General features: G+C 38.6%; 3 protein-coding genes and 1 long non-coding RNA gene across 4 annotated transcripts; 1 reads left to right on the top strand and 3 right to left on the bottom strand.

Moving 5' to 3' along the window:
• The first annotated feature begins 10,470 nt into the window (after positions 1–10,470).
• On the top strand, positions 10,471–20,241 carry LOC131989309 (butyrophilin subfamily 3 member A2-like). The gene is made up of 7 exons (XM_059354502.1): positions 10,471–10,522; positions 11,102–11,210; positions 11,475–11,816; positions 13,030–13,317; positions 13,402–13,524; positions 13,637–14,111; positions 19,998–20,241. Exons 2-7 carry the CDS (start codon positions 11,111–11,113, stop codon positions 20,239–20,241), a joined length of 1,572 nt encoding a protein of 523 aa, XP_059210485.1. The 5' UTR covers positions 10,471–10,522; positions 11,102–11,110.
• Positions 20,242–36,257: 16,016 nt separating this feature from the next.
• LOC131989156 (uncharacterized) lies at positions 36,258–40,849 on the bottom strand. The gene is made up of 3 exons (XR_009395941.1): positions 40,800–40,849; positions 39,515–39,615; positions 36,258–36,851 (listed from the first exon to the last, which is right to left on the bottom strand). It is a non-coding gene; the product is annotated as an uncharacterized LOC131989156 (long non-coding RNA).
• A 138-nt stretch (positions 40,850–40,987) lies between these two features.
• LOC131989310 (low affinity immunoglobulin gamma Fc region receptor II-a-like) lies at positions 40,988–43,179 on the bottom strand. Its single transcript, XM_059354503.1, has 7 exons — positions 43,152–43,179; positions 43,011–43,055; positions 42,661–42,921; positions 42,095–42,337; positions 41,882–42,004; positions 41,290–41,332; positions 40,988–41,006 (listed from the first exon to the last, which is right to left on the bottom strand). Exons 1-7 carry the CDS (start codon positions 43,177–43,179, stop codon positions 40,988–40,990), a joined length of 762 nt encoding a protein of 253 aa, XP_059210486.1.
• A 1,380-nt stretch (positions 43,180–44,559) lies between these two features.
• LOC131989311 (low affinity immunoglobulin gamma Fc region receptor II-a-like) lies at positions 44,560–46,757 on the bottom strand. The gene is made up of 6 exons (XM_059354504.1): positions 46,595–46,757; positions 46,432–46,476; positions 45,964–46,197; positions 45,042–45,287; positions 44,748–44,893; positions 44,560–44,586 (listed from the first exon to the last, which is right to left on the bottom strand). The coding sequence occupies exons 1-6, from the start codon at positions 46,755–46,757 to the stop codon at positions 44,560–44,562; spliced, it is 861 nt and encodes a 286-aa protein (XP_059210487.1).
• Positions 46,758–72,089: the final 25,332 nt, after the last annotated feature.

Genomic DNA, 72,089 nt, shown 5'->3' on the forward strand with positions numbered 1-72,089 from the left:
AGATCACCCTATACGGTGGGAGTTATTAGATTAACATAGTTGGTTTAATAAAACCGTACAGATATGGTACTGACAATTAAAAGTACTGAACCAAACCATCTTGGGGGGTCTTGGGGCATGCCCCCCCCCGGGAGAAAATTTGTACATTTTTAAGTAAAATGCATCAATCTTGTGCACTTTGAGAGCTAAATGAGAGCAAACACCTCACATTCGTCATAACGACGCCAAAAGGAAACCAACGCCTCTTTTGCATTCCCCGTTCGTCGGCTACCAAAGAGAGGAACGTCTGCACCTCATTAGCTAATCACAACATGTTTTTTCAGTTTGCCATATTCTGGCTCTAGAGGGCACATCATCATAATTTATTGTGTGAAGGGGCACCCTAGAGGGCACTCAAACATTTTCTTCATGTGTAAAGGGCAGCCGATAAGGCACTTATATTCACCACTCTATAAGGCACTTTAGCAAAACTTTTTCAACATGGAGGCACCAGACAGGCAGAAGAGCACTAGAAGGGCTCTCATTAAGGCACGTTATCAAATTTTCTTGCTCTAGAGGGCACATCATCATAATTTATTGTACAAAGGGACACCCTCGAGGGCACCCAATATTTTTTTATTATTGCCACTAAGGCGCTTCCTGTTGTTTTCACCACTCGTGAGGGCAGTTTAGCACAGTTTTTAACCATGGAGGCATGCCGCGCGAGATGTAACCCTCATTGCATGGTGTTCAAAGGAAGAAATGTTGCTGAGCAGAGACAGCTTGGTGAATTTCTGACTTTTACAAACAAGGGCACCAGTGCCGTCTCGGCGACCAACAGATCTGGGTGAGTGGGAGAGGTTAGAGTCAGCAGAGAGTGCTGCTGGTGTGGCAGGGTTCTCTGGACGAATCCAGGTTTCGATCAGAGCTAGTAATTGTATGTTTGATAAATTAGCCTTTGCTTATACAGATACAGATTATGGGACCATAAAGTTGTTTTGGGTTTTATGATACAGTCAGAAATTATAAGTTATCTCTCTCTCTGTATCTTGAATCTAATTCAAACTCAAACAAAAGTGCCTTGAAAAACTTACTGACCTGTAGCGGTCTCCAACTTCAAGAAAAAGTGCTTGTTCTGACTTTGGAATCACAGAATACACTGTAAAAAAAAAAAAAAAAAAACGGCAGCTGTGGTTCCCAGAACTTTACCGTAATAAATACAGTAGAACTTTTTTTAATATGATGGTAAAAAGATATTAGCACTGTTGATTTTACATTTAAGATTGCCATTTTAATCCATTTTTACCATATAAATAAAACGTTTTTCCATCAAAAGAAACACTGTTTTGCCATATAATTGACAAGAAAATACTTTATAAATGCTGTATAAATTAAAGATTTTAACATTGAATATTACAGTATATTTTTGTTAGAGATATGGTGTTTAGTACATTTAACAGTGAGAAAAAGTAGTTTTTACAAAAGATAAATGCAAAATTTACAGTGAGGGCTTTTATATATATATATTACATTAAATACATATTACAGTGTATTTATTGTATTGTATTTTTCAAAAAACAAAAATAAGAAAAAAATACTGTTTTGGCTGATAAATGCATTTACGGTGTTTTATTGTTACTGAAACTGAAGTAACCCATTTATCATACAATTATCAGGTCAGTATTGTATGATTTAATGGAAATCCTTTTAATGATAAAGCTCTTGATAAACCAGTGCAGTGAGTGCAGATACAACGAAACAGTTTCATGAGAGCAGCCATGATGGACCAGTGAAACATTATATTTTTGTTTCACTATCAAACATTTTCTGATTTTGAGGAGCATTCTTTGAGTTCACAGGACATACATATTGTTTCTTAGTTCTCATGGGTTTTTATCGCAGTTTGAAACAAAAGTCTCTTGTTTTTTACGGCTGGCTCTGAGTGTTGAACACAACATCCTAATAGATTTGCGCACATCACAGCAGAGTGACGCAATGTGAACACACCTCCGTGAGATTATAGACGACCAATTTAAAAGGACAAATCATTTTATTGGAGGACTTTGTCCCTGAAGTCACTGCACTCTGAGGACAGCTGACTTGTTGACGCACACGACAGGTAAGCTACAGATTAAAAAAAATAAAAACATGGTACTGGTAATTTTGACCTTTACAAAATACATAACATTAAAGTTAAGATTATAAATTGAGACCTTTTACGTTGTGGATGTTAAAGTAATCTGTTGTAGAATTTACAGACTTCTTTTTGATTCAGTGATTTACTGAAAATTCTACTGAAACATTCTTGAGAAAAAGATATTTCTGAATCACTACTGACTGTTTAACAAACTATTTTATTGGGTTAATTAATATTTTTTGTATTTGTTGCTTTTCTTTGCCAGGTGGCCTTTGATAAACTTTGTGTTGCTCGGTTACTACATATCATTTTTCAGAAATCCACTATGTCTCCACTGAAAAAACTGATGACATGTGAGTTATTCAATCAATTATTTTTCTGTCTTTACATTGTTGTAACAGTAAAACAACTAAGTTCTTTGTTGTTGGCTTTTTCAACCAAAGTAAAAAAGTTTCACATTCTACTCAAAGATGAATCAATATAATTGATACAATATGATATTGCTGCACTATAAACACTGTACAGTATTTAACTCAGGTTACTTTTCAAATTTTACTCATATGTGCAATATTCTCTTGCATATTCACCTGTGTTGACTGTGTCTACATGATATATAATGTTCCTATTTTTTTCATTTTGTTAAAATTGTTCATACTTTTAAAATATGTTTTACTTGTTACATTGCTCATAGCTTTCTTGTATTTCAAGTTTAAACTGCTTGTTTATTATTGATTGTTATTTTTATTGAAGCTCTTCTCTATCTTGCTGCTGTAATACTGGACATTTCCCAACTGTGGGACTAATAAAATAAAATCTAATCTAATCTTATTTTATTCAGATACATTTGGAATTAATTGTTCATTCTTGTTTGACCTTTCTGCTCTCTCTCTCAGATGTCGGTGGTAATCCAGCTAAACAGGATCAATGCAATACTAAGATCGATGGTCGGGTTGTTCTGGCTTTTATTTTTTTTTGTTTGTTGATGTGGGTGGTCTGCTCCTTCATGTATGAACGTAAGTTCAAAACCACTGTTACTTTTCATATCAAAAAATGACATTTATTAAGTCGAACTTTATCTCACGCATTTCACTGTTCTGGTCTAACCCACAAGAACCCACGGTGACACGTGTGTAACAAACACTTTAAATGTTATAGTGGGGCGGATTAGCTGAACAATCGTTCACTTTGTGATAAAAGCATGAAATTTGGTAGATGTGTTGGTGAATATGTTTCGAACAAATCTGGATATTGGGCCACCTCAAAAGCGCCCCCTAGTGGCCGTGGCAGGCATTTGTTATACAAATAAATCAATGATGAATAAAAACTGCCCTTTTAATAATACCAACTGGTGATGAATTGTATATTGTTGGAAAGCCTGATTAGTCACCTTTACAACGAGGTACAGCTTGTAAGGATCGTGCATTCATGGAATGAGCAACGGGGCTAAACGTGTGGGTAGCACCCCCCAAAAATGTGCATCCCCTGTGGGGCGGATTAGCTTAATAAATCACAAGAATTGTTTATTTTGTGATAGAAGCACACAATTTGGTGGATGTGTTGGTGGATATGTTTCAAACAAATCTGTATATTAGGCCATCGCAAATTCGCCCCCTAGTGGCCATAGCAGTCATTTTCTTCGTTAAAATTACAAAAGATATTTAAATTATTTCTTAAAATATTTAAAAAATTTAAACTAAATATACAAACGTAAATTAAAAAATGTAAATACACATATTAAATTAACAAAAATCCAGTTAGACACTCTTTCAGTTATTTTTCCTGCCCCACCACAATCGAGCTAGCCATCGAGCTAGCTAGCAAATGAGCTAGCTAGCATTTGCTTCCTGGGACAAGCAGTGCAGTGGACTGTCCATCAAGGTATGTCTAAATATTTTATTTCACCTGTTATAATTATGAATAAAATATGCTATGAACATCATCAAGGCTAAAGAGAAAAACAATCATCATGGGCCTTGGCGGAAAAGTAAATTAGCAAGATAGCAAAAATAGGTACTTAAGCTAGCTTGTTAGCTTGGAACATGTATCAGTGGCTGTTGGGTGTGAAAGCTTAATAAGACACTGTTAAATTATGTCCTGTGGAATGTGGACATCCCTCTCTGCACACACACACACACACACACACACACACAGGCACACACACACACTATATGTCATATGTCTCCTTTGCCCATGTGGTTCTTTTTTTCTTTTTTTAAATATATTTTATAACTCCATCACAGTTAGTCAGGCGGCTTAGGACCAGATTTGAGAAGAAAGGGGACACGCCGGACAAAAGCACCAAAATGTTTCCACATGCTCTCTATCACCAAAGGTTTCAACTTTTGGTAGGAGCCACTTCATCAAGATTGCTGATCGGAGATGGCAGCCATATAAAGTCTATGAGAACCAATATATCTTCCAAGCCACTTAGAAGGTCAATCTTGGTGTCAAAATCTACATTTTCTGGGTCAAAGAATCATTTAAAGCTATTGAGAATATCACTAGATGACTCACTGTAAATAATTTGTTGATCAAGATCTGACATGAGATGAAAGCATACCCTTGATTTTTTTGAGCAGTGTACATGGCAGCTAATCCACACTCTCCCGTGAACATTGATTCCAAACATTTTCAACTCAGGATTCCCTGCTGCAGCACTTGAAGCGAGTTGCCCAGTCTGAGTGAAAATGAACATATCTATTTGATCAAATAATCATCTAGTGATATTCTCAATAGCTTTGAATGATTCTTTGACCCAGAAAATGTACATTTTGACACCAAGATTGACCTTCTAAGTGGATTGGAAGATATAGCATTTCTCATAGACTTTATATGGCTGCCATCACCGCAATCTTGATGAAGTGGCTCCTACTAAAAATTTAAACCTATAATGATAGAGAGTATGTGGAAAAAATGTGGTGCTTTTGTCCGGCGTGTCCCCTTTATTTGGCTAAGTCGCCTGACTAAGTCACACACCTCAGAACAAGGATTTTGCCAGAAAGAGTAACCTGCTACAAGTAACCCTAGTAGAATTTTTAAAATGTAGGATTTTTTTCTCTGTCTAAATGTGTTTTGTTTTTATTGTTGCAGGTCATACAATATTGAAAATTATTTTTTCTTTTTAAGGAGCAACAGAAGAATACAAGCCAAAGAGGAGGCCGTAGCCTGTGAATGGGAATATCAAGACCTAATAAAATGTTATACAAAGTTAATGTTCTTTTCTATTAGACTGTAATAAAGCTTTTGTCACTTTAACATGTCTCTAAATTATATTTGTGGTGCTGAAAACATGAAACAGCAGCTGTAGGGTAGGCAAAGCATTCCTCGCCAGTAACCACCGGCGGCCATTTTTAAAAATGGCCGCCACAGCCATCAGAATTTTTTTTGCGATGGCCCAATATCCAGATTCATTAAACATGTATTCAGCAATGAGTGTACCAAATTTGATGCTTTTCATCACAAAATGAACGATTGTTCAGCTAATCCGCCCCACTACACAGGGGATGCACATTTTTGGGGGGTGCTACCCACACGTTTAGCCCCGTTGCTCATTCCATGAATGCACGATCCTTACAAGCTGTACCTCGTTGTAAAGGTGACTAATCAGGCTTTCCAACAATATACAATTCATCACCAGTTGGTATTATTAAAAGGGCAGTTTTTATTCATCATTGATTTATTTGTATAACAAATGCCTGCCACGGCCACTAGGGGGCGCTTTTGAGGTGGCCCAATATCCAGATTTGTTTGAAACATGTTCACCAACACATCTACCAAATTTCATGCTTTTATCACAAAGTGAACGATTGTTGTAAAATATTGAGCTAATCCGCCCCACTATTATAGAATCTCCCATATATAGTTTTATGCTTGACCTAAACTCTTTAAGTCCCTTAGAAAAGGAATGCTTGTTGTAGGTGTGCTCCTTGTGTATAATATAGTATTATAACATTACTAGTATTAATTGTTTGAAATCTCTGATGAATCTCATCATAGTGTACACACACCGGCAGTAGTGGCCCTTTCAGAATTTACCCAGAGGAAATTTTCTAGTTTTCTGATTCTATGAAACAAGGGTAAAGGTAAGGGTAATTTAAGTAAATGTTATGGAAACCCAGCTGCAGCAATATTAGTTCTTCAGAAGTCATGTGACATAGTATAAAAAGTGAGTCTGGAGGAAGTTGAATGGGCCAATAAACAAGACTTTCACCCAGGAGGCTGTTGTTTGTGTTCTATATTAAACCAAAAATTGTCATTCCTGTTGACAACTGAACTTATGTAGTTCATCATCTTGATTAAATTGTATTTGGTTTGTTAGACCAGCACAGCAGGGGTTTTGTTTCCAATTATAGGAAATTATATTTCATGAAGGTTTCATTAGTCTTATGCCAGTTTGTGCTAAATATTGTACATAACTTTTGTCTAATTTATCATTCAGATATGGATAACCATGACATGAACTCCATTTCCTTTAGGGTTTACCAACATTTTTTTTTCTATTCTTACATTGTCTCCATAAAAGGCAAGAAAGCAGAGTGGGTGAATAAAATTGCTCACCTTCAAAAGGAGTCACTGAAGAATAAGGACAGAGAGGAGGTGGTCACCACACTGATGGAGGTGAAGACTGAACTGGAGAACCAGAGGGGGCGACTCAAAGAGCTCCTGGAGGAGGTGGAGAGGGAGAGAGACTTAAACAAGCAGGAGCTCCAGGCAGTGGAGAAGGAAATAACAAAGGGAGGGTCAGTATTTGACAAACCAGAGGAATTATTAAGAGAAAAAGAAAACTTACTTCAAGCTGGGTGGAAACTGGAACAGACACAGAAAGATCATGAGGGACAGCTGCTAAACACAGAGAAACTGCTGATGCCAATAGAGATTCAGATCGCAAGAATTCACAAAAGAAGGAAGTAGACTTTGTGTAGATTTGTCACAAAAGGGGGAAAAGGCTGCAAGTAGCACACACGATGATGTCCACTGCGTCCAGGAGACAAAAAAAGTGATGCACGTTTGTGACATGATTGTTACTAGTATGGACCATTTTATGTACGGCATGTCAGTTTACTTCCTGTCCAGTAGCGTTATCCTTCATCCTTGACAGTACTCTTTCAATGCCACATCAACAACATTACCCGGTCTGCCTACTTCCACCTACGAAACATCAATTGCCTCCGCCCCTCCCTTATCATCATCACAAGAACCGCCTCTATCCACCACATCACCCCTGTCCTCCAACAGCTCCACTGGCTCCCAGTTCAGCTCCGTACACTCAAAAGAATAACTTATTCCCAGAACGTAATAAAATTATGGAAATAATTTCCACCTAAATAAAATGTTTTAATTTAGCGAGAAACAATTTTGTTGAGTGAACAAAATGTAAATATGTTGGGTCAACATGATGTATTTGCGTTACTGTTAATTACCAGGGGTCAGTCCAACTAGATTTGTAAGCGTAATTGTAACATACCAACATAATTTTCGTGGGCCATTTAAACTTGTATGATTATTATTAAGAGTTACTTAATTTAATAGGGTATGCAATACATGAATTAATTGTGCTGAGCGAACAAAACAAAGTTAGGTTGAAGTGGTTTGGCCTCAAAGATTACCTTTATCGTATGAAAATGAACATAATAGTAATTACTCAGGGGGGGAAAATCATTTTTAAACACAGAGTATTATATTCAGCAATTCAAAGAGAAATGTCAACCTATATAACCCCAGCTGGTATTAGAACACAAAGCAAATTGGATTTGTTAGAATCATTTTAGCAGAAAAGGTAAAACTGAGTTTATGTTGCTGTGAAAATACAAACAGCCTAAAATTTCAGTGTCCAACAGTCTGTGCATCATGTCATACGATATTTCTTCTCAAAATGACGATTCCTCTTTGCCAGCCAGAGCCAGGGATTCACCTTTGACCTATGACCAAATTTTTAGAGGTGCTTCAGCACCCCTAAAAATGAGCTCAGCACCCCTAAAACTTTGAGTAAGAAATGTTGTTATTCTAAACATTTTGTTCGTCTTTGAAAAACTTAAATGATGTCCAAAACAAACTCCGTAGTTTGTGGTTTAAATGTATATGCAAAGGATGAAAATGAAAACACCCCCACTTCGGAAATGGTATCATCCTCCTCTCTGTGCCTGGCTGCACCGCTCCGCTGGCCGACCGGCATCCAGCGACACACGCAGAGTGAGAATCCTTTAGTTGTCGTGTTGTGAATCAACTAAGTAAGTAGCTCCAAAGCTCTGTCTCGTACTTTCCTTTTACCTGGAGTTGTTCTGATTTCGATAACATATCGGCGAGTACTGGAGTCCAGGCACCGTTTTCCAGTTAGTTCGGTTAGCCCGGTTAGCTTCGTTAGCGCCATTAGCGCAGCTACAGTCAAACTGGAGCGGTCCGTTTATTAAACAAAAGGAGCAGTGCGACAAATTAACTGCGTACCTGTGAAGTGTGTACTTGTGTCTCTGTTGTTAAAGTTTATTGTTACTTTAGAACGGGTCTCAAACTCAAATTACCTGGGTGCCGCTGGAGGCAGTATCAAAATGACCAAAAAAAGACACAAAATGATTTAAAAAAAACCTAAATTACTTAAAAAAGACACAAAATGACCAAAAAAACCTAAATTACTTAAAAAAGACACAAAATTACAGAAAAAAAACTAAATTACGTAAAAGACACAAAATAACTAAAAAAATCACACAAAATGACAGAAAAAACCTAAATTACTTAAAAAAGACACAAAATGACAGAAAAAAGACACAAAATAACTAAAAAAGACATAAAATGACCAAAAAAAGACACAAAATAACTAAAAATGTAGGAAATGGTCTGCTTCAATATATTTGTGTATGATTGTCAGTGCCAAGGGAAAGAGAGAAAGATGGCCTATATTTTGCATTTTGTTGTCCAAGTAGCTGTTACTTTGTTCAGTGACAATAAAGTTCAATCTAATCACTTCTAATGACTGTTGATTGAGGGTGGGTGGTGGCAGCGGGGCTCAGTGGGGCTAAAGCTCTGACCCTAGACTCGCCCCTGCCTATGACCATGGCCTTCAACTAAGAGGGACACTACTAATTAGGATGTGCAATTTTCTAGTAAATTTTAAATTGCTGCATTTATGGTAAAACTACACGTTTTAAAACTGTTCAACCACAAAACATAATTTTATATAGTTGAAGCTACATGTTAGACTAAGTATAAGGTAACAGAAACCCAGTTTGCTTTTTCTTAGTGTATTCAATACAAAGTCCTCAGGGTAACGTTCAAGGCTATTCACAACCTCGCCCCCCCATATCTGTCCCACCTCCACTCCCTCCCGCTCCCTTAGATCCTCTTCCTCAATACACCTGTCTGTCCCCTCCACCTGTCTCACCACTATGGGGAGCAGAGCATTTGGCCACTCTGCTCCCCGCCTCTGGAACTCACTACCAGCCCAACTTAGAAACACTGACTCATTCCCCCATTTCAAATCACAACTCAAAACACATCTGTTTAGAACTGCCTATTCCCTCTGATGACAATTACCCTGTCCAATCTATTTTATTGTATTGTTCTTAATTCTGTGTATTTTATTGTTGTTTCTTTATCTATCCTTTTGTATGGTGTCCTTCAGTGCCAAGAAAGGCGCCTCCAAATAAAATGTATTCATAACAATATAGTAGGGCACAGCTCATTTTACAGCCACCATAATACTAAACACACTACATGTGATAAAATGAGTATGTAGTGTGTTTATACTGGCTTTGTATGTTAGTTTGTGTAAGCAAGAAATGTCCAGCTTTATACTCAATAAAGATTAATTTCGTAGTATGCTGATGATGAGACTTACCACACACTCAAGATATCCCATAATGCATTGCCACTGTTTTCCCAGTCTGTAATGGGAAAACATGATGGCTGGTTTGTATTGAACTTTCCTTTGTTAAATCTTAACAGTCAACTTTATTTCAGGTTATTTGTTAGGCAGGAAGTAGACAAAACTAGTGTTAACATGGTACTGTGTATGAAAATCAGTTTTGCTTTTCATTTTTTAAAAACATCTTCAAATATGTCTACATTTTCTATATTAATGTGTGCTGCTTTGTTTCTGTATTGTCTGTTGCTGGTGGCCTTTATTTAGAACAAATTTAAATGAATATGAAAAAGTATTGTTAAAGTAAGAAGAATTGCTAACAAACTCATACAAACAATCTGGAAAGCAGAGGTGCAGCTTGGTCACACATCCACAAATTTAACATTGGAAAATATTTGCGTCCTGTTCACTTACATTCTACGCACATAAAGGGGCAGACGGCATGAATTAGAACACACCTCATTTTATCACTCACTCTCCTGTCCAAAGTACACGTTTTATTTGAGGACTTTGACAGTGCAGCTAACTGAGGCGAGGCGACATGCACACAACAGGTATGTGGGATTTTCAAAGTTTAATTCTGTTTTTTAAAATGGGTGCCATCATGTGTCCAGCAAAGTTTATGAAACATGCATTATAATAGTATAACAATTATATAGAAAGAAAGCCGATCTTACTTCACAAAAGCCAACACATACTACATTGGAGACTTAACCCTAAGTCTATGTGTGTGTGTGTGTGTGTGTGTTAATACGTATTATATATGTCTCCCCAGCTGTCGTTACCTACTGTTTGTCAGTTAACTCACTGGTTTAAGTGACGTCCATTTTCCAGTTTCCTTCTTTATTTGCTCAGTGTGACATTTGACTAAACAAGGATGTGATACTAAAAAAATATATTTAATTAACAATCTCCTTCTCTAATGTTAATCAGGTCCAAATAGGTCGTGAAATTAGTTGTTGCTGGCAAATTTGGAATATGGTTACCATTGTTATCACATGCTATTGTACACATGCACACCCAAACATTTATTTACAAATTGCTGCTAAAGAAGGCAAATCTTGAACAATATTGTTTAAATACATTTTTTACATTTTTTTAAATTTACATTTCAAATATATTTGAAATTTTAGTACTCCAGGATGGTTCCAACTAATGACAGACTTCTAAGATCTCTCAGGACTGCCAGTGTTTTTCAGAGGATCGCTGTGTTCCTTCTCCTAACACACTTACCAAATGGAGGTACCTTACACACACACACACACACACACACACACACACACACACACACACACACTTTAGTAACACCTTGGTATGTGTTTAATTGACACATGAACACAGACAAGCCACCAATGAGTTATTATCATTATCATTATTATCATTGTGCATCTGTTGGCTGTATTTTGTCAGCCCACATCAGCAAGGCTTTTACTTTTACTTGTCATGTCACATTTCATAGGATATCATATGAACCCCTTCATGAGAATATGTCGATTTTTTTTTCAGGTCAGTCTCTGGACAATCATCTTACTCAGACAGTCATGGTGATGGTCGGTGATGACGTTGTTTTGCCATGCCAGCTTGAGCCTTCCATGAATGCTGTTACCATGACAATAGAGTGGGGGAGACCTGACTTGAAGCCAAGATTTGTCTTTGTGTGGCATAATGGTAAGGAGCTTCTGAATGAACAAAACAAAGCCTACAAGGGGAGAGCGTCACTGTCCATCAGCAACATGAAACACGGAGACATTTCACTGAAACTGTCCCCAGTGAAGAACTCTGATCACGGGACATACAGATGCTACATCCCAAAACTGAGTCAAGAATATTTTGTAGAGCTCCTTGTTGGTAAGTAAAACAACTACGTAATCCGACGTATAGAAACTTAAGCTTTCAACTAGGGGGGAAGAGTGCCCACTGGGAAAGTCTCAGGCCACACCCTCTCAAATGTCCGCTCACTCTGCGTGTCGCCACTACAAGTTAGCCCCCAGAGGGATTTAGAGACTCTGGAGGTGACGTATGGTTTTCACTGTCACTGTCTGTGCACGTCATCAGCTGAAAGCAGCATGACTAATTATGCACAGAGTCTCCGCTGATCATAAACATCGTGATGGTGAATTAAAGGCATCGCTAACTGTGCACAGTTAGCGATGCTAACACCAGAGTGTCTGGTGCTTGTTGTAAACAAACAGAGATCACTAAGTGAACACCTCCTGCAGCATCAGCACATACACACTGTACTGCTACAGAGCTAACTGTTAGCCTGTTAGCACATACACACTGTACTGTTACAGAGCAAACTGATAGCCTGTTAGCACATACACACTGTACTGCTACAGAGCTAACTGTAGCTAACTGCAGCTAACGGCGGCTCTTCTTAAGTAAGAAGGAGTCGCTGGATTTGTCTCCAGTCGCTTTCTTGAAAAATAGTTGCTAAGGGGATCTGAAAAGTCACTAAATTTAGCAACAAAATCGCTAAATTGGGAACACTGCTTCACCTCCTTTTATAAATGTCGTCTTGTTGTCGTGTAGAGTACTACGTCACATCCAGCTTAGCGATCTATCCAATCAGTAACCAGGCTATATCAGGGGAGAAAAAAGGCCCTGCTCTTCCACAGGGACGAAGAGTCCCAACAAAAGCCGGCTCCGGACTGCTCGTATTCAAAATTAGGGGCATTTCGGCGAGTGAGACCCACCTCATTCCGGGTATTGCCCGGTAGTGGAAACAGCCCTTTTGTACCTTAAAATTTCCCTCCCAGTCACCAACAACTCAACTACAGGTAGACGGGAAAAGGGATTGAAATCTGTAATCTATGGACCTACCAGGTCAGGCCAAAGTGGGCAACAGTTTCCCAATACAAATGTTAAGATACCGAAATGTGAGCATCGTGGTTTTCCTCTTCAGTTTTTTGTTTGGTCCCCAGAACTCATAATATATTCATAAACATGAACCAAAGTAGGCACAGTATGCTGATGTGTTTACTGGGGTAAAAAGGATGATGCACATTGATCAAAAAATTTGACTAATAATTTCTGCATGTCTGAAATGTCTCATAATCAGGTGCCGTCTCCTCACCTGCTATCAGCCTAGCAGGCATTGATGAAACCAGCAGTGGAGTGATGTTAGACTGTGAGTCTTCTGGCTGGTATCCAGAGCCTGAGGTGTTGTGGCTGGACGGTGAGGGAAAGCTCCTCTCTGCTGGACCTACAGAGACAGTCAGAGGTCCTGATGACCTCTATACTGTCAGCAGCAGAGTGACTGTGGAGAAGAGACACAGCAACAGCTTCACCTGTAGAGTCCACCAGAAGAACACCAACCACACCAGAGAGGCACACATCACTCTTACAGGTAGAAATCTACAGTGATGTTCAACTTTTGTTTCCAACATGAAGTTGAGTTTTGTAAAAGTTTTGTTGTCTTTTATCATTTCAGAGGATTTCTTCATGGCTTCTTGCTCTGGTTGTGCTGCCTCTACCACCATTAGTGTGCTGTTTGCTATAATGTTTGTCTTGGCAGTCGGCTGTATTGTCTGGAAATGGAGACAAAACAAATCTGGTGAGGGAAAAATGTATTTTGTTTTTTTAATAATGCATTTAATATCAATCAAGCCTATGATAACATGAGTGAGCACAGTTTAACAGTTCTGTATAACTCTGCTAAACCACAGGTGTCATTAAAAGCACGGAGCAGCAGAGTTTGATGGAAGCAGAAGTCATCAGAGGAGAGCAGCTCAAGGCAGAAAACGAAAAAATGAAGGCGGAGTTACAGCAGAAAGAGACAGATAAGACACAGGTTATTGATATAGTGAAGGGACTGATGAAGGAAATGGTGAATCAGAATAACAAAGTCACTGAACAAAAGGAGAAGGCAGAGAAACTGTTGGAGGAGAACAGAGAGAAGGTTCAGTCTGTGGAGAAAGAAGTAGCAAAGGAGGAGGGAGATGTAACATTAAAAAAAGCTAAAGCATACAGAGAACTCAAAGAAACCCTAATACAGAACAACTGGAACCTGGAGGAGAGAAAGACAGAATTTGAAGAACTGCAAATAAACACAGAAAAACTAATGAAGAAGGCACATGATGAAGTTAATAGAATTACAGAGGAGATAGGGAAGGAAAGGGATGAGCAGCTGCAGGACACAGAGTCAGAGAGAGGAATGCTTTAAACTCAGAGAGAACAAACTAAAGAAGAAGGCAATTAATGTGGTTAGTAAGATTGCAGAAAATAGAAAGAAACAGAGAACATGACGCAAACTAAGAAAGAACTGGAGGAGGAACAGAGAAGAAGCGATTTAGGGGAAGCCTTAGTGAGAAAGAAGAGGATAAATATAAATAAAACATAAAATCAATTTACAAAATCGTAATGTCTACATACTCACATCTACACTAATTAAACCAGCTATAAATAATACTTTATGATTTAAAAACTTCTGGCCAACCTACAACTTTACTGTTCTGGTTCACTTTCACTGGTCTCATAGCTTCGTTTTCAGAGAAAAAGCTGCAAAAAGCCCTGTGCCATTTTGCAGCTAAAACGCAAAAAAGGAAGGAGACCAAAAAAGGGCTAAAAGAGAGTGAATTTAACCATTAGACCTCAAAGCAGGCTTGAGCAGCACATGTGCTTATTTACTTATTTATTTCCATCCATGTTAACAAGTTAGAGCTGTCAGCTGCTGATGTTTGTCTCTGGTTAGACTTGCATTCATCCAGTGAATGAATTGATTGAGTACTTTTTTTTTTTTTTTAAACTTAAAATGTACGCAGATTAAGATTGCATTTAAATGAAACCCACATTTTGTAAAATTGTGTTTTTGTATCATGTATTTTTGCCCCTTTTAAAATACTGTATTATATAATATTATGGTAAGCTTTTACATTTTTCTAGTCCCATTTTATCTTATCAAATGCACTCATGATTATAAACAATAGTGAGAAATAAAGAAAGTACTGTCAGTAGTTTGATTTTATTTAAACAATATTGTTGGATGGAATTCAGGAATAGACTGATGATTTTTGTATGCATTTAATGTGTTGATGACACAGTTGTCACTTGTGACTTTTTAAGTTGTGCTGTTGGTTAAAAATTACATATGAAATGTATTTAGTTAATTGCAATTTTTGACTTTCATCTAGTTTTCTGAATATATTAAATATCCATTGAGCTCTAAAACACAGAACACATTGTACAGGCTCGTTTATTTCCTTGCCGTTTGTGGCAGAAAGGATTTTGGATGTTGGCGATGGAAGAAAGCATGAAAGGACGTTAAACATGGTGGTTTTTGTTTGTAGTTAACATTTTATCTGTTTGTGTATTTGCATATTTGTTTAGAATTTTGTTTTTAATATGTTTTCTTGAATTGTGTTTTAGTTTCATTCTAGATATACTTTTCTGTTTTGCATTGCATGTTTTTATTGAATAAATTACTCACTCGAGTGTGTGTGTGTGTGTGTACCTCTGTGTGTGTATTTGAACTAAACATTGTAAAAAAATAAATAAATAAACATTGCTCTTTCATATTGTTTGTTCAAAAATAATGTCACAGTTTCAACACGACAAAAATATTTAACTAATAAATGAAACAATATAAAATATATATAAAGCATCACTTTGTCAATTATACTCACATATTTTAAAAAATACATGTTTTACACAATTTTATCAGGTGATATGAGATAATTTTGGTCCTGATAGAAAGTCTTTGTAGCACTCAAGGAGATCTGAAATTGAAGGGCAGCAGCGAGATAACTTTCCCCAAACATGATGGCCGCAAGCTCCCTGCTGAAAATACTGCCGACTGTTTTTCTCCCTAAAAATAAATGCTTGCTAACGGAATAAACCAGGTCATTAAGTACAAAAAGGTATAATCTATCAGACATGAATCATAATGAGCAAGATACAGATAATTAAGTTTAATGAACCAGGATGTGCGTGTGGTAATGAAAAGAAAAAAATACAGGGAAGCATATAAACAGACATTCAGCCATGAACAATTACTCCACAATCATGTTCTTGTGTGACGTTAAGCTAGACCCAGGAAACAGCTAATGGATGCTGCAATCAGTGAAGTTACAAGAGACCAGTGTGCTGAGAGAAATAAACTTGAAATGGAAAGGTGTCAATAAACCCATGCAGGGAGAGACCCAGTGATGGATCTGTGCAACAACATATTTCTGTTTGCCTCTCAGGCCTTTTTCACAATGAACGATGTTTTGTTCTCAAAGAATGCTTCTTAAAATCAGAAAATGTTCTGATTTTAAGAAGCATTCTTTGAGAACAAAACATCGTAATAGATACATGATAGAGCCATCATAGGATGGCTGAGGGGGGACAATTGGGTGCTAGATTTACGTTGCCATGGACATGCCTTGGATTTGTGTGAGAAACACACGCTGCATAAATAATAATTGGATTTGGGGACCTGATGTCATCAGCATGGGTTGCTGACAATCAAACAGGTTAAGTTTGTAAACCTGCTAAACAAGACATCGACCAAACTTCACTGCACTTGGCTTCAATGTACAACTAAACTGAATTCATTCTTGCTTGCTGGGAGTGTTGGAGAGGAGTGTAAAGTGAATTTCCTATGAAATAGTAGTGTGAGAATGTGAAGATTTATTTTTTGCTCTGTCAATAATATAATAATAAAAATCCAATAGATTTAATTGGTTGTTGGAGTACAAAGTGTACACATATGTATGATGGTAAGATGATAATGGAAAAAAAAAACCCTGTTAACTTCTTTATGATTTGTATTTGTAGCAATGTGGCTGTCTTTTTTGTTATTGAAAAAAAAATCAAATGAAAAAAGCATTCATGGAAATTTGTATGGAAAAAATCTGTGATAACTTAAATAAGCTTAAAAAACAAAATTTTTAACTGACTACAAATTGTTCGTTGTTGTCAAGGACAACTTTTAGAGTTTTGATTTTTTAGAGTTACATGCTTTGAAGTCCTGTGATATGGTAAAAACTGCTTATATGTGAAAGGAATTAAATAATTTACTTCTGAAAAACATGCAACAAATAATTTCAGACAGAGATGATTTAGATGTTTGTTGATCATATTAAACAGTAATGTGAAACCATTTAAATATGTATGCATACTTCATAAATAAACTTTGCTGTTTCATATTGTTTATTGTTTTTTATAAATCATGTCAGTTTTCATATATATATATATATATATATATATATATAAACTAGCAAGACTACGTCATGTTGACTTACAAATAATCAAACATCAATTAAAATCATTAGATAGCACTTTAACATCATTTAGTGAAGACAAATAAAAAATGTTCCTATTGTAATTGTAGGGGTATCTGGTGAGAGATACAAATTGCCTCCAAAACAGGGGCACCAAAATGTTGGTAATTAAGGATGGCTCTTTAATGAATAAATGATGACCTTGCACAGGGCATCAAATATGTCAATAAAAGGGCGTTATCATAAATGCTATCCCTCATATAAGGATTACCAAACATGTAGGGATCAACATGAGCAACACTTATGTGAATCTCACGGCTCAAAAGTGTGGTTAGATGGCTATAAGAATTATGAATAATTATCATAAATAATTATTCATTAAAAGAAATGATATGACTTGATTTGCTCCAAGTCATATCTCTGAGTGTTGAACACCACAGTCTTATAGATCTGCACACATCATAACAGAGCTGCAGCAGACAGGACACAAGGTGAACACACCTTAATAAGATTACAGACAATTAATATAAAAGGACAAATCATTTTATTGGAGGACTTTTTCCCTGAAGCTCACTGCACTCTGAGGACAGCTGACATGTTGACACACACAACAGGTAAACTATGACAAAAATTGAATTTCCCCTTTAAAAACAAACAAAAAAAGAACTACAAATCATTCATTCATTATTTATTAATTACTTTGTTTTTAATACTGGTAGTTTCGAGCCTTACAAAATGCCATTTTGACATTGAAATCATACAATATAGTGAGTTATGACCTTTTATGTTGTGGATGTTAAATTAATCTGTTGTAGATTCTGCAGACTTCCTCTTTGTTTCATTGATTTACTGAAAATTCAGTAAAAAAAAAAAAAAAAAAAACTTGAGTATAAAAAGATTTCTGAATCGTTATTGACTGGTTAACAAACTATATTACTGTTATCATTTTTGCTTTTGTTGCTTTTCTTTGCCAGGTGGTCTCCTCTTTAAAATTAACTTTGGTTTGCTAGGTTTACAGGATATAGTTTTTTCAGAAATGCTATGCTTCCACTGCTAAATGATCTGATGAGGAGTGATTTATTCAGTCAATTTATTTTCTGTCTTTGCATTGATGGTATGGTTTTACAACTAAGTTTCCTTTTCGAAATTTTTGATTTTTAAAACAACTAAATGTAGCACCCTGCACTATGAACTGAGGAATCACCTTAAATATTAGGGTGGGCTCTGGGTTCTTATTTTTTGTTTGGGTGGTGCCGTATTAACCTTAATAAAATATAACTAACTCTTTCTTCTTCTTTTCAGAGATAAGGTAAGGGTATAAGTTATTTGGTGCCTATACTTAGTAGAACTTAAAATGAAATAGAATGTAAAATCCTACTAAGAATAAACAAATTGCTTCAACTGTAACTTGTTTCTTTTATATTGAAAAGTATTAAACACAACAAATTATTTCACATGTGGTACATGTTGACCATATCTTAGTTACAGGAAAATACTCTCAAAATCAGTATCACTCATTATTCCCTGAATGCAATACTCTTTTCACATTTAACATAAACCCTTGTGTGAAAAAAATAAAAATAAATAAATAAATATCTATGACTTCCTGTCAACGTAAGGTTATGGCATTCTCCTCCTTATTAGCGCAACGTTTGATCTTGTGTAACTGGAAGAATACTGCTCCACCCACATACACACATCTCATCAGGAGTATTATGTGCAATCTTAAATTAGAAAAAATCAGGTTTACTGTTAATGGTGTTCTACAGAACTTTCACAAGACATGGGATGACTTTATTGGATTTGTAAAGCAACCTGATGGGCTTCATTTAGAGTGATAAACCTCCAGCTGATCCATTTTTTCTGGTTGAGGACGACTGACTCTATGCGCAACTGGACCTTTTTTCTATTTGTTTTGTTTTTGTATATTTTGACTATAACTTTGGTGTTTTCATTTATTTTGTACTTTCCTAGTCTATGGATGTATTGGATAAACTGATGTGTGCTCTGACAGCTGATATAATTATGCATCCAAGGAAAATCCAATAAAAATAATTTTGAAAGATAAACCCTTGTGTGCACACAACCCAAAAAACAAACGGTGCAGGCCTGAATCTTGAGGTCTAAAACTTAAAAATACAGAATCCTGTCAGAAATTTTGCTCCTTTCAAAATAAAACAATACGCAGTTCATGCAGCCTAAAACTACTTCACATCAACATTACGTCTTGACCGTGGGCACCAGATCAGCAATTTATCAATCAATCAAAGGGTCTCAGAGGGTTGGAGACATGGACGACAAGAGTCGGATTGTTGAAGTGGAACAGCATATAATCATTTATGACATAACATATTCTTTCTATAAGGAGAGATGGTCAGATCTTACATGTAGGAGAAGTTAAGTAAGTTTGTTGTTGTTGTTGTTGTTTACCTTATACACAGTTTAAAAAGGGATCTCGCGGTCTCTATCTCGCGTGTATACGGCTGGCTCGCTACGCTGCAGTTACGCGCCCGGTGGGAACTGACGCCGGGCAGAGGATGGAGCAAACCCGCGGCGGAGCCGTTCCGCGCCCGGTGGAAATCCGCAGTAAGGTTGACGTGTGGGAGAGCGCACGCACAATAATATATTTCACTACAAGACAAACAAGTCACTGTTATTTTCTTAAACGTGTCTCACATTTTACTGTTATCATTTAATTAATTCAAAACACATTTCTAAATTCTTGTTTTGGTCTAAAATGCTTTTAGGGAAGGAAATCTTACTCATAAGTTAGATATTTGCTTAAAATGTCTTTTTCTTGATGTGTTTCTGTGTTCTATGTCAGATTTTTTTTCAAAGGGGGAAACGCATCACATGCTGGAGGACGGGATGAGAGGACATCGATGGTTACCACACTAGAGATACAGAGGGATCAGATGGACAACACACTGAAAGAGGTGAAAACTGAAGTGGAGGGACAGAGAAACCAACTGAAAGGGCAACTCAAGGAGATGGAGGAAGAGAGGGAGGAGATCAAAAACAAGCTGCAGTCAGTAGAGAAGACAAGGGGGTTTGACAAATCAGATTAATTATTAAGAGAAAAGGAAAACCTATACCTAAAGGCTCTGTGGAAACTGGACAAGAAAAGGAAAAACACTGAGGGACAGATACTGAACTTAGAGAAACTGCTGGAGCCGATAGAGATTCAGATTACAAGGATGAACAGGAAGGAGGATGTTTGAATCTTGATAGACTAACCAACCCGGGTAAAATGTGCCAAAGTCAAGGCCAACAGGTGGACAAATACAGTTCACAAAAATGTCACTGGTGTGCCATTGTGTTGGGCCGATGAAAGTCAATCTGGTTCCGTATGAAGACAAACATAGATCAACATACCCAATATTTACACTAGCTCTCACACTCCACTCAGTAGGTGTTTGAATTAGGATTCAGTGACTCCGGTCCACTTGGTGGCACTAATCCATCTCCAAACTGATTTTCCAACTGACAATAAACAGAAGAAGAGACCTGGCCTCACCTTTTTTCCGAAAATGTTTGCTCACCTGTTCACCTTCAGCCTTGCCAGTCCTCTCACCTCAATAGCATCCACACGTCCTGGAAATAAAAGTTATAGAGAATTTCAGTAACAATATCTAGCTAACAGTACCGTTAGTTAATCATTTTCCACCGGAGCGTTAGCTGGCTAGCAGCTAATGTTATGTTCTCTCGCTGTGTTCAATGACTCAATTCATCAAGCTGTAGCTAACGTTAACTAAGCATATGTCAACAGAGCTCCTGGGTAACTTAGATATACCAGAAAATATAAAAATGATTGAAACCATCACTCACCAAATTCAGTCCGGTAAATCTAACTTCCAACTTTTGGTTGTCTGCACTCTGACTCCTCGATGTGCACGCTCTGGTCACGGTGGATATCACCACACGAATTCAGTCAAGCGTCAGGCAGCAAGAACGAAGCGAACGGTTAATCATGTGTCATAATGTACAGTGACACATAAAAATTGAGGACCCTGTTTGTTCTTTTTCAATCTTGTACATTAAAATAGTGTTTCTCATCTAACGAATCGTTGCTACTCCAAATGTTATCATAAGTACATATTTTTTTACATTTTATGCTGCTCCGCACTCCGGCAGAGATTAAATTTGCCAGTAAAGTAGCCTACTGCCAGTAAAGTTGTTAGTTAACTCGCGGTATCCCAAATTAATGTTCAGCTGCTTAGCAAAGTAGCTATAAAGTGTTGCTGAAGGCTCTTACCTTGATGACAGTCGACGGCGGCTGCAGTAGAGTCCGACATCACCCTCCATGTGGCGCAAATGTCTTGAGCGGAAGTGTAAGGCGATTGAAACCAACTAGTCCCCATTGAGTAAAATGTATTAATTATTCAACATCGTTGACTGTACTGATAACATATAATGAAATTGTACTCATTGATTTTCAGCTGATATTAGTCAAACAAAAATTAGTAGAATGCAATTGATAAATAATTCCAATGTGGTAAAATCAACATGACAATATGCCAAACTGCATTCAGACATTTTTTTCATGTATAGGTTACTAGTATTTATTTTGTTATGTTTGGCTACTTCTTTTATTTTTGCTTGAACACCTGCATGTGCCCCACGCATCACTGCTGCCCCATTGCAGCCCTGGCCTACAAGGTTTTTCTTGTACTCCTGCCCATGCTTCTCAAGGAAGCATATAATCTTGCCACTTAAGGTGGCAGCATCCAGGTGTTCTGCCACTTCAAACTCCAGAAAGCTGACTCTGTATTGTTTTACTCCTGTATTTTGGATTTTTAGCTTGTTGTTCAAGCCTTTTTTTAATAATGGGGTTATGGTAACCCAGCAAGTCTAACATAGACAGAAAAACACCCTTTTTTCCTGAGTCGAGAGACTCCCTTTGACCCCGCTGTGCTACGTTTTCTGTGGCTCTTAGAACTAAAATTTCTGCTAATGTTTTAATGTAGTATTGGTTTTCAGCCACCTGCTTCTTCTTTTGCTCATCCAATAGTCCATAGTTGAGGTATTTTTATCCATAATTTTCTTGTTCTCCATGTTGTCCATGCAAACATTGCATTTACATGACCTTCAGATCTGGCATGAGAACAGAAACCACTGTCTCTCATTGTAGCCTTTTTCCAGTTACGATAACCCTCGAATGAGGTGAAAACAGTCCTTGGAGCATAGGAGAGTGGAAAATGCCACAAGCAAAACAGTAAGTTGCATCTTTCGAGTGTGAGTATTCTAACCAGGGATGAGATTTGTACCAGTCGCTGCGGAAGCTTCTCCTGGCCTCCAGGGTCTTAGGGAAACTCTCACACTCAATGGCTGGACTGGCACCTCACACCTGGACTTGGATATGTCTAGAAGATGGAGAGGAGGAAAGATTCAAACTGCATTACATCTGAACTAATTATTCAATATAATGACTAGTAAAACATAATCAATTTGGAACTGTCATTGATAAGTTATAACCATCAGACTGTGTTTAACACACACTAACATTTTAGCCTGGGAGAGTATTTTTATAGCCTGGGTATACCCATACTGCCTTGCGTGCTCAAATTTCATTTCGAACCTCCATCCAGTCTGGCAACCACGGCCGTTTCTTAGCCCTGTTTTAGGGATCCAATCACAGAGCGGGGAGGGACGGCAAGACGACGACGCGTACTACCCGGCAGACGGAAGCTTGTAGTTTTCTTACGGATCCAACATGGCTGCTGCAGACGCGAAACTCTCTTTAGCTGCAGATGGTGTTTTAAATAGTTTAGAGCGAAAGTTGAAAGGCGAAAAGTCTCTCGCCGGCTCCACTGTCCCCCGGCTCGTAGCGACATCACTGGCGTTACGGTAGCGGGGCTATTAGCACCACTAGCGGCTAATAGCAGTCAGGGTTTCAGACAGACATTTGATGACCAGAGCTCCTAGACCCAATCCATCTGAGTCCTTAACCTGCAAACCCAGTGTCTTTGAACCTTGGTAGACTTCAAAGTCTAGCATAATTCCATCCACTGATGCCAGCACGAAGTTCTTCATTCCCACTGGATTCGGCTTTAGTGGCACATACTGTTGGAATGGACAGGCCCCTGTAAATGGGATCATCTGCTCGTCAATTGAGACGCATTCTGGATGGGCCTGAAGGTGGCAGCCGGTGAGTATGCGGTTCATAAAAGGCCTCACCTTCCAGAATTTGTCAGTTTTCCTCTTGTCTTCTGGAACATCATCATCGATGACTACTTTCAGATAGCTCCGCAGTTTGAAGAACCGATCACGTGACATTGTGTCACTAATGGCAGGGATTCGTAGGGCATTGGACCAAAACATCCTTGTCTGTGGATAAGGCACGCAAGACATCAAAATTGCTGCTCCAAAGAAGTGATATATTTCATCAACCGAAGTGTTGAGAAATGTCCCACTGTTAGCTTGTGACATGGCATTTGTGCAGTCAGCAACGACTTTCATCAGCTCTGAGTCAATGTACTGCTCCACATAATCCAGTGGCTGCCAACCTGTTCGCTCATCTTTCAGTTCATCCTCTTCAACCTGAAACTGGACTAAGTTTGCGATAAATGGAGCAGACCTCCAGCGCTCTTCACGTCCAGCATTCCTAGGTTCTGTCCTGGGCTCTCCATGTCCTTGCTCATCCTCGTCCAGCTCTAATAATAAAAACATAATACATTTTATTTGTAATGCATTAAACATTCTGAAACCTATTAAAGTGTGTGGGGGGGGGGTTTAGTGATGAGAGGTGGCATGTGGAATGACTTCATCCACAGCAGGATCATGATCTTCCCCATCTGAGAAGTCTTCAACCTCAGAGTTGTCTGCAATTGCCATGAGCAATTGTTCTGCTCTTGACAATGAAAGCTTCCCTGTAATGATAACATGACAAAGAGCCTGTGAATATACACATTCATCCAGGTCATAGTTACCTCAAGGAAAGTTCCTTACAGAGACAGATGGCTAACATATGATGTTAGCTAGTTATCTAGCTAGCTTGCTAGTTATCTAGACAGGTTAAAATTAAAGGTTAAAAATGTAAAGTGTTTACACCTGTAATTAAACCACATGGACCACTTAAAATAACTATTTACAACTGTAAACTCATCTAAATATTCTCAAGTTTAGCTAACCACTTGGTACAATCAATATCGTAACATAGTTCCAATGTACTCAAACGAGTACTTGACATTTGGGTGGTTGACGTGACGCTCAATTTTTGTGTTCCCAGTGACAAATATAAGTAAAATTTGATAATATTTAATTAAAATTCATTTTTTAATATGCAGTTCATTCTTCTACATCTAATCCATCTGCAAAAAATGAGTATCGTTCTTCAACTATGCAAATATTCTGTTTTGAACATGACATTTGTCCACCGGTGCAACTGTCCTGGGTAGCATTACTTATCTTACAACAACAACTGTAATTTAATGAAAAATTAATCTAAATACATTAAAATACTTGAATGCATGTCATACGAGTGTTTACTTAATGAATCTAGAGGTTATAAGTGTTAAGGTCCCTATGTAGAGTTATTATGACACATCCTGGAGCAACGCCATTATGTAGATATAAAACAGATATCTTATTAAGGGATGAGAACAGCAGGCTTCTTCCAGGGAAGAAAGACACCATTGGAAGGAAAGAAAAAATGCAGAGGAGAGTACTTGCAAAATCGTTGGTTGACTTGCACAACGAATACCTCCAGACTGCTGGACCACACCTTCGACTGTCTTACAGACAGTTTATACACTACAGGCCATTTTATGTAACAGAAGCCAAATCAAATGACCGCAATACATGCGCCTGCTACCAACACGAGAACTTGCGTCTACTTTTTGATGCGTTGTCACATCGTGGTATCCTACCATCAAAAAGCCTATCAGATCTTCTTTCCAGCATAACCTGTAATACTGACAACTTGAAATGCATGGAGCGCACATGCACTGAGTGCTGCTTTGATGAAGTTGAGCTTGCCACACACAACCCAGATGATCGGGCCAGATGGGAACACTGGGCGAAGGAAGATGTGGTGGTCGGAGAAAAACCATATAAAAACTGGGTGAAGAAGACTGAGAATGGTACAGGGGGAGAACTGGTTGAGGAGTTCCAGAAAGAGTTGGAAGGTATTGCCATCCACCAGTTCAACTGGCTTCATCAGGCCAAGAAGTTCAGGCATCTGAAGGAACACCTGAAAGAGAATGAAATGGTCCTGCACGTGGACTTTTCTGAAAATTACGCCTGTAAATTGAATACAGAAATTCAGTCATTTCATTTTTGAGGGAACAGGCAGCAGGCTTCTATCCACACTGTTGTGGCATACACATGCACAGGGTCACAGTCCTACGCCACTATCTCGGATTCAGTCAGCCACAGTGAGTGTGCTGGGTGGGCCCATCTGAAACCAGTGGCCCAGGACATTATGAAAAAGTCTGGCCACAAGATTGACACTATGCACGTACTGAGTGATGGTCCAGTAACTCAGTACCGGAACAAGGCCAACTGTTACTTGTTAAGCAGTGTGCCATACACATGGGGGCTGAAGAGGGTTACGTGGAACTACTCGGAGAGAGCCCACGGAAAAGGCGCACCGGATGGGGTTGGAGGTGCAGTCAAGCGAATGGCCGACAACCATGTCCATGGAGGGCAAGACATACAAAGCCCAAAGGACCTTTATGAATTCCTGATCCAAAAAGAGGTCCCCAACATCCAATTCAAATGGATCAATGAGGCAGACATACAAGTGTTTGATGAGATGTTGCCACCGTCTGTTCCAAAAGTCCCAGGCATACTTACCACGCACCAGATCCTGTCATTCTCGCCAGGAGAGATTTTCTACAGGGCTCTCAGCTGTTTCTGCCGGTTCCCAGAAATGTGCAGCTGCTTCTCCCCTAAAAAGATGAGGCCAGACAATCGAGCAAAGGGAAGCGTCTCCTCTGAGTCTTTGAAGCCCAGCCCAAGAGTCCTGAAAGTCATAATAGTGGAAAGGAAGTGGAGCAAGGGGATTTATCATAGTTTTTTAGTTTTAAATTTGTCATAGTGAGGTACGAGAATATGCCATTTTTACGGGCCAAATCACCGAAATAAATGAGGAGCACTTTGCAGTGAATTGCATGGAGCAAGTAAGCAACAAAAACATATTCAAGTGGCCTGCTAAACAAGACTGTATTTTGTACAGCAAGAACAAACTTGTTTCTGCCATCTCTGAGCCAGAGCCCTACCAGCGGGCCGCACAACTCGCCAAGTACGACTGGCTGCTTTTCAATGAGGTGTGAAAAGGGAATGAGTTTCTGCTAAACACTACAACTTTTTATTTTGCTTGTATTTCATGGTTTAGTATGTTGTACAGCACAGTTCATAATGAATCAATTCACAGGATGTTTTGCTGTGTTGTCTTGATGGGTTGTTCAACTAATTTTACCCAATTATTTTCTTGATTAATTCCATTTATGGTTATGTGAAAGTATGGCTATCAGAATGTTTGTAGCATTTTTTGTACTTTTGTTTTATTGCTTTTGTGTTGTTATTTTGCTTGTATTGCATGGTGTACTATGTTGTACAGCACAGTTCATGAAATAAATGAATTCACAATGAATTATTTTAAAGAACCACAGGATGTTTCACTGTGTTGTGTTGATGGGTTGTTCAATGAATTTGACCCAGTTATTTTATAGATTAATTCCATTCATGGTTATGTGAAAGTAAAAATATTTTACCTGTGTTGTACTAAAAATTTGACTGAATTTAAAATAATAAATTTGACTTTGTACACGACATGGGCATACTAGTACTCTGTTGTCCAATGGTGCAACGGAATGTCCTGTGGTGCAACAAATTTAATTGTGTGTGGAAAAGGTATTTTAATGAAAAATGTATGTAAAAAATGTTGGATAGTACAATAATGTTATCATCACTATGCAGCTATAAGGATGAAATGAAGATTCCTTATAATGAACGCAACCCAGGCATTTGGGTGAAGTCTCTATGTGTACATCTTATAGTAACACATAATTCAAATAACATAATTCTGAATTTTTGGGGGGTATGTTTGATGTGGAAATATAATTGGGACAAACTAATATGCCTTTGGCTTATCTATCTTATCTGTCCAACATTCTCTGAATTAAATAATGATATTCTTTATTTTGTTGCACCGGTGGACACATTTTAGGACTACCACACCAAAAAGTGAATAATATGCAAAATATGTGAAGAATTAGAAATGGACACATTCAGTTTTGAATGATTCACATATAAGGGAATATAATTATATATCATTTGACATATATTTTTGAATTATTATTTTTTTCACTTTGAATTTGAGTTCACGTCAACCACCCATTCACTGATGTTCTAGCTTGCCACTATTACTAAAATGTGTCAAATTTTATTGCCATATGAAGCTAGAGACATTACTGTGCATAAATACACTGGTTTCATTCATAAAACTTGGATATAATCTTTACCTTGCTCTTTTTTCTTTCGGGAGCTGCTGTAGAAGTCTTTCGCTGATATTCCCGCCATTTTGTTTTCACTGAAATGGGTGTAATGTTGTGATATCACCACAAGACGCAAGCAGTGTCCCTAAATGTGGCTAATAGGTCAAAGTTTTAAAAAATGGAGTATCATGGTGCTAAGAGGCAAAAATGTAATGTCGTAGTATGAGGACGCAGGGTCTCAGGAGGTTAAGGTGGCAGCATCCAGGTGTTCTGCCACTTCAAACTCCAGAAAGCTTTCATGAACCACACCGTTGTAAAAATACCTCAGAACAAATGACATTTGCTCTTTTTTCTGGACATCTTTAATTTCATCAACAATAACTGAAAACTGCTTGCTTGTTTTAACTTCCTGGATGATTTCCTCTTTGACCATTGCAGCCAAGCACTCAATTATTTAATTCTGTATTGTTTTACTCGTGTATTTTGCATTTTTAGCTTGTTGTTCAAGTCATTTTTTAATAATGGGGTTATGGTTACCCAGCAAGGTATGGTATGGTTACCAAGCATAGACAGAAAAACACCCTTTTTTTCTGAGTCGAGAGACTCCCTGTGACCCCGCTGTGCTACGTTTTTTTGTGGCTGTTAGAACAAAAATTTCTGCAAATTTTTTGGCTATTTGCTCATCCATTAGTCCAAACATTGAGGTATTTTTATCCATAACTTTCTTGTTCTCTGTCCATGAAAACATTACATGACCTTCAGATCTGGCGTGAGAACAGAAACCACTGTCTTTCATTGTAGCCTACAAGTAAAACAGTGAGCTGCATCTTTCAAGTGTGAGTATTCTGACTGGGGATTTCCACCGGGCGCGTTACAGCAGCAGCACGTCAGCTTAGCGAGCCGGTCGTATACACGCGAGATCACGAGATCACGCGATAATCCTGACCATACGGGAGACCCCAAGATCCCGTGATAAACTTTAAACTCCATTTATACAGTCTATGGATAAACTGTGTGTATAAAGTAAACAACAACAACAACAACAACAGCTTACTTTGCTTCTCTGATGTGAAAGATCTGTTGATCTGACCATCTATCCTTATAAAACCAATATGTTATGTCATAAATGATTGTATGATGTTCCACTTCAACAATCAGTCTCTTGTCGTCCGTGTCGCCGATCCTCTGAGACCCTTTGATTGATTGATTGATTGATTGATTGATTGATTGCTGATCTGGTGCCTCGGTCATAACATAATGTTGATGTGAAGTAGTTTTAGGCTGCATGAACTGCGTATTGTGTTTTATTTTGAAAGGGGCGGAAGTGTTTTATGCTGATTCTGAGTCGGACTTCCTGTCTGGTGTGATCTGCTCTGTTGAGATTCACGCGGTTTGGCAGCGTCTCGCGGAGAAATAGAAGTCCTACCTAATGCTCGCGTAGAGACGCTGACGTGATGCTGCTGTAACGTTACGCAGCGCGCCCGGTGTAAACGCTCTCATTGATTAGAGTGTTACCTATTTGCAACGGCGTACGCGACGCTGACGTGACGCTGCAGTAACGCGCCCGGTGGAAATCAGGCTTAACCATAATTTGTACCAGTCGCTGCGGAAGCTTCTCCTGGTTCCTCCCTGGAGGGTCTTGGGGAAACTCTCTCACAATGGCTGGACTGGCACCTCACACCTGGACTTGGATAAGTCTAGAAGATAGAGAGGAGGAAAGATTCAAACCGCATAACATCTTAACTACTTATACAATATAATGACTAGTAAAACATAATCAATTTGGAACTGTCACCAGGCTAAAATGTTAATTTGTTTAATTTTGGAATTTAATCTGAGCAATAGATCTAAAATACACTTAACATAATATTAAAATGATTCATATTTAAGCAAACATGAATATTTATATTTATTTGAAAAAGTCTAAGCAATGTCTCTTAAATACAGCTTTTAGCAAAATGTCCGTCTTTGTCATTTGTTGTTCTTATTCATATGTAACTTACTGGGGATTTCCACCGGGCGCGTTACAGCAGCAGCACGTCAGCTTAGCGAGTCGGTCGTATACACGCGACATAACGAGATCACGCGATAATCCTGACCATACGGGAGACCGCAAGATCCCGTGATAAACTCTAAACTCTATTTATACAGTCTATGGATAAACTGTGTGAATAAAGTAAACAACAACAACAACAACCAACTTACTTTGCTTCTCTGAGGTGAAAGATATGTTGATCTGACCATCTATCCTTATAAAAACAATATGTTATGTCATAAATGATTGTATGATGTTCCACTTCAACAATCAGTCTCTTGTCGTCCGTGTCGCCGATCCTCTGAGACCCTTTGATTGATTGATTGATTGATTGATTGATTGATTGCTGATCTGGTGCCCCGGTCATAACATAATGTTGATGTGAAGTAGTTTTAGGCTGCATAAACTGCGTACTGTGTTTTATTTTGAAAGGGGCGGAAGTGTTTTACGCTGATTCTGAGTCGGACTTCCTGTCTGGTGTGATCTGCTCTGTTGAGATTTACGCGGTTTGGCAGCGTCTTGCGGAGAAATAGAAGTCCTACCTAATGCTCGCGTAGAGACGCTGATGTGACGCTGCAGTAACGCTACGCTACGTGCCTGGTGGAAATGCTCTCATTGATTAGAGTGTTACCTATTATTGATTAGAGTGTTACCTATTTGCAACGGCATACGCGACGCTGACGTGACGCTGCAGTAACGCGCCCGGTGGAAATCAGGCTTTACCATAATTTGTACCAGTCGCTGCGGAAGCTTCTCCTGGCTCCTCCCTGGAAACTCTCTCACACTGGCACCTCACACCTGGACTTGGATATGTCTAGAAGATAGAGAGGAGGAAAGATTCAAACCGCATAACATCTTAACTAATTATATAATATAATGACTAGTAAAACATAATCAATTTGGAACTGTCACCAGGCTAAAATGTTAATTTGTTTAATTTTGGAATTTAATCTGAGCAATAGATCTAAAATACACTTAACAAAATATTACAATTATTCATATTTAAGCAAACATGAATATTTATATTTATTTGAAAAAGTCTAAGCAATGTCCCTTAAATACAGCTTATAGCAAAATGTCCATCTTTGTCATTTGTTGTTCTTATTCATATGTAACTTAATATACTAAGCAGCAACAACTTCCACCTCAACTTCTCCGTCTATCTTGCTCAGTTGTTCATTTTCTAATTCTGTCATTTTTCTCTTTGGTGAGAAAAAACTCTGTATGCTACCTTTCCTCTTCAATTCTGTAAAATTCAAAGTAACTTTTAATCAATATTAGCATTTGTAGCCTACTTTACACAGAACTAAAGTCAGATCTAGCTAACATTACATATAGCTATAGTTCGCGAAATAACTTTCTTCAACCAGATTTTTATCATCTCAAAACCAGCATCACAACTATGCTAGCACTGTGTTTTCATTGTAATTTCATTTCTTGATAGATAGTTAATCAGTTTTTACCTCTTTCCCGCCGTCTCTTCTCTCCTCGCGACTCCCGGCTGCCTCGCTTCGCGCCACTCAGTTTTCAAAACAAAACAGTCTCGAGCCGGCCGCTCTGACGTTAACTCGTGCTGCATTCACTGCAGTCGGACATTGGAAACTCGCGCTCGTAAATGTCAAATCGGACGTAACTTTTCTTTTTCTTGTTCATTGCACCTTATTTGTTTCATAGCACCAACATTTTTATACTGTATATTCATATTTATTCTGCACTGGAATTCTATTCCACTCCTTAATACATACTCCTTCTTTAGACACTTTATTTTTATTGTATTTTATTGTCTTTTTATATTTTATTGCTTGAAGTATGCCTAGGTTGTTCTTTTTATTTAATTGTGTTGTCATTGTCTCTGTGTGTAATGCTGCTGCTACACTGTAATTTCCCAGCTTGGGATAAATAAAGTCTATCTATCTATCTATCTATCTATCTATCTATCTATCTATCTATGTATCTATCTATCTATCTATCTATCTATCTATCTATCTAATTCGCTGTTGCCAACTGTGGTGGTAGATCCGCCCATGCATAGACATAATTACATAGAAGAGTTACAGAAAAATCATCACACTCTTGCAGATCTGGTGGCTATTTGCAGATGTTTTATAGGTTTACAGATGTGTGTACACATTTACAGATCGCAGTACACTTGAAAATCTAGATTTGTAGATTATTTTTTACACAATATCATATCTCATACACACACACAATGATTCTAAATTAATATTTGGCGATTCTTGTACCATTCACAAATTCAATTTTTTCACACATTTACAAATCTGATTACACCGATTGAGATACGCATCTGCAGCTCTTTTGCTACTATAATGCAAGGTTATAATAGTTTTGGATTTTTCATTAGTTTTAGTTTTAATTTCGTTGTGAATTTTTGTTTTCAAATTCAGTTAGTTTCAGTTAGTTTTAAGAGTGAGTTTTCTAGTTTTAGTTTAGTTTTTATTTTTTGAAAATGCTTAGTTTTAGTTTAGTTTTTATTAGTTTTAGTGTTAGTTTTAGTTTTTTTGTAATGGGCTATGTGTTGGGTGCCAGATTCAAAGAGGTCATAATAAATGTTTCCTTCATTTCCTTTGGTTTATCATCTCAGCCCCAATAAGGTTATTAACTGTTTTGTATTTTGGTTCTAGTGTAGACATCCCAGTCTCAGTAAACATATTCACCATGTGTTGCATGTTCAAATAGAAACACTGAATTATGAATGAAAAAAGTTGACAAAAACGAAAACTAAGGACATTTCCACCATAATTTTAGTTAGTTTTAGTTAGTTTTGTAACCACAAAATACAGTTTCAGTTAGTTATCGTTTTTTTAAAAACTCTAGTTTTTATTTTTATTTCAGTTAACGAAAATGTTTTTTCAATTCTAGTTTTCGTTATTTCGTTAGTTTTCGTTAACTATAATAACCTTGCTATAATGGCTCCATACATACTCTAAGTGGTAAGTAAGGTGATAATACTGCTGTGCAATACTGTCTGGATGGTCCCATATAATTGTAAGCCTTCAACCATTATTCAATTACCCAGTAATGAAAACAATATATATTTTAAAGGGTTCATTAAATGCTTATCAAGTGCATTTGTGCACAATAATATTAAATTCTTACACTTACATTGTGGGGCCTGAACTCCACATCAGAACAGTCACATTCTAATCATAATCAACAATTTCAGCAAAACAATGGGTAAAGAAACACAGAATATTCAATAAAAGTCAAGCAAGGTAGATAATAAATGTGCTTATTATTCCATATAGTGTAAAATTACATTTCATAGTGGAAAGGCTACCATGTTAATCTGATTTGCTTGTCTTTTTTCCTTTTGCTTTTGAATAGTGTAATCCTGCCACTCTATACCAACTATCCAACAACATATATATCATATCCAAACACATATATCCAAACATATAGCAGCAATTTGTCATGTTGACTCTAGTTATTATTTGACTGACATCAATAAATCATGAAATATGACAGTCGTTTAGTTAAGGCAGAAGTAAACACAAAACTCAAATGTAGTTGTATTGTAGTTGTATGCAGTGATATTGCAGTATGTTCAGTTTGCTTTCTTTTTTAATTTTGTTGTAAATAAATAAATCATTTCGGGTAAAAACTGAAGTTTTCTAAAGACTGAAAGGTTGTGAAGAATACAGTCCAAAACATCCCCAGACATCCTCACTGCAGCAACCGGTTGATGTTTAATCTGTTTCTGTAAGTAATATAAAACCAGCAGCTGTCACAGTTTATGATCAATCTAGTTATAAAACCATAAAGTCACAGATTGAGTCTAAAGTCTAATCAGACAAACAACATGCAGCTCGATGTAAATTTGAGTTGATTACTCCTGAATTGCTGGATTTTTAATGCTAATAACAGCTTTCTTACTGCAAAATGTTTAAACATCATAAATGTTTGAATTTAGTAACCTGACTTAGAGACCATAGAATACTAATAACATGTTAGACTTGGTAAAAAAAAAAAAGCTGTGTTTCCTCTGTTTTAGTTTTACATATTCCTACACACTGCAAAAAGAGACGTGTTAAAAATGTCACATGTTGTGCAGAAATTTAACACATGTTAGTGAGTGTGCTTAGGGACTATACATGTTGTGTCAAATTTAACACAATAAATGCGTGAGCCATTTTAACACACAAATTGTGTCATTTTAACTCATTATATGTTGATAATGTGTAACTGAAAATTACCAAAAACTACTACTTAATGTGTTAACCACGTCCACGTCCGAATCCATTGGTGGACGAAAAAATGGCAGTTAAACTTTTAAACTTGATATATTCACAGGCCGATATATTCATTTAATGTATAAATATTATTTTGTATTCTGTTTAAGGCTATTTCATGTACTATCATATACATTTTTATCAAGTTTTTCTGTTATTAAACACTATTCTCCCCCAATCAGATGACACATGTATTGTGTCCATCTATCCAGAGGCATGGGGGAAAAAAGAAAAGAAAAATAAGATATTGTTAATAAGATATGTGTCAAAATGATATCAACACAACCATGTGTTGTTTTTTGACACATCTCTTTTTTTCTGTGCACCATCTTTTAATTTTACAAGCTGTAAAGTAATAACAAAATCAGTCCAAAAAAGGGAAAGATTTACACGTACATACACGTACAGTTCACGGTTGTAAAAAAGCTGCAGTTTCTTTAAATTAAGGCTAGAAAACCACTGAGCTAGGTTTAGGGCAAAAACCGTCCTAGTGAGGCGTTATAAAAGACAGTTTAAACAGGAAATAAATAATGTAAATGGTGGAAGTAAAGTAGTAACGAGGGTGATGTGAGCCAAGGGAGTTATGTAAAAAAAAAACATAAATATGCATCTTATTTTGATACCTGTACAAACCCCCTGTGTTGTTTTTGAGGGGGTACTGGTCTCTAAAATACTGTTATTGTTATTACTGTCATTTAATACTAAATGTTCATGTTATTTTGTTAAAGACAAACAACACAACAAGTTAAAGACATGCTGCCAGGTGTTCTTTATTGAATGTTGGAAAGTATAGTTCTTACAAAGAGTCTTTTGTTTTTAAAGTTTCTGTTTTGCATTTAGTTTTTTATGAATCCAACACTAACACTGTCATAAGATTTTTCAGGGTATCAAGGCTGATACTTTGTACCAGCAGATGAGTGGATTACTATTATCTACAACAGTAAAGATATGCTGCTCTACTGAGTGTGATAAAGGTTGCATATTAATAATTTACTGGCACAGAAAGACATTTCAAACAGTGAGGGGCGCCACACTCTCACTGTGCAGATAAACTCAGTCATAATGAAAGTGAAAGTGTCTGCTGTGTTTGTTTGACTGATAAGGTTTGTTTGACTTTAACAGGTCAGTTAGATAACAGGAGGAGATAATATCTGGTTGTAGAAAGAAGTGAATCATTAACTCGTGCCTGTCTGGTGCTGTGCACTTTATTTAAACCAGGTGCTGCTTTTTTCTTCCTAAATGTAGTTCAGTGTTGAAAATAAACTTGAAAATATCTTTAAGATAATTAAGTCTTATTATCATTATACTTTATATGATTAGTCCGTGGGTTTTTAGGGGGAGAAAGTTGGTCAACAGTAGATGTCACATAAAAGGGTTGTTCCTCTGAAAGATGGAAGATTACTAACTTAACATGCAGCTCAAAGTTTTCCAAGTCATAAATGTGTAATAAAAACGAGTTAATCAATTATTATTGATACATTTTGAAACTACAGAAGGGTTTTGAACTTTATGATAGAGAGTATATGAAGTCAATTGTCAATTGAATGTTAATTATCGCATGAGTGAACAGAAATAACATGATTTTAGGGTTGAAAACACACTTTAATGTGTCAAAGTAACACAATATATGTTAAAAATGAACACTCACAGTGAAAGGGAATAACACAATTTCAAGTTAAAAGTTATGACACCACTTATGTGGTGTCATAAAACAACACCAAGTATTTGTCAAATACATATATGTGTCAAATATTTAACACTATTAAATAGTTAAAATATGAACACTTTTCAAAGTGTAATTGTAACTCAGAATCCGTGAGAACTATATAAACTCAATGTAAAAAAGTGTTACATTTAACACTCTTTGAGTTGAATTAACACTCTAGATTTTGCTGTGTGCTCCGCTGTAGCTGGGCAGTAATTTGATGTCTGATAATAAAAGAAAACTAAAAGGAACATCGACGTGCTTTTTGATTCATTTTCTCACTCAAGAGACGTAGTACTTCCACTACATCTACAATCAGGTTTTTATTTTTAACTGCATGCCCTGGCATGATTTCCTTCACACTTTTTATGTCTGAAACTGCTTGTTTCTGAATATGATAAACGATAATAGATACATAACTCAAACTGGAGAACTTGCAATTTGGCAATGAGAATATTTGCTAGAGCAACTTTTCACATAAAATAAAGAATATATTTTTTTTAGCCATTAATATGTGTTCTGTTAAAATTCAAATATATTCATGTCATTATCAAAACCTAAAAATGTATCCGTGTAACTTTAATCTCATACCTTTCAGTCGCTGTAGATCAAACAGTGACAGCATCACGTTGGTCAGTAACCACAGTGGTTCTATATACAATCTGCAGCAGCTTTTCTTCTACTAAACTTTGTCTTCAGACGTGTGAACGGAGCAGATAAAACAATGTGGTTTAACTGTCTCATTCTAATAAAAATAGACACGGATGCTGTGAGTTTAATCATCTTAAAACTGTCTGAACACATCAGTCAGCTCAACCTCCACCATCTCTGGAAACTATTAAAAAATACACATGAAACATTTAAAAAACAGTTGGATTACATTAGCTGGACTGCCTTTAACCGTATGCATACTTCAATATACAATATATATATATATAATATAAAATAAAGCATATGAGCAATATTATAAGCATTATAAGTTTCTTACATTAGTTTTGTAACAGAAAACAGGAAATAGAAATGCAACAAGTTGAAACATGAACGGTTTGATGGAGCTGCAGGATCATGTGAAAGTGAAATTATTTAAATATACAGAACAAGACCGACATAAAATAACTGACTGCAAAAATACAAATAAGTTTATCACAAAGTTGCACATTCATTCATTCATCAGTATTCATGACATGTTTCTTCTTCTCCTGCAGACATCACAGAGTCTTCAGTCAGACGTCTCTCTGCTGTTTTTGACCTGTGAGACAGAAAACACAGAATCTTTACCTGCAGGGAATTATTCTCAACTCAAGGGTCCCTTACTCACTTTCTCAAGAACTTTCAATGAGCAGATGGTGCCAGCCTTAAAACGACCATTTGTAGAGAAATTACTCAGCACATTTTACACTTAATTTGTGAAGAAAACTTTCTTTTTGTTTGTTTTTCCAAAGTTAAATGGGAGACGAAAAGACATCCTCACATATAATCAACCATTGTTTTACTATCCATCTACCGAAGAGGGATAGCTATGTTCAGATACAGACCACTCATCAGCAAAAAATATTGATATTGTAGATTACTGCACCAACAGAGACGCTGATCAGCATTCATTATATATATGTAAAATAAATATATGCATTGTATGTGTCTGGAAACCATACATATGCATAATATGGTTTCCAGGCATCATACAAGGCTTATATGGGACCAACACAGCCAGGACTCTAAAGGATGTTTGCTTCCTATCGTTGAAAGTTTTGTTTGGAAATAGCCGTTTTGTGTCCCATTGTTGAAATTATATCTAAAATTAGTGGGGGGTTTTGAAAGCCTAACTCTGTTTTTTGTTTTTTTACATAACCATAGACAGGTGGTTTTGGTGCCCAACATTAACCCTCGAGGCCTCTTTATAAATTACCTTACACTTTATACCTTAAGGTCCCGAAACGGTCCCTCTCATTCAAGTGTCATAAAAATGTGATATACATTTTTTTTTCACTTTCACAGCATCAAGCAGCTTCAGACCTAACATATATACGATTTTTTAAAATGTTCTTTTAATTTTTTTATGTTTTAATGCCCTTTCTGTCATAAGAACCCCTCGTTTTCTCAAGGGCGAAAACACAAAATGTGCAATATTTTAAAAAATAAGGCTGTCATAACCTCTCCCCAAATATTCCACTTTTCACCTTGACTAGGGCAATAATTGATAACTCCTTTATATCAATCCCAACACACCAAGAGCATTTTTTGGTGTTCAGCTTTTTAATTGCCATGCATTTTGCAAGGTATGAGAACCAAGCCTCCATTGGAACTCTATGTGATTTATCTCTGCTGCCCCTGGTGGTTGGAGGGGGGTCATCAGACCTAAAACCTATTTTCCCTTCATTTTGAAGGGAGAGGCTTAGATTTATTAGGTATTAATGGGGAAAGTATTATATTATGTCAGGATTACAGTGTACCAAAATGATGTGTTTATAATGGGAGTCAATGGGACCAAAACAGGCCTTAAGGGTCAAAGTGGGTATTATGCATATCTCCTATTCTATACACCTTGCAAAAGAGGAATTTTGGAATTTTTACAATTATAATAAAAAACAAACCCTGGCCAAGTTTCATACAATTAGCCTTTAAACTGACCGATATATTGAGAATCAAAAACATAAAATTAGCTGAAAGTACACGTTTGGTCCCAAAGGTGCCTCGAGGGTTAAAGGTGCACTATGTGATTCTAAGAGAAGGAAGATAGCTGCTTGTTGAGTCTCATTCTGGGTCTTCAAACACCAACGTTTTGGGGCATTGTCCAGAATGAGAATCACCAAAAGAATAACCAGAATCACATATTATACCTTTAACCTAATTGTTTTTTGTATTTTCAGTGTTAAAATGGTAACACGTGATCGTCACATGTCAATATCAGGTTGCAGCAATTCAGAAACACTTATATTCAATATATTGTTTGTTTGAAGATGTGGAAAATAGTTTTAGATTCTTGATATTTAAACAATAAACATTTCCACAACATTTAATTAAATCATGTCTCATAGACAAATGGGCAGACAGGCCAACTGCAGGGGATTAACATATGTGTGATGTAAATATCCGCCCATGTATGACACTCACACACAGCTGTGCATGCTCAAATAAATGTCTTGTTCCACACTCCAGTCCAGTTGGTGGCATATGCACTTCTAGGTGGTTTGCCAAGAAGAATGAGAATATGAAGATAGTATAAATGCTTGAGATCCTTTTCTTTTAATTTTAGTATTCAACTGCCCTTACAAACTGTTGCATGTAGTATGCATACCATCAGAGGATTGTGGGCAAGAATAGCCAGAAAAGCATGCTCGCATACTGCAAAGTAAGACATCCTAGACATACTATGTATTCAAACATACTAAATATTTTCTGGCATACTAAATGTAGGTATGGTTCCTGTATGTTAATCTCATTAAGACGCTACTTCACCTGTAACTTCCTCCTCTCTTTGATCATGTAAGGCTGAAATGTTGTATATAAGGAAGAAAGTTTACTTTGTCGGGAGAGATTGCTGAGAACTCTCTCCGTTCTGCACGTAACTAAAAGCTCTGATTGATCACACCGGCTCATTCCATTTTTCTTCAATATTTTGGGAAGAAACTGCATCTACACAGATGTAAAGCTTCAACAAATCTGTGGTTTGCAGAAACATACAATGCCAACATGTATTCTGGTGACTGGGTTGCAGATCTAACGTACCATGACCAACATTTACTAATGAACACTAATACAGACTTTATTCTGTGTTCTTGACTGAATCACTGGACTGGTTTTTGACAGGCACCTCTTTAGTTAACAAGTCATGCAGCTGCAGTGTGTGAGGCCCATGATGACTCATGATAAAAGAGCATTTATCTGATTAAGAGGAATGTGCTGCAGTCTCACCTTGTGCATAGGTACATAGAGAGCGTCCCGCTCCGTTGAACTCGAGTCTTTGGCTGCTGTTTCATTCTGGGTCACTGTGGGACTGGATGGACCGGATCCTTCTTTACATAACAAACACAATCACTGTTTCACTTTGACATCTGAGCATATAAACATCAATTTACCATTTACCACCACAAGAAAAGCTTCAAAGAATACAACATTTTTTTCTGCTTGTTCTGTGCAGGAATTCCACATTATAAGGTAAACTTCATAGTGAAATCTCCTTCTAACAGTAGGTGATATTAACCCTTTGATGCACAACATGGTCAAAAATGACCCTTATTCATTTCCCATGTTATTTAATGCTTGCTGTGTGTTTCTGTGCTCTTTTAACATCAACTTATTGTATGATTGAATATTCCAAGTATTCTTTAAATATCTTGTTTTGATAACAGATCATTATTTCCATTTTGCCTCTCATACTTTATGATAAAAAAGTTTTTGTGTTATTACATTGCTAACTACTTGGCTAAGTAGCTTGCTTAGCTAGTTACTTAGCCAAGAAGTTAGCTAAGTAGTTAGCTTAGCAAGATACTTAGCTAAATACTTAGCCAAGAAGTTAGCTAAGTAGCTAGCTTAGCAAGCTACTTATCTAAAAATGGGTATGGGTCATTTTTCACCCATGTTGTGCATTAGAAGAGTAGTGACACAAAGGGGATTTTGTTAAAAAATTAATCAAGGAAAACATAAAATAAGGATGTATGGTGATCAAAAACAAACTAATTGAGGAAAACCTGGAATACTGAATGATGAAAATAATTGATTGCAAAGATATAGAACATAAAAACTCATAACCTTTGTGCATCAAAGGGTTAACAGGGTTTACAGCACCTGTTTAGTTGTACAGGTCAATTGAAAACTACAGTTTCCTCTGAAAGCAGGAGGATGGATTATTAAAATAAGATGATATTGAAATATATTACACAGGCTGAAACATAAATGTACCAGATGCTTTAACTAAAAGGATATGTTGATCTTACATTAGGTTTATGCTCCTTAAATCTTCATTGAGTTGAAATATTTTTTTTACAACTACTGCAAATATTTAGAATTTAACTGTGTAAATGTGCATCATCATTAGTGACAGTTGGAGTCTCTTTGTTTGGGTCAAAATGACCTTAACTCTCTGCTGAAGTCTACAGTTCATGTGGATCTTATAAAGATAAAGATTTCTGGATCAAGTGTGTGAACATTGTTTTTTTTATCAAATACAAACTGTGCTGGAGAGTTTGTGGAGTCTCACTGATAATCAGAGTAGAGTAAACAGGTTGGAATGAGGATTCTTCGTCATCTGAAAGGGAGAAACATCAGTTAGACAGACAGACAGACAGACAGACAGATGAACTTAGTTATAAATACTCTGATGAACAGACTTTCTCACCTTCTTCACTCTGTGGTTTTGTGCTCTGGTTTGACTCTGGGCTTTTATTGTCAGCTGAGTCTGCAGCGTCTAAAATAAAAACACAGAGTGACACAGTGAGAAGGCACAATAAAAATAGTTCACAGCTCAGTCCTGCTGAGCCACACGTCTAAACCATCAACTGTCACATTAACCATATTCTCACGCTGTCTCTTAAAATAACATGTATACATACTCATAAAGTTCACCAACTCATAAGTTGTCCTCTCGCTGTGTTTCTCACATTACAGAACAGGCTACAGACAATAAAAATAAGACTATAAAGTGAACTAAACCTTTGTCCTCTCTTGGTTTTGTGACAACGACTGCATACGTCACACTGTCTGGATTGTCTGCAGCGTCCTCCACAGCCCACACTGAAGCATAAAAACATAAAATTAGGTCAAATATTGGAGTTTACTTCTTCGAAATTTTCAAATCCTCATCATGTCGATTGTCCTCACCTGAGTGTGATGCTGATGTCTTTGAGGAAACTGAAGCATTTCAGAGACAAAAAAGAAGTTTAGAATATTCTTCAGCCTGTATGTGTCACTCTTATAACTTGTGCAGATTAATACAATGTCAATAGTGTAAAAGACAACAGGAAATAGGTCAGTACATTTCTGTTTTTGTATGAATGTTGCTATTTTTTCCTGTTATTGGATCAAAAGATCTTCAACCGTGATATCAGCAAAAGTTACATACTCAGCAAATGTTTACAATGATATGAAATAATCTTATCCATTATTTTTAAAGTAGGTGTCTTGTGAATTGTACAGCAAAGTAGATATACAAGGAGTTATGAGGCACTTAAAGATAATGGTGTAATTGGATGCCATGTGCTTTATAACCTTAATGGGCTCACTCACTTCCTCGTCTTAGTGTTTCTGAGTCATTTGCATACATTATGTTAGAAATATTTGTACCTCTGCGGTTCCTGATATGAAGGAAACCCATCAGCAGCAGCACCAGAGCCAACATCAACACCGTGACAGCGATCCACAGCAGGAAGAGGACTTTCGGGGGGTTGGGGGCTTTGGAGTGGGGCTCTTCATGATGCGGCGGCGAGGTGGTAGAAATGGTTTTTGCTGCAACTTGCGAAATAATTGTGGTGTTTTGTAACATTGTCTTTTTCTCACCTCTGACAGCCAGCCAGCTCTCTGGGGATCCTCCACCACCACTGATGCTGCACCTGTAGAGTCCTTCATCAGACTTGGAAACACTTTTAATGGTCTTCTCTGCAGAGCTCTCCATGATGAGGCGGCCATCTTTGAAGAAATCAGCTTGGAGGTTGGTGAAATTAGTCTTAGTCCTGCAGCTCAGAGTCACAGAGTCTCCATCCATCACAGGGAGGACAGGACTCTCCAGGATCACTGGTCCATCTGAACAACATTTTGAAAAACTAAAATTATAGCCATATTATCTTATATATAAACCTAGAGTTACTCACAAAATATTTGTTCATGAGACTGCGACCTTGCACGCTTTTTAAAAAGTCCCTATACATTTTGCATGAATCAGTAAAAACACTGATCGATTAAAAAACATCTTTAATGACACAAATGAACAGTCTAATACTGATTATCTTGAACTTTTTAATATAAAAACCACACATTTTATCACAATGAGTCAAACTGGACAAACTAGATGAGAAAACAGCTTTTAAAATAAGTCTGTAGGGACTTTAGAAACACAATAAACATACCAGTGACAGTGATGTTGGCGCTGTTGCTTCTCTCTCCTCCTCCAGTCTCACACCAGTACTCTCCACTGTCTGATGGATAGATTCTCTCAATGGTGCAGGACGACCCTGTTGGTGACTTAATATCACATGCAGGATCAATTTCCTTAGACTCCCTGAACACTCTCAGTTTAGTTGAGGCATCAGACCCGACACAGTCAAAAGACACAGAGTCTGATTTAAAGTGTTGCAGTCTGTTTGGAGTGATACGAAGAAAAGCTGCATCTGTAAGCAAGAAAGTAATCGTCATGTCTCAAAAGAAAACATGCATAAATGGAAAAAAAAAATATGTTTGAGTATATTTTATCACTTACCACTTTTCAGAGTGTGACTGTTCAGCAGAGTGAATTCGAGCAGCACTGGATAAACAAAGGAGAAAAAATCAGACAGAAGGTTAAACATACAGGATGTAAAACTTGGACAAAAAGAAGAAAAACGCAGAAGTTAATACTCACATAGTGTGAAGAGAGCTGTGACCTCCATGCTGTCTCGCTGCCGACTGTCTGAGCATCACACTGAAGGATGATTTAAGCAGCGGCTGACAACTTCCTCTTCCTGTGCAGGTTATTTCTGATGTTGGTGCAGACGCTGGGGCCAGAGTCACAGGGGCGTCATTAATGTATATCAGTCATTGAGTCATGACGCTCTGGTTCAGGAGGTAAAGGGGTCCAGTCCAACCGACTCTCTTCTACAACCAGGTTGAATGCTGAAGTTTATTTTGCACTTCATTTTCAATAGGGGACAGGTCTGGACTGCAGGTGGGGCAGTTTAGTACGTGCAATCTTTTCCTTTGAAGCAGTTTAACAGGGACTCTGTCCTGAGTTCACAGACACCTCATACAAGTCTGTAGTACAAACGGTTCACTAGTTAGTAAAAAGGGGCGTGGCAAATCAAAAGGGGCGGGGATTTATGAAATATTTTTATTTACAACTGGTCAGTGATGAGCCACCATCATTTAGAGCGATCTAAAAAAACTGTTAAATCTGATTTTTTCAAAAATCCTCGTGTGTTTTTAATCTGGGACACAATGGGGCAGTTGGTGGTGTTGGTGGTGCATCTGTGCGTCCTACGCCCAAACTATAACTCTGACAGCTTTACCAGAGGATTGTGAATGAGAAGACACATTTTCCTACGTTTCTATGTATAAATTATTTCTGTAGAGTGGAATTTGCGGCCTGGAGCGCAGTTTTCAAATTTATTTTTTGACAATTTATTCTCTCCCTCTACACTCTGGCGATGATGTCACACACTGTGACACGAACATTCCGTGCAATACACACCCATTATAATCTCATTGAGATGATCATGGTCATTGAACAGGGATTGATAAAAAACTATATGACCTATTGAAACGTGGATTAATACACCGATACACAAGACTTGTGTCTACTGTTTGAAGTTTAAATGGAGTCTCTAGGTGAAATTATGCCGGAGAAGTAGACGTTTAAAAATCTCCAATTATTGTTCTTTTTCGCTGATTTTTTGTCGGCCGTCCCATTCATTTCAATGCAAAATTTTGGGCAGTTCGTATTTTGTAGAGAAAAGTAATAGCACACCGATCCCGATCAAACCGCACGTTTTGATATATAATTTGTCCTGCAACTCTTTAAGTTGTAGGACTAGTTGCGCGACAAAATTGCGCCCGGAAGAGGAAGAAGAAGAAATCCACAGTATAACAGTAGTGCTCGGTGCGATTGCCCCGAGGCCCTAACTATGTTTTCTTTTTCTGGTTCTGCTTCTCTTTATCATCACTGTGGGTGTTTCAACTCTCAGGTTGTGAACCACTGGTCTGCAGTCATTTTAGCTGCTCGTCTACATACATTCTTTATAAATACTTTCTCATGAGGTTTGTGTCTGAGAAGCTCAAATTATCACCAGCATCTGTCGAGTCTAAAACAAAACACACAACATTTACTGAGAAAACTGTCCGCTCGCCTTTTAAAATAACTTCATGCATCAGTCAGTCCCTCTGTGGTTTTTAACCTTACTGTCTGAGAGTCTAACAGCCACTGAAATAATACACTTATAAGTTACTTCTCTACTTCTTTTACCTGAGTCTCAGTTATTTTTGTGTAACTGTGAGTGTAACAGTGAAGCAGTCCCACCAGCAGCAGCAGCAGAGCCACCATCACTATGATGAACACAGTCCTCAAGAGGAGGAGAAGATAAATGGAGTGATCCAAGGAGGGACGAGTCTCTGCAAAGACAAGAGAACACATCAGTCAGAACACCAATCAGCATGTTATCAGCATGTTGCAGGTTGTCTCTGACGGCTGCTGGAGCACTAATTGAAAACTGATCCTATAAATGTGGTTATTTTCATTGTAAACAGTGCAGTGTCTCACCTCTGACAGCCAGCCAGCTCTCTGCTGATCCTCCACCACCACTGATGCTGCACCTGTAGAGTCCTTCATCAGACTTGGAGACGTTTTTAATGGTCGTCTCTGCAGAGATGCTCGTCATGATGAGGCGGCCATCTTTGAAGAAATCAGCTTGGAGGTTGGTAGAAGTCGTCTTGTTCCTGCAGCTCAGAGTCACATTGTGTCCCTCCATCACAGGGAGGACAGGACTCTCCAGGATCACTGAACCAGCTGAACAAGACAATACACAATCAATGAATTCAAGGCTAAAATAATTTCATACTTTTTTGGTAGTATAGTTTAAAGCATTAACGGGTAGAGAAAAAGGTACCCCAGACAGAATCATAAACATCTTGTTGGACCAACTCAACAACTTGTCTGATATAGACACTTACTGCTAGTTACATTTTCAAAATAAAGTTCTATGTTCACAGAAAATGGTATTCAATCATTGGAAATAAAAATAATTTCATGAAAGGGCAAAAGGAAACGGTTGAGCCTAAAAACAATAAATCCACGCTTCAGTACTGGACACAGTTATGCAGGTTGACTATCAACACTGACTCCTGGTTTCACACGGGACATAAACAGTTTCTCCTAGGTTTGTTTCAACCACCAACCCTCAGCGGTCCTTCATGATCTGTGTATTATGTCCGTTACTATAAGTGTCTACTCGGGAATACTTTACAGTCAATGGAAAACCCAATGTGTCTCACATGCATGTAAAAGGTGCCTTGTGTGTCGGTATAACACACCAAGGGCTGTGTTGAATTTACAACTTGATCATCTTAAACTTTTTGTCTTTGAAACAATCGTTTTATTAGTTGAGTGTCACACTGAACATACTGGATGAAGAAACCTCAAGTTCAATATCGGCAAATTAACTTTAGAAGTATAGAAAACATACCAGTAACGGAGATGTTAACTCTGTTGTTCTCACACCAGTATTCTCCATTGTCTGATGGGTAAGCTCGCTGAATGGTGCAGGAGGTTGTTGTCTCAATGTCACATTCAGGATCACTTTCCTCAGAATTCTTCATCATTCTCAGTTTAGACAGACCATCAGACCCCTCACAGTGGAAAGAAACAGTGTCGAATTGAAAGTGTTGCAGTCTGTTAGGAGTGATGCTAAAGGCTGCATCTGAAAGCAAGAAAGACATTGTCATGTCTCAAAAGAAAACATGCAGAAATGGAAAATATATCGATCACAGATTTACACAAAAGACAGCAAAATTAAAGAGTTGGTGTCTACTTCTCGAGATTAAAGTAAAACTTTTTGCAATATATTTTGGTATTTGCCATATAAACATCCTTAACATTTTGTCTGTTTTTTGTATCATTCTACTTATCTTAAGGAGTATATTTCATCACTTACCACTTTTCAGAGTGTGACTGTTCAGCAGAGTGAATTCAAGCAGCACTGGATAAACAAAGGAGAAAAAATTAGACAGAAAGTTAAACATACAGGATGTAAAACTTGGACAGAAAGAAGAAAAACGCAGAAGTTAATACTCACATAGTGTGAAGAGAGCTGTTACCTCCATGCTGTCTCGCTGCCGACTGTCTGAGCATCACACTGAAGGATGATTTAAGCAGCGGCTGACAACTTCCTCTTCCTGTGCAGGTTATTTCTGATGTTGGTGCAGACGCTGGGGCCACAGTCACAGGGGCGTCATTAATGTATATCAGTCGTTGAGTCATGACGCTCTGGCTCAGGAGGTAAAGGGGTCCAGTCCAGCCGACTCTCTTCAACAACCAGGTTGAATCCTGAAGGATAACACACCTGGTCCCAGTTTCTCTGTTGTTGTGTTTTGCACTTCATTTCAATAGGGGACATGTCTGGACTGCAGGTGGGCCAGTCTGTACCTGAAATCTTTTCCTTTGAAGCTGTGCTGTTTAAACATATACACAATGTCATCTGGACGGCAGCATATGTGACAGTTACCCATGATGCCATGTAGGGGTGTGCCATATCGTATCGTTCACAATTATACGGGTACATTTCTTTATGAGTAAAAAAAATGCATATCATGATATTGGCAACATTCCAACTTTTTGACGTAATGGCGTAAGGGTTTCCATTAATGACCTAGACTGTGGCGGCCCGCTACAGTCTCATGTGCTACGCTAACGTCACATTTCAAGCCACCTAAAGTATATCTACACTATTCATAATATTAAGTTATTTTGCATTGTATCTGCTCAGCAGAGTGTTTGTCTCCCATCAGTCAGTCTAAACCCCGGCCCTCAGACCCCCTGGTGAGGTTTGAGGTGTTTGCTCACATTTAGCTCCCAAAGTGGACGAGATTGATGCATTTTACTTAAAAATTTACAAAATTTTCTCCTGGCGGGGCCCCCGGACCCCCTAGATGGTTATTTTTTTATTATTTGCTATTACTCAAGAGTCAAGAGTATTATTTTTAGTTTTATTTATTTATACAGACTAAAAAAAACATATTTTTTTCAGTATTTTGTTATATCGTCAAGAATATTGTTATCGCAAAAATACCCAGAAATATTGTGATAATCTTTTAGGGCCACATCGCCCACCCCTAATACCATGGGCACTAACACGCCCCCATACCATCACAGATGCTTTCCAACTTTGTGTCCTCCAGGCTAAATAGGAAAAGGACCATCCATATTGTTATCAGCACAATGTCGAGGATTCCCATAAAAACAATTTGAAATGCAGGCTCGTCAGACCACCTCGTTTGAGCTCAGGCCCAGAGAAGTAGGCGGCGTTTCTCGATGTTGTTGATATCTGGCTTTCTCTTTAGAATTTTAACTTAGAAGCAGAAACTAATTGCAACAACCATTTCTGAGGCCATTTAGTAATGGTCAAAAGGTCACGGACATCCAATTTTGTTTTTTTGCATTGTTCCTTATGTACATATGTCTTTGGAGGATGCCTCTTTCATTCCCAATCATGATACTTTCACCTGTTGCCCATTTAGCTGTTTACCTGTGGGATATTCCAAATAGGTGTTTTTTGAGTACTCCACAACTTTCAAAGTCTTTTGTTGCCCCAGTTCCAACATTTTATGAAACGTCTTGCAGGCATCACATTCAGAATGATTCATATTTACAAAAAACTATGAAGCTGATACGGTTAAACTTTAAATATACAGTCTTTGTACCAATCATGCTTCCAAAAACACGGGTAAGAGTAATGAATAATCAAGTGTTGTGTTCTATGTGCTCTCATGAGGTGCATGCACATGCAACCAGCACCACAGGTTGACTTCTTTACTGTGTCCAGAAGCAGTCATAACCAATCAGTGCAGCATGTATACTGACATCACTGCTGCTGCAGATGCAGCACTGATAAGGTCTCAACTCAAACATCCTGACCTGCCCCCTGCAGTTTAATAGCAGACCTAACAACCACTGCTCCAATCCTCCATCAAAGACACTAGATAAACTGTTATTGCTGCTGATGGTTTTGATTGCAGCTGTAATATTTGAGTCAGTTACGTGGCAACAGGCTCAAAGTTCAACTGTTTACAGAGATACTAAAGATTCAGGAGGCAGAACCAACTAATACTGTGATTGACCCAAAGTATGACTTTTATATATCACTAGCTGCAGCCTTTACCAAGTTAATTTGAAAACCTGAAATTCAATTTTGTTTGCAAACAAATTTAAATTTAAATCAGCTGTTTTCAACTAACTGATTATTCTGCTCAACCTATAAAATGTCTAACCAGATGAAAACACAGACAAACAAGTTACAGGCTGTTTGATTTCCACGTTGCCGTGGATACGCATTGCTTTTCTTCTCACCTGATGATGGCTCGCCCTGTCAACGAAGGTAGCCACGCCCCAGATCATACAATTCTTTATCTTCTATTTTTTCTTAATGGGGCCATTATTTACACTATGAACATCAAATTGTCTTGAATAAGATGTTTTTACTAGTGTTTGATACCATAGTGTTGTCCTGAAAATAATTTCTGGGGTAATAAATCAAGAGAGAAGTTTTCTCATTTCCTCATTCCCTGTTTACATTCCTTGGAATTTTTAGTAAAATGCAGGTGACTTTCTGTTTTGCCTCACTGCTCAGACCTGCAGTTTGCCGCCTGAGCATTGTTAACAAAATATAATGCACCCAGCAAACTGCCGTTGATAGTCCAGGTGAGTTCAGGTCAGCCTGTCAATGATTAATGGATTTTGTCGTGCAGTTTGAAGAAGGAACACGCCATGCAGCAGGTACGTTGTCTTTTACATGCTTAAACTAGCTTCCATTCTTTAATACAGTATCACTTCACAGTTGTGGTTATACTCCGAAAAAGATCATTCAGATAATAATCACTAGATAATCATTTTCATATAGAGTGTAGAGTATTCATTGGACTTTGTGTCACAGAGATGGCTCCAATGATAAAAGAGAAGTCTGTTAAAATCAAAACTCTGTTAAATTTAGAAAGGAACAGTCTTTGCTATGTCAGAAAGAAAAATATTATTATAACTAACATTTTATTTGCACCATACACAGATAGTATTACATAGGAACTCTTTACTCTCTCTATTTATATGTTTACAGCCAGTGTTTTCGCAGGTGTGTGTATATATACAGTACAGGCCAAAAGTTTGGACACACCTTCTCATTCAATGCGTTTCCTTTATTTTCATGACTATTTACATTGTAGATTCATCAAAACTATGAATGAACACATGTGGAATTATGTACTTAACAAAAAAGTGTGTAATAACTGAAAACATGTCTTATATTCTAGTAAGCAAAGGGTGGTTACTTTGAGGAATCTAAAATAAAAGACATGTTTTCAGTTATTGTTAGGTACATAATTCCATATGTGTTTATTTACATTGTAGATTCTCACTGAAGGCATCAAAACTATAAATGGTCATGAAAATAAAGAAAAATCATAAACCATAAACCATAAAGGACAAAACTTGCTCAGGAATGACTTGTTTTGTTTCTGATTTCAAAAGATATTTTAGAATATAATGCATTTCTGCTCTCATTTCACCTTCAGAACTCTGAGATGCTTCTCCAGAAGAAAGGACCGTTCCTCCAGTCTCCACTCAGACTCCTGAGTGTTTTGGTTTTCCATCTTTTCCTAACAGATTTCTGTAGAGGTAAGTGACACACTCAATGATAAGTCATGTGACTGGAAAGCTAGGATTTTACTATTGAAGATTTTATTAACTAGTGCTGTGCCCATAGGAAGTATGTATTCATATAGTGCGAGATTGTATTTAGTAGGTAATGCTAATGCCTCTTGCTAGTGTAACCTTAAATAACACAGAAACGCTATCTTTCAATTCGTATTATGCTTAGCTGTAAGTTAATAAAGTTTTGTTTCTACTGTTTCAATGGATCAAACTGAAGCATAAGAAAGGGCTTAAATCTCCGCTTAGCATGCTAATGGTGAGATAGCACATTACGCAGTATGCTGCACTAAAAGTACATTAACATGAACCCAATTAGCTGATATACTATATTGCATGTAAGTATCTCATATCAAATGATTATGGGCATTACGCTAAGCAACATGAATGTCATCCCTGAATTACATAGTAATGCAACATAAGAAGTGAATAAAGCTAAATCTCCGCTTAGCATGCTAATCACGAATAACAGAATTTGCACATTACAAGCAGACCACTACAACGTCTGCAACTCCATAAAACACTTACTGTTCATAAGGTACCACACCATCCAGCACATACACATTGAACATTGATATTCACTGGAAACTATTTGAATATTATTGGAAAATCGAACCTTGTAGCCACTTTAAAACTCCTAAAGATAGTTAGTCTATTTACTGACCAGGTGTAGGCCTATCACACAATGGGGCGGAGCTCCCCTAAAGGCGTCCGATCGGAAACAGTGCAATGCCGCAACACATCCTACGAAAATAATTATATTCTGAAAAATGACTTCAAAAATCTTCAAAATCGAGGATGCACACCTTGGTGTGCCATGTGTAGCGGCTTTGTACTCTCTCTGCGTTGTGTTATTAAGTCGAGACCAGGACATCGGATTGGCATCCAGCCATTTATTCTGATGACATAAAAACAGGTGCATCCCTCATTACACCACAAGGTCCGAATGCCGACAATAAACACAAAATACAAAAACCATACCTGATGACATAAAAACAGGTGCATCCCTCTGAAAAATATACAATTAAAAGACACTGTCAGGTTTCTACTAAAATAAAGTGAAATTAAATTAATATATTAAAAAAAAGACGGAGCTCATAGCCCGTAACCTTACCGTTACACCACAAGGTCCGAATGCAGTTGACCCCGGGGTGCACGACACTAACGCCCAGGGGTGCTGCGTTCAATACATTGACGTAGCCACGGGTGTGCCTGGGTGTGCCGGTGCCACCCACAGAGGCAGCTGGCACACCCAAAAAAATTGCCGCCAGATGATGCGTTGCGACACCTGCACCTGGCAACCTACTGACCTGACTGTGTCCCCTCACCCAGCAAGCATTGTGGGAGCGCTAACTGTTGCTAATAGTGATGAAACAGAGTTCCCTGATAAATTATTTAAAAAAACCTCGACTTGACGTCCAGCAGGACACAAGTTCGACAACGAAGGAGGATGTTTCTCCCTCGCCATCAACAAGCAGGCCCACGACCCCCCCGAGACAGGCTAGTGAGGCTACACACACCATGGGGAATAATGCAGCTAACGTTACAATGGCAGACGACCCCAATACAGCTACCTCGGGGATCACAGATCTTTCCGCAGTGGACGAGCCTGCATGCCAACCAAAACTGCAAGCTTTCCCAGCCACGGAAGGTGTCAGTGGAAAGACGAGGACTTTTTCCGCTAAATGGTATGCCCGATACAGTTGGTTGGAGTACAGCATTAAATTGGATGCGGTGTTTTGCCAGTCCTGTCGCCACTTTAGCACAGACGTCAAGGAGGACAGATTCAGAATAAAGGGAATGAGAGACTGGGGGCATCTCGGTCAGTTTTGTGTAAAGCATGAAGCAAGTAAAGCTCATGCTTCTGCTGTGACCCGACACAAAGGTTACACTGAGATACAAAGGGCTAGAAACTGTGACATCATACATCAGGTGACAAGAGACAAACAAGAGCGTTTCATAGACTGCATTGAAAGAAACCGGGCACACGTGAAAGTTGTCATTGATATTTTGCTGTTTTGCGCAAAACAAGGCATTGCACTGCGTGGTCACAAGGAGGACGCAGAAAGCCTTAACAGAGGAAATTTTCTAGAGTTGTTCAAACTCATTTGTGATTATGACCCCGACATAAAAATGCGCTTTGATGAGCTTCAAAGTAACGCAAAAATGATGAGCCCTGACATTCAGAACGATCTCCTTGAAACCGCAGCATCACTACTCCTCCGAAAAATCAAAGCAGAGCTGCATGCAGAAACAGACACATACTATGCCATTTTAGCTGACGAATATAAGGACCTCTCAAAGAAAGAGCTTGTTGCTGTCTGCTTAAGGTATGTGTATAATGGTAACCTGAGAGAGAGAGCTGTTGGATTTGCCGCGACAGATGACATGACATCATCTGGCATCACCAAAAAGATTTTAGAAGTACTGGAACCACTGCAGCTGGATCCTGAATTGTGTGTGGGTTTCAGTTTTGACGGAGCAGCAGTTATGTCCGGTGAGAAATCCGGGGTGCAGGTGCAGCTCAAAAAAACTTTTCCTCATGCAGTGTATGTACACTGCCACTCCCACCGCCTGAATCTGGTGCTTTCGACAGCTTCAAAAGTGTCTCCCACTGTGGCCACTTTTTTTGATGTTGTAAATTCACTGCATCATTTCATGTCCGGAGCCAACAGACATGCACGATTTCTACAAATCCAAGAAGATCTTCACCCCGGCGCACCCCGTCTGGAGCTTGTGCGCTCCACAGATATTAGGTGGAGTTCAAAATCAGAGTCTGTGAGCCGAGTTTTAACATTGTATGATGTCATATTAGAAACACTGAGTGAGTTTGCGGAGGGGTCAGGTCAGACCAAAATAGACGCGGAGTCTCTCCTGCAACAACTACAGACCAAAAGATTCATATTTCTTCTTGTTGCGTTTTCTAAGCTGTGATTAGAATAGCCAAGTGAATAGCCAAGTGATTTTGCGACAAAAAGCCTACAGTCACCATCTGTGTCAGTGACTGACTGCATCCACATGATTGAGGGCCTCAAAGAAACTTTTGCTACTTTCAGGAGTAACTCAGACGGGGAATTTGAGAGAATAATCAGGCTAAGTGTGGCATCATGAAGAAAAACGGCGTTGAGAACTGGGACGTAGCAGGCGCACGGAACAGAAAGCTGCCTGCCAAGTTTGCTGACTCGCATGTGGCCTCTACAGTGGGCAGGTGCGCACCCATCAGGAGTGATTCTGATTTGCGCTCCTTGTGGATTATGATCCTTGACAGACAGCTGGTCGAACTTAACAACCGTTTCCAGAGTGACTCTTATGGAATAATGAAGGCTGCTGCCTCCCTGCTGCCTGCGTCTGACGCATTTTGCCAGCTGGACGCATTGCGCGCGCCGAGCCGGCATTGTGGACTTCGTTTGGAGGCCTCTGAACTCACTGTGTTTGGACAACTCATCAGGCGTAAAGTGGACACGGTACATCAGTTCCCGTCCCTTATTGAAGTCTTTGATTCATGTGACAAAGATGTTTTCCCCAACATGAACTGTTTCCTGCGTATTCTGTTGTCACTGCCTGTCACAAGTTGCTCTGTGGAGCGCCTGTTTTCAGTTGTGAACACGATTAAATCCACCAGCAGAGCGACAATGCTCACAGAGAGACTTAACAGCATTTCGTTGCTCATGTTTGAAAAGGAGCTCGCGGAGAAACTGGACTCGGATGAAGTAATAGATGCGTTCAAGGCCAAGCCACGCCGTCTCGCCCTGTAAATTCAGAGCTGTGCAGTGTCCTTTACTCTGCTGCTGAGCCCAATGTGTTCACATGCTTAAATAGTTTTTTTTTTATTGCGCGTAATGTGGATAGGTTATGGCTCCGTGCGTGAGTACGCGCATGAATGTTATATTTCACTGTTCATCTCATTGGGCACGCAATGTCTCTGTGTGTATGTTTTTGCAGTGTTATTTTGAGAACACAAAGTGTGCTTTTTCTATGACTTTGTTATTGATTTATTTGAGAGCACGTCACACGTTAATGTTCAGACCTGCTGTGAACTAACTGTTGATTATTACTGATGAGAATGTGTTTATAAGTTGTTGTTGTTGTTGTTGTTGTGTTAATAATGTTGTATTGGAGAGACGCATTCTTTTGAATGTTTGCGGAGGTGTTGAAATCTGTTCTCTGTTGAAAATAAATTTGGCACACCCAGTATTGCTGGTGCACACCCAATGTCTTTTTTCTGGCTACGCCAGTGGTTCAATACCCGTGGTTATTTAAAGATGGCAAGTTGAATCACTAATTACCTGATTAACTATGTTACACATGCACAAGCCACATACGAAATCTGAGGTCAGTCTGGATAACGGTCAGCGAGCCATGCCCTAGACACACACACACACACAGACACTTCTTGCTTTATAGATAGATGGGTACAAAATGACCTGTTGTGACATCTGGGATAATCACAACCTCCTGAAACTGAGCCATGCTGCTCCAAAGGGAATCTGGAGTGTACCTGAGCTGAGTGGGGATCCAGAGCAGGGAGATGATGTCATCATGCTAAGGACCAGAGACAGGAAGAAGAGCAGAGAGACACAGGGTTAGGCTGGCATAAACAGGCAACTATAGCTAATATATAAAAAGAAGCTTGAAACACAGGCTGACTGAAAAGGAACAATATTCAAGCAAGGTTCATGTGACAGAGCAAATCTTTAAAGGAGTCTTACGGGTAGGGTTGCAAAATTCTGAGAATATTCAAAGTTGGAAACGTTCCACGGGAATTAGTGGGAATTTATGGGATCATATCGGAATAAACTGGAAATTTACAAAATTGAAGGTTGACCCTTAACAGGGAACTTACATATAGTCGGGAAATATATTTTAGCACAATCTTGACTAAAACAACCAGATTTCATGCAAGTACACTTGAATATCAGCTATTCCTCAATCACATGCATACACCTGCTTACTGCAGGGCTGCTGAGGCCACGCCCCCTACTGAGGCCACACCCCCTACATGCACTGCATTCCTACATCACGTTAGATAAGATAAGACTTTTTTTATCCTTCAGTGGGGAAATTTAGTTGTTGCAGCAGCTCAAGCTATAGGCACATATATATAGAAGACAGAATAAAGAATATAAAAATAAGGCATACATACATTCTATACACATTATATACAGACTTATTTTTTGGGGGCGGGGCATCTTAATACATTTTTGAAGGGGGGGGGGTTGGGGGGTGAGTAATACTTAACACAACACTGATGTTTTTGCTGTTCAAAAAATAATTAAAACTTGATAAAGTTCTACCTACAAATAAATCTGTTGAAATGTTATGTTAAGTTACTGGAAATTTACCGATACTCAGCCTCAGCTTTTTAAGTACATTACCAACATGGACTGACCAATAGTGGATGTGCCCAGCTCTGTAGAGATGTGAACATTTAACTATTTCCTACTACAGGAAGGAGTTAACTGATCTGTTTATCTATTTCCAGGTCAGTCTCAGTTAATTGGTCCATCTCAGCCAATAGTGGCAAACGTTGGTGATGACATCATTTTGCCATGTTACCTGGAGCCTGGGGTGGATGTTTCTGCCATGGCGCTGGAGTGGACGAGATCGGGCCTGAAATCTTTCGTCCATGCTCGGCGTGGTGGTCAGGACCTCGACCATGCTCAACATCAATCTTACCATGGAAGAACTTCAGTGTCAATTGATGAAATGAAGAAGGGAAACAGTTCACTGAAAATCTCCAAAGTGAAACCTTCTGATGCGGGGAGATACACATGCTTCATTCCAAAACTGAATAAAGAGTCTTTCATTGAGCTTGTTGTTGGTAAGTGAAGTATGACTGAGAAAATTCAGATGAATGCTCCCTAAAGGTTTTAGGGAATGAACATGTGTTTTAGATGCTCTGAGCAAAAGATACAACACATATTTTAGTGTCTATTTTGTTTCCACATTAAACAATTAATCTAGTATAGACATAAATTGATAATTGATGTTAAGTTGAAACCATTACAGAACTTGAACCTAGAAGGCCAGAAGGCAAGACACATGTGATGCAAACTGCAACGCAAGATTTTGTTAGGAGTATTACTTTAAGTTTTTATGACGTATAAAGCTGCTGAATGCACACTGTGTATATATGTTTTTCCAAAATAGCTGAATATACTTGTTTTGGTAACGAGATATTTGGACATTCTTAGAACGTCCTAGCCTGGCTAACGCCAGACTAATCACAAATGAGATTAGTTTGATCCTCCAGAGCCGTTTATTGGGCGCTATGAATGTCTATCATCAGCGTCTGTAGGTAGCTCTAAGCCAATCAGATCAGTTATACCAGATGACGTAGTAGAGCAACAGAAATTGATGTTTACATAGCCAGACTAGCCCATCGCTACTTTGAGACTAAAGTGCTCAATTCTGCTTCTGCAACGTTTTTCTGCAGCATGTTCTGACTCTGGCTGCTCACAGTCTACCGGCAGTGTGTGTGTGTGTGTGTGTGTGTGTTTGTCTGTGAGAGAGTGTTGTTTGCTGCTTTGCTTCTCCAGTTCTCGCTTTCTGCAAAATTCTTTATTTTTACGCCTTATTCCCCCTCATGTCATTCAGCCAAACACATCCACTGATTTTATGGTCACTAGAGGAGCTGCTGGGGGTCTCTGGGGGCTCCGCTGTCCCCCGGCTCGTAGCCAGATCACCGTGGTTACAGCAGCTAGCGGTAGCGGGGCTAGTTGGTAGATTAGGCTTTCGCCAAATCCTGTTGGAAGCAAGGCTAAAACATCCTTTTTGGTGGTGAAACAGGAGTGTAAAGTCAAACGTTAGTCAAAGATAGTTTCACGTCTGCTCCAGCCATGTTGGATCTGTAAGAAAACTACAAAACTACAAGCTTCCATCTGTCCCATAGTTCTTGCCGTCCCTCCCCGTTCTATGATTGGATCCCTAAAACAGGGCTAAGAAACGGCCGTGGTTGCCAGACGGCTTGCAGGTTCGAAATGAAATCGAGCGTACAAGGCAGTCTGGGTATACCCAGGCTAAGAACGTCCAGGAAGGTTTCTCAACTTACGGCAAGTTAACGCCACAGACATAGGCAAAACTTTAATTTTTTTAACTATTTCTGAGCCAAAACTTGATTTGATTATGGTCATTTTACATCGGTTTGCTGGGTAATATTGGCTGCAGTAAATATGTGACCCCTTTGACTTCAAGCACCCCATCATCAGTTCAGGTACCAGCTGTTGTTATTGGCCACATAGAAACTATTGTTAAAGGTCTACCACAGCAGAAGGGTTTAAGAAACAGAATGGTCTACGAGAAATCATTTTAAAGAAAACGCTAATTTAAAAGATATATTTGATTACTTGCTATACTTCTTCTTATTTGTATTAATGTGTAATGTAACTGTAATGTCGGGTGTGTGAGATAATGTGGTGTATTACTGACTTCTGTTTTAAATGCTCTATTTTGCACAGGTGCTGTTTCCTCACCGTTCATTAATTTAGGAGGGATTGACAGAAACAAGGGGGGAGTGATGTTAGACTGTGAGTCTTCTGGCTGGTATCCAGAGCCTGAGGTGTTGTGGCTGGACGGTGAGGGAAAGCTCCTCTCTGCTGGACCTACAGAGACAGTCAGAGGTCCTGATGACCTCTATACTGTCAGCAGCAGAGTGACTGTGGAGAAGAGACACAGCAACAGCTTCACCTGTAGAGTCCACCAGAAGGACACCAACCACACCACAGAGACACACATCACTGTTGCAGGTAGAAATTATTGTTCTTTGTGATGTGATTGATGTTTTAGTTTCAAATATCAGTGTTTGTATAAATGTCATGTTTTTCTGTGTTTTATGATTTCAGATGATTTCTTTGAGGTCCGGTCCAGCTCTACTTCCACCATTGCTGGTCTGGCTGTTAGTCTGGCTGCTTGCATCCTGATTATTATTTTATGTTTCGTTTTTATGAGGAAACAAAAGAACAGTAAGTCATAAACTAATAGCAGGTCTTTGTAAATGTTATTCTCACAGGTTTTATAAGTAGAGACATGAGAATAGTGATATAGATTGTGTCAGTTTATGTCAGTATTTTATTTTGGTGTTGATTAAAAAAAGTTTGGATACTTTTTAATTTTATTTCATATCAGTCAAATTGTCACATCTTGTTTTTTATAACTCATTTTAGATGTAAATACCTGCAGGTTAATGTCTTTTACACTTTAATGTTCCTGCTTTTGTTTTTACACAGAGAGCAGTAGTCACGAGGGTGAAGCTGTGAGAGAGAAGCTCCTGGTAGGTCAAACAGTGCAGTAAGGAAATATAATATATAGATAATATTAAAACACAGCTCACTTATTTGATTTTAATAGAAATATAATTCCAACTTATTGTTTTGTAGTTATGTATTGAGAAAATTATATTAATGTTTTTACTGAACATTTAAAATAAATGTTTGTTTCCCACTGAAATATAATATGCACTCGTTGTTACTAAAGCATTGTTAAACTATTTTATAGTTATATTAAGGCTCTCACAGCTCTTGGTTTATGTGAGAGAAAGATTGTGTTCTGGTTAATAACAGAAATATTAATATCATCATATCATTTACCTCACTCACAAGATCCAATGAGTGATGGTTCTCCTTCTCAGCCCTCCTGGATTTTAGTTCTGCTACACATTTCTCCTCTTTACTTCTCTTGGATGTTTAAAGTGACAAAGACTCAACAACAAACATGATCTGATTTCAAAACTGTTAACTGGTTTCTTCATGACACCTCCACCAATGTACTTATTCTTTATGTTTCCTCACATACGCAAACAGACTCAAGATCAGCTGAAACTGAATGAAGATCAGCTGAAACTGAATGAAGATCAGCTGAAGAAGAGGACTGCAGAGCGGGACCAGAATAGATCACAGGTAAACACATACCACAATATGAAAACAAAGTGACAGTGGGTCCACCAGTGTAACCCTGTGGTACGCCAACAGAAAGCAGCTCCACTAAGCTTTGGTGTGGCAGTCAGCGAGGTGTCCAACAGGTACAGGAGTAATCCTAAAACACAAAGCAGTGGATACATACAGAGAGTGGTCAGGAAGTCACTAAGAGGACAAAGAGGAACTGACAACACAGAGAATATACACAGAGAACAAGATCACAGAGGCTGGAGAACACAGAGAACAACACTAGACACAACAAGGAAACAATAAGATTACAAAATAAAACAGGAAATACTAAAAGCATCACAACATTAGAGGGTTACTTGATGGTTGTGACACCTGTCATGATTTATTCTTCATGTTTCCTCACAAACTTTAATAAGAGAACAGTCTGTCATCTTGTGTCTTTATCTTCTCTCCTCTCAGGTGGATCAACTATCAGCTGAACTCCAGAAGCTCCAACAGGAGAAACAGAGGAAAGAGGAGCTGCTGAAAAAGGAGCAGGACGACAAGAAAAAACAGGTTATTTTTTTATAAATATTGATTTCACACACACACACACACACACACACACACACAGCTCTTGGTTTGGGTGAGAGAAAGATTGTGTTCTGGTTCATAACAGAAATAATAATTAGGGGTGCACCTGCCGATCGATCGGCACCGATTTCCTTAATTTTGCGGGATCGGCCGATTCTTTTACATCAAACCGATCTTATCTATCGATCTCATCTACCTTTGCAAAGGTCTGAAAGTGCGTCTTCGATCAAAACACCCCACCGGCGAAGCAGTGCTCCCAACTTTGTTGCTAAATTTAGCAACTTTTCAGACCCCCTTAGCAACTATTTTTCAAGAAAGCAACTGGAGAAAAATCCAGCGACTCACAGAGAGGAAAACACCCTCTCCCCCGTTTGTTTCTTCTTCTACAGTTTGTTTCTTCTTCTACAGTTTGTTTCTTCTTCTACAGTTTGCCATCTAGCCGCCACACTGTGTCAACAAATTCTACGCTGCCCCCGTGCAGAAGGCACCAGTAATACAACCTTTTTCTTCCAGATATGATGAACTATTTGATTTGTTATGATTTAATGACTATTCGTCTATTGAATATTCGAAAATCAATGCCCATCCCTAGTTGTCTGTATGTTGTACTATAACGAAACCGAAAACTCAGGACACTATTTATGGTTGCAGTTCTTTTGTTAGTTTGTCCTGTAAATTGTTGCTATTTATTTTAAGTTCAATAATTCATTAAGTACCTCAGACATTGTGATTTTCTTTATTTGTTAAAGAAAAATACTGCTGTGTTATTGTTTTTCAATATAATAAGATTCAAACATTGAAGGTTCAGCTGTGAGTTATAAAAAAATCGGTATCGGCCAAAATCGGAATCGGCAGGTCAGGCTTTTATAAAAATCGGTGATCGGACAGAAGATTGCAATCGGTGCACCCCTAATAATAATATCATCATATCATATAGATCACTCAGAAGATCCAATGAGTGATGGTTCTCCTTCTCAGCCCTCCTGGATTTTAGTTCTGCTCCACATTTCTCCTCTTTACTTCTCTTGGATGTTTAAAGTGACAAAGACTCAACAACAAACATGATCTGATTTCAAAACTGTTAACTGGTTTCTTCATGACACCTCCATCAATGTACTTATTCTTTATGTTTCCTCACACACTTTAATAAGAGAACAGTCTGTCATCTTGTGTCTTTATCTTCTCTCCTCTCAACATGATGCAGAAAGAGAGCAGTGAGACGGCGCTGAAGGAGGAGAAACAGAGGATTGAGGAGCTGAAGAAGCTGAAAGAGGAGTTGGAGGGCAAGGTAAAAGAGGTTCTGCTTTTATTAACATGAATGTTTGTTTCCATCTATGTCTTTGTTTTTATAAACATCTGCTTTACTTTTTATTTGGCTTATTCAAGTCAATACCAACCACAAGAAGAGTCAAATCATTTTAAGAACGTTAATTAACTTGAAGCCACGGGGGTTTGTAGATTCTGGCTTTACCTCCTCGTTGTTCAGACCTTTACTGTTAGTAAAGTTATGTCTCATCTCTGTTCTACTCATGTTATTAACTATGTTTGTCAGGTTACATAATGAAGAGAATTCTAGAAGAAGTAATTAAGGGATACAAGAAGAACATAAGCTGCTGAAGTTTGATGTTTATAGTTGTTGTAATTATGCACCGGGGCGTCAACTATGTTGGGGTATCTGTTTAAAGATACCAATTGCCTTCATCAAGGATCACCAAAAATGTTGGGGATTAAGGATGGCTCTTTTATGAATAAATGATGACCTTGCACAGGGCGTCGAATATATTAATAAAAGGGCGTTATTGTAAATGCTATCCCTTCCATAAGGATACCAAATATGTAGGGATGAACCTGAGCAACACTTGTGTGGATCTCACGGTTGAAAAGTGTGGTTAGATGGCTATAAGAATTATTAATAATTATCATAAACAATTATTAATTATAAGAAATTATATGACTTGATTTACTCTAAGTCAGCGCGAAAAAAGGGGGCACCATCTGTAAAACAGAAAAATATAGCCAATTCACCTAAATCAGTCTCATAAAGTTATTAAACTATCAATTTGGAACACTGATTATTAATTAGGAATATAATTATAATCAAATTACCATATTAATATTTAATAGTGGTTGAAGGAATCGTGAATTCTTGACACAGCAGAGGTTAGAATATCGTTCATAATGTACAACATTAAATAGACAGCATTCGTAATCAAAAGGTATTTATTCTAAACAAGTAAAGCAAATAAAAGTACACATCTATAAAATAAGAACTACATTACAAAAGAGAGGAAAACGTGTGTGTGTGTGTGTGTGTGCCACTCCTCAAACAATGAGTCGTAAAACTCCAGCTGTGAGCCAGGTGACGGTCAGGCCCTGGTCATGTGGCAGGGTGAGCTGTGTTCAGCTCCAGTTAATTTAATCAGTGTATGAGCAGGTCAAAGGTTAGTATAATTAGTTGCATATAGACTGACTGTCTGTATAAATCAAGATTAACAAACAACTTTGATCGTAACACGAATATCACATAAACAACTTAAAGCTGATAACGAGGAGCAGAAACAGAGGAGTGAGAAGGAGCTGAAGAAGCTGAAAAAGGAGCTGGAGGACAAGGAAGAAGAGGCTCTGCTTTTATTAGGGCCTCGGGGCAATCTCCAGAGCACTGGTCCCATACAGCAATATCTGTAGGGACCAGTGCTGCACTACTGTTATACTGTGGATTTCTTCTTCTTCCTCTTCCGGACGCAATTTCGTCCCGCTACTAGTCCTACAACTTAAAGAGTTGCAGGACAAATTATATATCAAAACTTGCGGTTTGATCGGGATCGGTGTGCTATTACTTTTCTCTACAGAATACAAATTTTTCGCGAAGAAAAACTGCCCAAAATTTTGCATTGAAATGAATGGGACGGCCGAAAGAAAATGAGCAAAAAAGAACAATAATTGTAGATTTTTAAACGTCTACTTCTCCGGCATAATTTCACCTAGAGACTCCATTTAAACTTTAAACAGTAGACACAAGTCTTGTGTATCGGTGTATTAATCCATGTTTCGATAGGTCAAATAGTTTTTTTATCAATCCCTGTTCAATGACCATGATCATTTTTGGAGAAATTCTGAGATTATAATGGGTGTGTATTGCACGGAATGTTCATGTCACAGTGTGTGACATCATCGCCAGAGTGTAGAGGAAGAGAAAAAACTGTCAAAAAATAAATTTTAAAACTGCGCTCCAGGCCGCAAATTCCACTCTACAGAAATAATTTATATATAGAAACGTAGGAAAATGTGTCTTCTCCCTCACAATCCTCTGGTAAAGCTGTCAGAGTTATAGTTTGGGCATAGGACGCACAGATGATCCACCAACACCACCAACAGCCTCATTGGCTCCCATATTAAAAACACAGGAAGATTTCTAAAAAAAGGAAGATGGAACAGTTTTTTTTAGATCTCTCTATCAAAGCTTTTTTTTTTATTTTCTCTGAAAAAAATCATATGTAGACGTTCAGGAAGAACTCAGGACGCTCAAAGTGAAGTCGGATCAATGCTAGGTATTATGGTTTTGCCAAAAATGCTTTCTGTTCGAGGCCAGAAATTCCAGTCCACCTCTGGCTGCTGTCACTGTCAGGTGTCAGTTAATTCTGTTGATTGCTTTGATCTTTGATGTGATTACAGTTACAGATACACACACACACACACACATTTTGAGGTTAAAGGGCATAGTTTGAAATCTCTGAAGAATCTCATCATAGTGTACACATACTGGCAGTAGCCCCCGTGGCCCTTTCAGATTTTCCCCAGAGGAAATTTTCTAGTTCTTTATGTTTCCTCACACACTTTAATAAGAGAACAGTCTGTCATCTTGTGTCTTTATCTTCTCTCCTCTCAGGTGGATCAACTATCAGCTGATATCAAGGAGCAGAAAGAGCTGAAAGAGAGGAGTGAGACGGAGCTGAAGAAGCTGAAAGAGGAGCTGGAGGACAAGGTAAAAGAGGTTCTGCTTTTATTAATCTCAATGTCTCATCTCTGTTCTGTAAATATTAAAAATCACAAGTGAAACAGTCAACAAAACTACAAGGCCAACAGAAAGCAGCTCCACTAAGCTTTGGTGTGGCAGTCAGCGAGGTGTCCAACAGGTACAGGAGTAATCCTAAAACACAAAGCAGTGGATACATACAGAGAGTGGTCAGGAAGTCACTAAGAGGACAAAGAGGAACTGACAACACACAGAGAATATACACAGAGAACAAGATCACAGAGGCTGGAGAACACAGAGAACAACACTAGACACAACAAGGAAACAATAAGATTACAAAATAAAACAGGAAGTACTAAAAACATCACAACATTAGAGGGTTACTTGATGGTTGTGACACCTGTCATGATTTATTCTTTATGTTTCCTCACAAACTTTAATAAGAGAACAGTCTGTCATCTTGTGTCTTTATCTTCTCTCCTCTCAGGTGGATCAATTATCAGCTGATATCAAGAAGCTCCAACAGGAGAAACAGAGGAGTGAGGAGGAGCTGGAGAAGGAGAAACAGAGGAGTCAGGAGGAGCTGGAGAAGGAGAAACAGAGGAGTGAGGAGGAGCTGGAGAAGGAGAAACAGAGGAGTCAGGAGGAGCTGGAGAAGGAGAAACAGAGGAGTGAGGAGGAGCTGGAGAAGGAGAAACAGAGGAGTCAGGAGGGGCTGGAGAAGGAGAAACAGAGGAGTCAGGAGGAGCTGGAGAAGGAGAAACAGAGGAGTCAGGAGGAGCTGGAGAAGGAGAAACAGAGGAGTCAGGAGGGGCTGGAGAAGGAGAAACAGAGGAGTCAGGAGGAGCTGGAGAAGGAGAAACAGAGGAGTCAGGAGGAGCTGGAGAAGGAGAAACAGAGGAGTCAGGAGGAGCTGGAGAAGGAGAAAAAAGAGGTTAATCTTTAATTAATATTGATTTTTGTTTCCACCTATTTGTTTTCTTTTATTCTAAATCTCACTGTTTTTGCTTCATTTTGTTATGTAAATATTTATCAACATAAAGTCTTTTAAGACTGTAAGATTAAACTGAAGCTGTTTGTTTGTGTTGTTTGGTTTCCCACAGAGCTGCTGCATTCATAGAAAAAATATATATACAATTATATAAAAATATCACACTTTCCTTCCCTTAATTATTTCTGACCTCAAAATATAAAGACAAAAACTGAGATTATCTGAACTGTTAAACCTGAATGTTTTGTTCTGACTTGTTAAATTCTGTCTTTCTGTCTGTCTGTCTGTCTCTCTGCCTGTCTGTCTGTCTGTCTCTCTGTCTGCCTGTCTGTCTGTCTGTCTCTCTGTCTGTCTGTCTGTCTGTCTGTCTCTCTGTCTGTCTCTCTGTCTGTCTGTCTGTCTGTCTGTCTGTCTGTCTGTCTGTCTGTCTCTCTGTCTGTCTCTCTGTCTCTCTGTCTGTCTCTCTGTCTGTCTGTCTGTCTGTCTGTCTGTCTCTCTCTCTGTCTGTCTGTCTGTCTGTCTGTCTGTCTCTCTCTCTGTCTGTCTCTCTGTCTGTCTGTCTGTCTGTCTCTCTCTCTGTCTGTCTCTCTGTCTGTCTCTCTGTCTCTCTCTCTGTCTGTCTCTCAATTCAATTCAATTCAATTGGCTTTATTGGCATGACATAACAATGTATATATTGCCAAAGCAAGCATCAGAAAAAAAGATAACAAGATAAGGAAAGCAATATTTACAATAAATTATTATAATTCTGTTTTTCATTTTAAATTAAATGAAAAGAAAAACTAATAACAATAAAAGAAAGCAATATTTACAATCATTGAATTACAATCAACATATAATTTATACAATCTAACTGTCCCAGCAAAAAAAAGAAGAAAAAATAAAATAAAAAATAAAAACAAAACAACCAACAGCTGTGTGTCACTGGCTGTCTCTCAGTGTGTGACAGGCAGAAACATAGAGTGCTGCTAATCTAATCTAGAGCTCTGTGACTCTTCCCAGAGGAGGAGCGGCAGTTTTTCCTCATCTGGCCATTTAAAAAAAACTTTTTTGACGGATTCAAATTTTTGGAAATATGTTTCTCTAATTAGTTCATATTTTTTACATTTGGTGAGGAAGTGTAGCTCTGTCTCAGGCTGACTGAGGCTGCAGTGGCAGCCCAGCCTCTGCTCTGCAGGGAGCAGCTCCTCCTGGTCCTCCCTGTTTCTACAGCCAGTCTGTGTTCACTCAGTCTGTTTCCACAGCCAGTCTGTGTTCACTCAGTCTGTTTCCACAGCCAGTCTGTGTTCACTCAGTCTGTTTCTACAGCCAGTCTGTGTTCACTCGGTCTGTTTCTACAGCCAGTCTGTGTTCACTCGGTCTGTTCCCACAGCCAGTCTGTGTTCACTCAGTCTGTTTCTACAGCCAGTCTGTGTTCACTCAGTCTGTTTCTACAGCCAGTCTGTGTTGACTCTGTCTGTTTCTACAGCCAGTCTGTGTTCACTCAGTCTGTTTCTACAGCCAGTCTGTGTTCACTCAGTCTGTTTCTACAGCCAGTCTGTGTTCACTCAGTCTGTTTCTACAGCCAGTCTGTGTTCACTCAGTCTGTTTCTACAGCCAGTCTGTGTTGACTCTGTCTGTTTCTACAGCCAGTCTGTGTTCACTCGGTCTGTTTCTACAGCCAGTTTGTGTTCACTCAGTCTGTTCCCACAGCCAGTCTGTGTTCACTCAGTCTGTTTCTACAGCCAGTCTGTTTCACTCAGTCTGTTTCCACAGCCAGTCTGTGTTCACTCAGTCTGTTTCTACAGCCAGTCTGTGTTCACTCAGTCTGTTTCTACAGCCAGTCTGTGTTCACTCAGTCTGTTTCCACAGCCAGTCTGTTTCACTCAGTCTGTTTCTACAGCCAGTCTGTGTTCACTCAGTCTGTTTCTACAGCCAGTCTGTGTTCACTCAGTCTGTTTCTACAGCCAGTCTGTGTTCACTCAGTCTGTTTCTACAGCCAGTCTGTGTTGACTCTGTCTGTTTCTACAGCCAGTCTGTGTTCACTCAGTCTGTTTCTACAGCCAGTCTGTGTTCACTCAGTCTGTTTCTACAGCCAGTCTGTGTTCACTCAGTCTGTTTCTACAGCCAGTCTGTGTTCACTCAGTCTGTTTCTACAGCCAGTCTGTGTTGACTCTGTCTGTTTCTACAGCCAGTCTGTGTTCACTCGGTCTGTTTCTACAGCCAGTCTGTGTTCACTCAGTCTGTTCCCACAGCCAGTCTGTGTTCACTCAGTCTGTTTCTACAGCCAGTCTGTTTCACTCAGTCTGTTTCCACAGCCAGTCTGTGTTCACTCAGTCTGTTTCCACAGCCAGTCTGTGTTCACTCAGTCTGTTTCTACAGCCAGTCTGTGTTCACTCAGTCTGTTTCCACAGCCAGTCTGTTTCACTCAGTCTGTTTCTACAGCCAGTCTGTGTTCACTCAGTCTGTTTCTACAGCCAGTCTGTGTTCACTCAGTCTGTTTCTACAGCCAGTCTGTTTCACTCAGTCTGTTTCTACAGCCAGTCTGTGTTCACTCAGTCTGAACTTTGTCAAGGTTCGTCTCAGCTGTGGATCCGTCACCATGCTCAAATAATCTGCTGTGGTGTCCTGTCGCTTCAGATCCAAGTAGCACTGCATTTTGCTCTGTGTTTTGGTTTGTGTTTGCCAATAGGTGATGTAGTCTTGTGTGAGCTGTTTTGTAATGTGCTTGGCTCTGATTGGTGCAGTGCTCTGTCCCTGGGCTGTGTCTGTGGTGCAGGTTTGTGACCTCAGCCTCAGGACCAGCTGGCTCAGGGGGCTCCTGCTGCTCATCTCCTGGTATTGCAGGGCTTGGAAATGATATGAGAGGGGGTCACTTAGTTTAAGATGTGTCCAAAAGTGAATTGCTCTTTTTTGTATTTTATTATTAGTGGGTATTTGCCTAATTCTGCCCTGCATGCATTGTTTGTGGCCTTCCTCTGGACATGTAGAAGGATTTTACAGAACTCTGCATGCAGGGTCTCAATGTTGTTTTGTAAGTGGACCCCACACCTCACTGCCATAAAGTGCAATTGGTTCAATAACACATTCAATTAATTTTAGCCAAATTCGAATTGGTATTTCAGTTTGTATATTTTTCTTTATAGCATAGAAAGCCCGGCGTGCTTTCTCTCTCTCTCTGTCTGTCTGTCTGTCTGTCTGTCTCTCTCTCTCTCTCTCTCTCTGTCTGTCTGTCTGTCTGTCTGTCTGTCTCTCTCTCTGTCTGTCTGTCTGTCTCTGTCTCTCTCTGTCTGTCTGTCTGTCTGTCTGCCTGTTAGCTGGAAGAAAAAGAAAACAAGCTGAAGAAAGTTGTACAAACACACACACACATGGCACAGAGAGTCTGTACACACATCCACAAACTTCTTCTGGTGCTTCAATATAAATTATTATATCAGATGATGTGAATTAATTCACACACGAGTGTGAAGTGAACATATACTAAATGAGATAAAAAGTCTCTCCTCATCTCTCCCCTCTCCCAGCTGAACAAACAGATCCAGATCCAGCAGCAGAGAGCAGAGAAAGCTGAGGGAGAACTGGAGAAGCTGAGGGCCAAACATGAGGAGGTTCATATTTTCACTGAGATATTTTTTATCATCTTCTCCATATGACACTGTTTCATTGCTGACACCACTATAAATACTATGAAATGAATAAATTACTCAATAAAACAAACTGTCTCCATCTTCCAGGTGGAGAAGACCAAAGCGGAGGAAACTGATGAATATGTGAAGAAGCTAAAGAAGCAGCACAAGGTTCATTTTTAACTTGTTCTGTCCACAATGTATAAACAGTCAATTGTAATTGTATCAAGGTCAAAATCAGTGTTTAAATAGAGTAAAGCAGTGAAGGTTGGTTCAGAGATCTGAGCATCAACAAGGTTTCATTACATCATCCAGCTGATCACATATAATAATTCACTCACACATTCATGTAATGTCTGCCTCCCAGTTGGACAATCTGAAGGATCTTTTTCACAAATCATTTTTTTTGTTTTATCTTCCTTCAACTGCTGCTGAAGATTAAATCCAACAAACATCCATCTGTCTGTGTGATAGTCAGCTGATTAGTGATGACTCATGATGTGTGTTGTTGTTCTCAGCAGGATGGAGTTAAAGCTCAACAGTCTCAGAGTCTTCAGTCAGTGGAGCAGGACAGAAGCTCAACTGAAGGAGTTCATATTGAACTCGACCAGCAGAACAAATGTATCTGTGTGAAGAACAATTCTAATGAGGTATGTTGTTAATGTGTGGGTTAAAACCGTGTTCACTGGGGCGGCTGTGGCTCTCTTGGTAGAGTGTTCATCCAGTGACCGGAAGGTTGGTGGTTCGATCCTCGACCATGACAGCCTACATGTCAGAGTATCCCTGAGCAAGACACTGAACCCCAAATTTCTCCTGATGCTGCGTTTATCGGTGTGTGAATGAATTCCCAATGGTGGCAGGTGGCACCAGTGTGCCCTGGTAGCCTCGGCCACCAGTGTTTGTAGCGTAGTATGTAGTGTAAAGAGCCTTGGATAAAAGCGCTATATAAGTCATTTTACCACTGTATAATTATCTATGTCAATATGTATTACCCAAGTGTGTCCAGAGATATTCCAAATAAGCTGTAAAATACAACCATTAATTTATTTACTGTAATGTCAGTTTATGATCTCTTTTTCTTTACCTTTCCTCTTGTACCCAATTTAACTCCCTGCAGGAAAAACAACTGCTAGCCTGGGAATTACGAGTACAGTTCATCAACAGACACATGTTTAGAGAATCACTGAAACTCAAAGCAGGAGAAACTGTCACTGTGAGTCTTTCTCTATTATTACCACTTAAAGTAAAATAAACTGTAATAATAGTGAATATTAATGATGTGTTGATTCTGCTTGTAAGTCTATGGCTTTTACACTTTACAGATGTGGGGCTCAGGTCACGGCACCAATCCTCCTTTTAAGTTGCAGTGGGATGCTCTGCAGGTCTGGGAAGCTGGACACGAACTGCAGGTCAGCCTTGTGGACAAGCTGGAGAGATCCAACATGAAATCAGTTCAGACGCGTTCCCGGTGCCACACCTGGTAGAGCGCATACCACAGAGGCCCAGTCCTCGTGAGCGAGCGGCCCGAGTTCGAATCTGGCTCGGAGCCCTTTCCCGCATGTCTTCCCCTTTCACTCTCTGTACTGTCAATAAAGCTACAAATGCCCAAAAATAACTTTAAAAAAAAAAAAAATCAGTTCAGACTCACTGAAAGTTAATAATTAGTCTGTCTTGTTTTCTTGAGCTCATCTTTTGTTTTTTCTCCTTTAAGTCACGTCACTTTTTGATCCGATCAAATCAGGCTTTAACCTTTGTTTTATTTAAAATTATGTTTAACAATGCAATTGTTTTATTGCTTCTTTATAAAAACATTATTGAAAAACCACCCTGCATTGTTTAGGCTGCTCTAAAATCTGAAATATTGGGTTGTTATAAAGACAATGGATGAAATGAAGTCAAGCATAAAAAAGTCAAAATAGACATGAGCTCATGGAACTCAAGGACTTTTTTCTGTTTTTACTGTATTGGATGTTTGTATTAAAATGTATTTTGAGATGGAAAACAAGCAAAAAAACAAAAACAAGGGAGTCGACTTGTGTCACAGTTGTGACAGTAAATGTTTTTTTAAAAGTATTTGCTTTGAGAAATGTCAATTTTAACTTGTGTTTTTGTATTTGTTCTGTCAGAAAGTGTGGAAAAAAAAACATAAAAAAGACCTTAGAAGTATAAATTCTATTTTGTTCTTGTTTGTTTTAAATGACTAAATCTGAAGTCCAAAGTGAAGAGGGCAGCTCAGCACCACGGTCCACTGTTGGTAATATAGGAATGTATGTGTGTGTTTTATAAAGATATTTTAAAAAATGTGACAATCTGATTTGTCCTCTGAAATGACTTTATAAAAATAAATATATAGTTCTGAGTCATGTGAAGTGGTACATTTCTTGACTTTTTAAACCAGATGTTCAAACTAATTTCTTTGACTCACAATGCTGTAATATTACATTCTTTTTACTTTGGGTGACATTACTTAAATGATAGATGAATACAGATGAAAACAACTGACTTCCCACAGAGCCTCCTGATCACCTCTTACATACAAACGTACATGTTCTCATGTGGTTTTTGTCTGAGAAGCTCAAATTATCACCAGCATCTAGAGAGTCTAAAATAAAACATAGAACATATTAAATATGATGATGATAAATGACAGCTAGCCTTTTTAAAATAGCTCAGCCATCAGTCAGAACATCTGTGGTTTGTAACCTTTACTGAGTGAGAAAGTGAGACAGAAACAGCCACTGCAAGTGTGAACACGTAACACAGAGGTTTGACAACTTCCAGTTAAAAACACAACTTAAACAAAAGTCAAAGTACAAACAGATGATAAAAGATGTAAAAACAGATCTTGATGAGAAGATGTTTTCTAAGTGTGATGGGATGTTCTCTGCTCAGATTACCTTTCACCTGTTTGCATGAGTACATTTCTGTGTAACTGTGAGTTTCCCACAGTGAAGCAGTCCCACCAGCAGCAGCAGCAGAGCCACCATCACTATGGTGAACACAGTCCTCAAGAGGAGGAGAAGATAAATGGAGTGATCCCAGGAGGGACAAGTCTCTCTGTGAAGAGCTGCAAAGACAAGACAACACATCAGTCACAACACCAAGACAGTATTTATATCTGAAGGCGTGCTGAACTTAAATGTGGTTATTTTCATAGTAAACAGTGCAGTGTCTCACCTCTGACAGCCAGCCAGCTCTCTGCTGACTCTCCACCATCAGAGATGCTGCACTTGTAGAGTCCTTCATCAGATTTAGAAACACCCCAGATGGTGAACTCTCCTGTAGAGCTGCTGATGATGAGGAGGCCATCTTTGTAGAAATCAGCTGGGAGGTTGGACAAAGTCGACTTCTTCCGGCAGCTCAGAGTCACATTGATTCCTTCTTTCACAGGAAGGACAGGACTCTCCAGGATCACAGAACCTGCTGGAAAACAATTTTATAAATAGCTTTTCTAAATTTGATAGACTTTTTTTTAGTTCGATGGAAACATAGATATCAGCATAATCTCATATTAACCTTATTTATCCCCTGTTAGGATGCATTTCTTTGTAATTCTGCCCAGCATGTATCCATCAGCTCAGTGTAAACTTATACTGAGGTATAAATGTATTTGAGGAACAAGACTTGTGTCACCACTGACCACTTCATTAATATACTGACAGGCTGATCATATAAGCTGACCACACATGAACACAATATCACATCCTATCATACCCTAAAATGGCTTCATTAATAATAAAGACTAAGTTAAATGTTAGGCTGTTTGGAACATTTATCATATGTTGATATGGATTATTCAAGTCACAAGTTAACTTTTTAGCTATGAAACTGTACAAACCATTGTTGTTTCTGCAGAGCTTCCTGAATGTCTCT

The sequence above is a fragment of the Centropristis striata genome, chromosome 17 (genome assembly GCF_030273125.1).
Source record: "Centropristis striata isolate RG_2023a ecotype Rhode Island chromosome 17, C.striata_1.0, whole genome shotgun sequence".
NCBI classification, from domain to species: domain Eukaryota; kingdom Metazoa; phylum Chordata; class Actinopteri; order Perciformes; family Serranidae; genus Centropristis; species Centropristis striata.

Coding starts and splice junctions, on each gene's coding strand:
- LOC131989309 (XM_059354502.1), top strand. CDS start 11,111: ATGGTTCCAACTAATGACAGACTTCTAAGATCTCTCAGGACTGCCAGT. Junction 11,817..13,029: donor TTTTGTAGAGCTCCTTGTTG/GTAAGTAAAACA, acceptor TCTCATAATCAG/GTGCCGTCTCCTCACCTGCT. Junction 13,318..13,401: donor GGCACACATCACTCTTACAG/GTAGAAATCTAC, acceptor TTATCATTTCAG/AGGATTTCTTCATGGCTTCT.
- LOC131989310 (XM_059354503.1), bottom strand. CDS start 43,179: ATGGAGGTCACAGCTCTCTTCACACTAT. Junction 43,056..43,151: donor CACAGCTCTCTTCACACTAT/GTGAGTATTAAC, acceptor TTGTTTATCCAG/TGCTGCTCGAATTCACTCTG. Junction 42,922..43,010: donor CAGTCACACTCTGAAAAGTG/GTAAGTGATAAA, acceptor TCTTGCTTACAG/ATGCAGCTTTTCTTCGTATC.
- LOC131989311 (XM_059354504.1), bottom strand. CDS start 46,757: ATGACTCAACGACTGATATACATTAATGACGCCCCTGTGACTGTGGCC. Junction 46,477..46,594: donor GGCAGCGAGACAGCATGGAG/GTAACAGCTCTC, acceptor TTGTTTATCCAG/TGCTGCTTGAATTCACTCTG. Junction 45,288..45,963: donor AGTTAACATCTCCGTTACTG/GTATGTTTTCTA, acceptor TGTCTTGTTCAG/CTGGTTCAGTGATCCTGGAG.